General features: G+C 52.0%; 1 protein-coding gene across 1 annotated transcript; it reads right to left on the bottom strand.

Moving 5' to 3' along the window:
• Positions 1 to 40,990: 40,990 nt before the first annotated feature.
• THBS2 (thrombospondin 2) lies at positions 40,991 to 62,908 on the bottom strand. Its single transcript, XM_082855535.1, has 20 exons — positions 62,516 to 62,908; positions 61,278 to 61,362; positions 58,513 to 58,709; positions 56,856 to 56,996; positions 56,186 to 56,282; positions 54,704 to 54,868; positions 54,281 to 54,457; positions 53,391 to 53,564; positions 52,779 to 52,906; positions 52,544 to 52,696; positions 51,907 to 52,125; positions 49,476 to 49,583; positions 48,543 to 48,702; positions 46,963 to 47,081; positions 46,131 to 46,365; positions 44,597 to 44,824; positions 43,856 to 44,127; positions 43,221 to 43,318; positions 41,961 to 42,100; positions 40,991 to 41,122 (listed from the first exon to the last, which is right to left on the bottom strand). Exons 1-20 carry the CDS (start codon positions 62,891 to 62,893, stop codon positions 41,115 to 41,117), a joined length of 3,282 nt encoding a protein of 1,093 aa, XP_082711661.1. The 5' UTR covers positions 62,894 to 62,908; the 3' UTR covers positions 40,991 to 41,114.
• Positions 62,909 to 70,986: the final 8,078 nt, after the last annotated feature.

Raw genomic sequence — 70,986 nt, 5'->3', positions numbered from 1 at the left:
GGGCCTTCCTGCTCCAACGGAAGAGGAGAGCAAGGGAAGATCAGGCAGAGAAGCCAGCGAGGGCCTGGGTTTTACCGCTCTGTCCAGAAGGAGGATGGAAACAAGTTCCTGAAGCGTCCAGGAGGGCGATGGCAGGGGACAGGCCAGGGCGGTCAGGAAGGAACAGTGAGATGATGTTGCGTCTGGATCATGGACTGGACGTGAGGGGTGGCATGAAGCCTCGCGGGACATGTCAAGGTGTCCACAACAGAAGGATGGGTCTGTCGTCCCCAGAGATGGGGGCCGTGGGTGAAGCAGGATCTGAGGAGAACATGTGAAATTGCCAGGGTCTGTTAGATGTCCGTGCACAAGGAGTCGGCAGACAGATGGCACGTGAGTTCGGGGTTCGTGGAGGGGTCTTAACCTGAGATTTATATCCCAGAGTCAGTGACATGAGGAAGGCGTTTAAAGCCACATGGGCAGAGAAGAGGCATGGCTGAGAAGCAAGTCTTAGGTGGCCTCTGTACTAAGAGGTCAGGGAAGAAGGACACACACAGGTGATGGAGAAAGACGAGTGCCTGGGGCGAGTGCCAGTCGGGGGTGCAGTTGGTGACGTGCCGAAAGGGTGACCCCTCAGGCCAGGTCTGCTAAGGAGCCACATGGGTGGGGATGGAGAGGAACAGGCAGGTTAATGGTGTGTGGCGACCTTGCCAGGAAGGGTCTCAATCCAGTAGGGGTGGCAGGGAGAGAATCTGGGGACCTCAGCACAGGTGACCGTCCCCAGGGATTTGCTGGAAGGAGAGTAAAGCAGCAGTGACCCAGGAGACAGGGAAAGTGGCCGAGTGTACCTGGGCTTATTTGGCTTTGCTTTACAATGAGGGGAGTAGCATCACGTCTGTCTGCTGTCGGGAACGACCCACTGTCTACGGCTCAGTCTTCGGTCTCCCCAGCAGATTCCCACGACGATGTGAACACACACTCCCCACAGCTTATGTCACACCCCAGAGGCTCCTGGCCCATCACTGGCGCAGGAAAGTGTGGCCCAGGGTGACAGTCAGTTCCCAAGGGCCCTGCAAAGGTACTGGCCCCCACATTCTTGCCCTTCCCCCCCATTCCCGGCTGGGTCTGTATGACCAGCAGACAGAAGCACAGATGGCAGTCGCCCCTGAGGCCGGGGCTTGGGTCTCAGTCAGTCTGGCTCTTGGATGACTTGCTGGGAAGTGGCTGCCATGCCGCAAGGCAGTTCTGTGAGAGGCCACGAGGCCAAGAGCTGAGGGCTTCTCACCACTGCATATGCACGTGGAGCCCAGGCCTCCAGTCCAACCAGGTCTGACTGCGGCCTCTGCCAGCACCCTGGCTGCAGCTTGCAAGGGACGCTGGGTGGAACCACCCTGCCAGGCACGATGCCCAAACGGACAGAGGGAGCTGCCCACCGCGCCCTCGGTGCCACCACCAGTGCGCACAGGGTTGTGTCAGATTTCTTGTGGGCACCAAGGTCCCGCCTCCTTCTCAGTCTCCTCCTGTGGAGACGCCTGCCAGGCCCAGTCTACTCCTCATCCAACCATCACCGGAGCCTCGCCTCAGAGTCTGGAGGCCTTTCTGAGCCTTTCCCTGATTTTACTGAGCAAGGGGAAGGGACTCCACGTGGGTCGTGAGAATGCTCTGGACTGCAGGGAAGGAAGCAGGATGAGAGACTGCAGCCTCCGGCCCACTGGTCCCTAGGGTCTCCCGGGAGGAACAGCTACTCCCCTGACGATCCCTCTGAGACAAGGGGAAACATTCACTTTTTGTTACAAAGTGGAACGTGGCCACGTGTGGTGTGTTCAGTCTGGTTTCTTCTGCTTTTATTTTATTTTTTTAAAAAGAAAAAAAATGTCTCACATATTAAGTTCTCATAGTGTAATTCCTGGAAATCATTCTGGAGTTAAAGAATTTTTGTCTGTTAAGAAAATAAAAAAGACTTCCTGCCTCTCTGGGACCAGCACCAGAAGTTGGGGGTTTCAACCTCCTCCTGCCAAGAGTTCCAGCAACGTGGCAGCCGCCGGAGAGCAGAGGGCAGGCGTCCACTGAGCCATGGGTTCAAACAGCCCTGCTCCCAGCGGACCCTCTCTGGACCTCCAAGAAGAAAGGAGAGAAACACAGCCATCAGCTTTAATGGTGTGAAGCTACATAAACTCAAACACAGATGGTGGACTCTTAAAATCACAATCTAAGGGACTTCCCTGGTGGCACAGTGGTTAAGAATCCACCTGCCAATGCAGGGGACATGTGTTCGAGCCCTGGTCTGGGAAGATCCCCCCATGCCGCGGAGCAACTAAGCCCGTGTTCCACAACTATTGAGCCCACGTGCTGCAACTACTGAAGCCCGGGCACCTAAAGCCCATGCTCCGCAACGAGAGGAGCCGCCACCGTGAGAAGCTCACACGCCACAACTAGAGAAAGACCACGTGCAGCAACGAAGACCCAACACAGCCAAAAATAAATAAATAAATTTTAAAAAATCACATTCTAAATGAGAAAGTTGGTTTGTAGCATTCCAGACCCAGTGGTAACCCAAAGTGATGACTCTGCTGACCCTTCATAAGGGCAGCCTGGAGCTCTCCTCGTGGAGCCTCCAAGATGACAGATTACTCAGCAAAGCCATATGCTCACATGAAAAGTGGCCAGGATCTTTATTAATAAGCCAGGGAAGATGCTGGGGATTCTTCATTCTCTATGGGCTTGGAGGAGTTTGCAGACTGTAGCTGAACAAGGCCCGGAGGTCAATAGGTACAGAATGTTCTAGGTCCCCCCAGGCTCACTGACACTGTTAAAGCCCCAGTAATCAGTCAGCTTGGGAAAGGCAATGGGAGGAGACTCGTCCCCCTTCTGTATGCTGTAAGGAATATGTGACCCATGCAAGTTTTCAAAGAGAGAAATACGCCAAATTCTAATCATGGGTCCTGGAAACTCTGAGCTGAATTGTGAAACCAAAGTTTGGAAGTTGTTCAGCAATCAACATTAATTTATTTTTTGTTTTTTTATTTTTTAATTTTTTTTTTTTTTGCGGTACGCGGGCCTCTCACTGTTGTGGCCTCTCCCGTTGTGGAGCACAGGCTCCGGACGCGCCGGCTCACGGGCCATGGCACACGGACCCAGCCACTCCGCGGCACGTGGGATCTTCCCGGACCGGGGCACGAACCCATGTCCCCTGCATCGGCAGGCAGACTCCCAACCACTGCGCCACCAGGGAAGCCCTAATTTATTTTTTGAAAAACATTTCCAGCAGTACTGATCAGTTTTCCCCGAAGTCTATGCATCTCCCAGAATCCATAGTGTGGCCAGGAGATGAGGCCCTGGGCCCTCGTCTTGCCCTTTCCTTCAGCACTCTTCCCGCTACTGCGTAGCCCAGAGGAGCGATCTGCCAGCCCCACGGTGTCCTGTAGATATCTGTAAAATCACAGCAGGAACAGACCACCACCCACAGCACTGTCTCCCCAGGAGAGCGTGTCTGAGTCATTCTCCAAGGAAAGAAAGGTTTTGTGGAAAATGCGCTTGTGTTTTTGGACGTATCCCAGTGAATCACCTCATGAGGAGAGTATGTGACCGTCGCTGAGGCTTGCTCCAGAGTATCCCCCCTTCCTCGCTGTGAAGGGACCCTTCCCCTCCGCTCCTCTGACAGAACTTCGCAGAGATGAGACCACGCCCACCCCCTTCACAGCCCCCCTGGAGGCTGCGTGGGACCATTGACTGGTCTCTTCCAGAGGGAGATTGGAGCGGAATGGTGTGTGGCGTCCACACGCTCCACAGGAACGCGCTTGCCCTCTGCTTCTGGGTTCAGTCTGACTCTTCCTCCCGGAACCGGGATCCAGACACCAGGCTGACGAGCAGCTTTGAGGACGACACGCAGGAGGGTGTCCGAGCAATGAGCACCCTGGCACCCTGAGGACCTGCTAAAGCAGTGCTGCCCACCTGCTCGGGACCAGCTGTCTTTCTGGGGAGAATGACGTGGAAAAAAAGAATTAACCGTTTGCTTTGCCTGGGAATCTGCATTTTGGTGTCCTTGACACCCCAGCTAAACCTGTATCCCAACTGGAAAAGGGTTTGCAATGCTCGAGACCCTGGCTGTGACAAGAAGCCATGTCACCATCTCACCCATTGCCCACAATGAGGCACGCACTTCTATTTCCCAGAGCCTAAGACTGAGAGAGGTGATGTTCCCCAAAGTCACAGGCTGGGAAGGGGAGGACCGGGTTGCAGATCCAGCCCTGGTCCATACGGAGCTAGAGTGGGTGGTGCTGCCGTGTGCCAGCTCTGGGTGGCAGTGGGATCACAGCTCTTCCTGTGTCATCGGCTGGAGAAGGTATAGGATGCCTCACACTGTCGGGTCCAGGGAGCTGAGTGTGATTGATTGTTTGGGGGAGAAACCTGAGGATTTCCCTCTTCCAAACCCAAGGCCATCTGAACATTGTCCTCTGAGCTATAGGCTCAGAGTAATCAATCACCCAAACTGAATGGAGAATCCAGGCTGTGGCCCTGAAATCGATGCTAAGAGAGGCCACCTTAACAAACCTTGCAGACCCGGGGCTTAAACAACAGGCATCCTGGAGGCTGGACATCCAAGATCAAAGGACCAGCAGGTTGGTTTGGGGGAGGACTTTCTTCCTGGCTTGTGGACGGCCCTCCCATGGCCTTTCTTCTGTGCATATATGCAAAGAGAGAGAGCTCTGGTTTCTCTTGCTCTTCATGTAAGGACACCGGTCCTACTGGATCAGGGCCGCACCCTTATGACCTCATTTAACTTCACCTCCTTAAAGGCCTTATATCCAAATAGAGTCACGGGGGTTAGAGCTTGAACCTGTGAATTTCAGGGAGACACAATCCAGCTATAACAGGGGTTGATCTTTGGGACCAGCCCATCTTCCACACTGAGACCCTGTAAGACTCACTGGGAGGGAAGAGGAGTTTCATTCCTGCTGAAACAAACTAGAAATAGCAACAACCCACGTGACCATCCAACATTGACTCACATACGTTTTGGCGGCTTCACGACCCACGTACACCATTTTCTTAACAGCCTGGCCGTCGGTTCCTTGAACCCAGCGTCTTGGTCCCCCGGCCACCTCTGCACTCCCTTGCAAGGTCACTACAGCCCCTCGGAGCTGCAGTCTCTGCGCCCCACACACTGACCGTCTGCTCTGTCCTTCCAGCTCCTTCCCTCTGGCAAGGGACGCCAACCACCCTTTGGTCTCACTGAGAGCTCTAATCCTTTGACCTTTCACCTTTTGAGGGTCAGTCCCTTATCTCTCTATGTCCAGCTTCCCTCCCTCACTCTGTTTAGATTCCATAAAACTCCTCCTTTCTTGACATCCCAGCATTTGGGGAACTCCCTGCTTTGTGGACAGGACTCTGATCAGATCACAGGCTCTTCCAACTCCGTGTTTGCAATTATGCAGCAGACGCTCACTGGTGGAGGAGATTCCAGGACGATGCAGGGACCTCAGGGCCCCTCAGCCTGCTCTCCTGGCCTGGTCCTCTCACCCCCAGGGCCTCGGTCACCACCTCCTGCCCCCCTTCTCCTCGGCCTCCACCTCCTCTGTCCTCATCCCATGCTCAGCTCCCTGGAACATTCTCTGGTTCTCGGAAGCAAGTCCCCACGGGCTCCTGCCGTCCTTCCCGCTCACCCCCAGCATCGGTGCCTGGGAACTCTGAGGACCTGTCCTTGTCTCTGTCCTGAGCAGATGTCCTGGACGCCCTCCATCCCGCCCACTCGATAGCTTTCCTCCAGCAGAGCTCTGCTTATTCTTCCAGCATCATTGTTTTCTTACGGGATTTTTCCGTCAGCAAGAGCACACGCTGGTGTCTGCCCCAGTTAAACACAATCAAAACAAGCCTAGCAGAGCCCTTCTTTGGGCCACACTCTCCTGCCAGCTCCCTTTGTAGCTGAGCTCCTTGATGGGCTCTGCACTCTCGTTCCCCAGGGCCTCCCCTCCCCACCCAGACCTCCATCCTCACCACCCACTGAACTCGCCCCACTCCTGTCCCCAGTGCCCAGCCACGCTAATCAGTGGCCACTTTCTGTCTTAGCCTTTGTTGACCTACCAGCAGCACCTATACTCTGTGTGATCAGGCCCGTCTCCTCCATCCCAGCTCCCCTCCCCCAGACGTCCACCGGGACCTCTCCCAGCACCTCCATGAACTCTCTCTCGCCCTCCCCGTGGGAGGGTGTCCCCAGAGCATGCTTGCCTCTGACATACTGTGTAATTGGCTTACTTAGGTCCCTTCTTTATTGGCTGTTTCTGCTTGTAGAATGTAGGCTGCCCAAGGATATTTTTTTTTTAATTTTTTTAATTTTTTAATTTTTAAAAATTTTTTTATTGTTTTTAAGATGTTGGGGGTAGGAGTTTATTAATTTATTTATTTTTGCTGTGTTGGGTCTTCATTTCTGTCTGAGGGCTTTCTCTAGTTGTGGCGAGCAGGGGCCACTCTTCATTGTGGTGCGTGGGCCTCTCACTGTCGCGGCCTCTTCCGTTGCGGAGCACAGGCTCCAGACGCGCAGGCTCAGTAGTTGTGGCTCACGGGCTTAGCAGCTCCGCAGCATGTGGGATCCTCCCGGACCAGGGCTCGAACCTGTGTCCCCTGCATTAGCAGGCAGATTCTCAACCACTGCGCCACCAGGGAAGCCCTAGTTTTTTAACTGATAAATTCTGAGCACCTAGAACCAAGCACACGCTCAACAGAAGTGGGCCCAGAGGTTTGTTGTCGGTGAGGAGTGACCGCGGTCCCCCGCCACTCACTAAGTGACCACTGTCTGCCGGGTGCTGCCCTAAGTGCGCCCCGCTTACTGTCCTGCTGAGTCCGTACACACGCCGACCTGCAGGGCTCTGGTCCTCAGCACGTCCGCCCTGGGGGCTTTGGCCACGTGCTGACAGGAGTCACCAAGAAGCTGGAAGCATGCGGTAACCAAGAGTGGCCGTGGTGCCTGTGACACTTCCCACCCACAGGACGGCCACCCAGTGGTGAGCATCGCTGGACATGGGCCACCCGCCAGAGCCCTGAGCCTCCCGGGCCTGTGTCCCGGCTGCAGTCACCGTGGGCCGGATCCTGTGCTGGGAGGTGACCGGTCACCCTCCCCGTCCACGTCGGGGGGCACACGGGCCAATGCTACCACGGCGCCATCAGAGGCCAGTCCTGCCCATGACTCTAAGACCCACACAGGGCGGGTAGGGATGGGGGGCTATGGGGCAGAGGGTAAAGCGCACAATTCCAGTCCAGACGGGATGAATGGAGGCGAGGACGAGAGGAGCTGTGAAAAACGACAGCACCTTTATTCTTTTACTTAAGGGGCATTTTCAGTGCACCTTCTACTAATGCTTTTTGAAAATTACTCAGCAGAAAAGAAACTGCTGTGTTTCCCAGTTACGGAGTTTAAAAGAACACTTGCTCAAAAACGCATGAGATTTGTGGCTTAAGGTTGCTTTTTCATTAAAAAAAAGTGACTCCTTAAGGTTCAGGTTGTTTGAAAAAAGGGTTAGCATTGCACGCGTAAAACCTTATCTTCGTTTCTCGTATCCATCTTTAAAAATAAGTGAAAAGCACTGGGCTTCCCTGGTGGCGCAGTGGTTGAGAGTCCGCCTGCCGATGCAGGGGACACGGGTTCGAGCCCCGGTCCGGGAGGATCCCACATGCTGCGGAGCAACTAGGCCCGTGAGCCATGGCCCCTGAGCCTGCGCGTCTGGGGCCTGTGCTCCACAATGATAGAGGCCGCAATAGTGAGAAGCCCGTGCACCACGATGAAGAGTGGCCCCTGCTCGCCGCAACTAGAGAAAGCCCTCGCACAGAAACAAAGACCCAACACCAAAAATAAATTAATTAATTAAAAAATAATAGTACGTGAAAAGCACTGATTCTTTGACCGGCTCCATGCCGTGTACCCCTCCCAGTAAGACAATAAATATTAACAGAGAAAATCGAGTGGTTACTAAGGAAAAGATGTGGTCTTCAGCTGCATCAGGACAGACAGACCCTCCCGAGAAGCTGCGGGTAGCCCGGAGCCGGGGTTGCCTCTGGACTCGCAGGTGGGCATCCAGCAGAAGGACGGGTCTGTCTTTTAACCTCCTATTGTGGGGTTTAGCTCATGAGAGAATCTCAGCTTCAATCTTTGCCTACCTCTAAAAATAATAAAAATTGATCCCTTGCTTAGGAAACCTCCCTATTAATGAAAATGAAGCATGCTTAGATTTTAGAAATAGGCATTCGAAATGATTTTTTTCTTTTCAATGTTATATGAACACAAGCAGCTATGATTTAAAAGATCACTTACGTGTTATCAATGTAAATGTGTTAACATAGCAGTTTTCTAAAAAATGTGCTCTCTTACAGAACTAGAGATAACTCGTCAAATGCTCATTTCTTGAATCGTTTGTCAGTTCATAGGGACTAAACTCTCCTCCGGTCGAATCGTGGAAACATCCAGGGCGGCCAGGTTAAGGCTGATACCCTCCTGTCGGTGTCCCTGTGTCCTGACCCGGGTCTGTGGCTCACAGGGTCAGCCCAGAGGAGTGGGTATTACATCCAACCTTCTCCACCTTGGGCTCATTTTTTCCTGCCAAAGCCCCTTTATTGCTTGATCCCATTGGGTTCTTTCAGGTTCTCATGCTTTCTTAGCTCAGTACTTCAAAGATACAGATTGAGGCCCTGGAGTGTTTTTCAGCGTGTGATTGTACCCGAAGTTCATGGAAAATAAACCGTCTAAAGCAATGCCAGTTCTCCTTGCTTATTTACAGTTTAGGTGGTTAAAGAGAGCATATCATTTTATTAGTGTCTTCAGACATAAACCTTTTTCTTAAAAAACAGAAAACAAAAGCCCTGTATATTCCTTGTGCTTTACTTCTTTGACCTCAACTTTAAAACTTGAAAAACGTTAACACGTGGAGGCCATTGTTGGGACGGCATTCGCGTTGCTCTGATCCATGTGCCTTGGTGACAGTGGGCCCTCCTTCACCTCGAAGGTGGTCCTGGACCTCACTTTTGAAACCATTTAAAGGGTAAGGACTCCTCCTGCACAGGTGACCTGGGTCCTGTGTGTTAGTGGCACCTGTGGACAGCAGTCAACTGCCCCCTACAAAGGACTCGCGGAGACCGTTTTACGCCCACTTGACTGGGCTCAGGGACTCCCTGAGGGCTGGTCGGACAGGATTCTGGGTGTGTCTGGGAGGGTGTTTGTGCATGAGCTGAGCCTTCACATCTGTGGGCTCAGTAAGCAGATGGCACTGCCCGGTGTCGGTGGGCCTTGTCCAATGTGATGAGGCCCCAACAGGACAAAAAGGGGAAGGAAGGGCGAACTCCTCTCTCCCCTGGAAGTGGGGGGTCCACTTTCTCCCGCCTCAGACCTCAGCTTTCCTGGTCCTCAGGCCTCGACCCTGGACTGCATGACGCCACCAGCTGCCCTGGGTCTCCAGCCACCAGCTGCCCTGGGTCTCAGCCTGCAGAGGGCAGATCATGAGCCAGTTCCTACAAGGAATCTCCCGAAATCAAGCGTTTCATTTAAAAAACTTGAGGTGTTATCAACAAGAAAATTAAAATGCCTCTACTCATCACTATTTCCTGAAATTAAGTACTGAAACCATGTGTGGAAATGAAAACAAAAGTCATGTTCCTTGTTATCCCAGTCTGGCTGAAGAGGGGGGGGGAAATCATTATCTATCCATCTATTTATCATCTATCATCTGTCTATCCACCTCTCTATCTATCATCTATCTATCCACCTATCATCTATCTATCACCTATCTATCAATTATCTATTTATCTATCATCTATCAATCATCTATCAGTCATCTATCTCTCATTTATCTATCTATCTATCATCTATCATCTGTCTATCTATCTATCATTATCTATCTATCCACCTACCATCTATCTATCTATCACCTATCTATCTGTCATCTATCAATCATCTATCAGTCATCTATCTATCTCTCATCTATCTATCTATCATCTATCATCTATCTATCATCTGTCTATCTATCTATCACCTATCTATCAATTATCTATTTATCTATCATCTATCAGTCATCTATCTATCTCTCATCTATCTATATCTATCATCTATCTATCTATCTACCTACCTACCTATCATCTATCTATTATCTATCTATCTACCTATCTATTATCTATCTATCTACCTATTATCTATCTATCTATTATCTATCTACCTATCATCTATCTATCATCTATCTATCATCTATCTATCATCTATCTATCTATCATCTATCTATCATCTATCTATTATCTATCTAGCTATCATCTATCTATCATCTATCTACCATCTATCTATTATCTATCTATCTACCTATCATCTATCTATCACCTATCTATCAATTATCTATTTATATCATCTATCAGTCATCTATCTCTCATCTATCTACCTATCATCTATCTATCATCTATCTATCTCCCTATCATCTATCTATCTATCTATCATCTATCTATTATCTATCTATCGTCTATCTATCTATCTATCGTCTATCTATCATCTATCTATCTATTATCGATCTATCTACCTATCATCTATCTATTATCTATCTATCTGTCTATCATCTATCTATTGTCTATTTATCTATCTATCTATCATCTATCTATCATCTATCTATCTATTATCTATCTCCCTATCATCTATCTACCTATCATCTATCTATCTATCATCTCTCTATGCATCTGAAATAACTTCAGGAGCACGCACAGGAGGCAGCCTCAGCAGGAAGCAGCGCAGTCAGGAAGCTTTAGGAAGGCAGTGGGACAGGACAGGCCTTGAGTCACACGTACACGTAGACACTGCAAAGCAGCCCCGTGCATCTGAACGAGGTGCAGTGCCACCCACCACAGATGATGCGTCCAGTTGGCTTCTTGGTGGCCTGGCAGGTCGCCTGGCTGCTAAGGACAGCACAGCCCTACTTCCTCCCTGCGGTCTGATCCCTCCCCCATGAAAGAGGGTCTATCCTCTAAAGTGGAGTAAGGAAAGGGCATGGATTTGCTAGAGTGATTGACTGAAGCAGCTGTGCTTTTGGAGGCCAGGAACTAACCCTGCACTGAGACAAGGCCTATGACACAAGAGGAAACTCAAGCTGGGTCATCAGGGCCCCAAGCCCTTTCCTACCTGGAGGCCCTGTGTCCTGAGGCAAGGCTGCAGGTCCCGATGCCCCTGGGTCCCCCAGAGGAGATATGAGACCTGCCTTCCCCACCCACTCCCTCCTGCAAGTGCACCTCTCGATCACCGTCCAGTCCCGAAGCACAGCTCTAGGAAAAGCACGTGTAGGGCAGGTGGGAGCGGAGGGGAGGCCCAGCGAGGCCCTCTGTCAGCGCCTCGCCTGGAGCTTCCTCAGCCAAAGCCCAGCAGGACAGCACTGAGCCCCACCCCAGGCCCACTGGGTACTCTGTGCAAAGCCAGGCTGATGTGGCCACTGGAAACGCACCCACACCCGCTGATCTCCCCCGGTGGTCCCATCTGTGTGGTCTAAAGAGCGCCGTGTGCTGAAACGCCCCACCTGGACTCCTGTCACCATTTGCCTGATGTCTCATGGGTCTCCCAGCTGTCACTACACTCCACATCATGTCACATGGGTCACATCGACCATCTCTGTAGCTCTGCAGAAATTGTATGAATCTAGGCCACGAGGAGATTTTTAAAGGTTAACTCGTGCAGGATATGTTCATACAATAAAGCTGCAGGCCACCTTCCACTTGTGGGGCTCCCGTGGGTTCCCCAAAGCGGCTGTTTGTCCACACTCTCCCCACGTGAGCAGTAAACGTCTGCTGTGATGGGGCTGTGATTGGCGGAACCAGGCTTAACTCTGGACAGCTCAGGAGCCTGGGCAAGATGGCGGAGTCCTGGGGGTATGAGGAGAAGGGGACGATGTCGGGATAGTGACGAAATCCACCCACAGGTCAGGAGGCGTTTTCTAGACAGCACAGCGGCGAAGCGTGTTTCCTGAGGGCTCACGCATGCAGGCTTCACGTGAACCTGTTCACACAGGTTTTCTCGGATCCCACAGTCACTCCGCCTTGTTCAGTGATGAACTGAGCTCAGGAGGCGAGGAGCTCACCCAAGACGCCACATTCGGCCAGAGCTCGAGTCCCCCCGGGAGGCCCTCTCTGGGGCCAAAGGGGAGTCATCAGGCTTTGTCTCTGCACCTGACGGGGTCCCGTGAGGCTCCAGCGTGGACGGGACTCGACTTCTCGGCGCCTCGGCTCCTCGGACTTAGTGAAAGTCAGGGCCAAGTGCGCAGAGCATCTGTGAGGTCAAGACCAAGTGCTGTGTGAAGTAGCCGGTATGAAGCAGAGCGGAGAAGGCCCAGCAGGCCTGGTGATGCAGGAGATGTGCACACAGGCAAGCTCGGGGAACAGGACACCCCAGCACTGGGGAGCCAGGCCCTCTGCAATGAGTTCGCCACTGGGCAGCAGTCCAGGCCCCACGTTAAACCCAGGGACAGCGTCACAGGCCAGGAAAGGATGTGCTCTTGGGGAGGTCGAGGTGGATCCCTGAGCCTGTGTGAATTAGGCTTCAGCTTCAGCGAGTAGGACAGATGTTCCAACAGGGCCACGTCCAGGGAGCCAGAGAGAAAGGGCCCCATCCAGGGAGCCAGGCCCAGCCTGAGGGTCCGGCCTCCACACCCAGAACAGGCCAGTGGACTCCATGGGGGCCAGGCTGCACCTGCCAGCAGCCTGCGAGTGTGGCCCACTGACCAGTGGGGTCAGGCTCACGTCTCTCCCACTGAAGTGGCTTCCTTGGTGCTCATAAAATCCAGTCTCGACACCAGCACCCAGCTGGCCTGCCGCACCCTCCCGGAGCAGGGCCTCCAGCCCTCCAGTTTGGTCCCCAGAAACGTTTCTCTATTTTTAGGTCATGGCAAACCTGATGGCTCTTACTGTTCTCTTTCTCAGCTGTCTTCTTTGTCTTTCAAGCACAGGGAATGAGGGCTCATTTTTATTACTTTCCAGTCACAACACAAGCATTTCCTCCTCTGGTTCAAAAGCTGATAAAATGCTCTTTCATCATGGATGGTTTTATCTCGGTCCCAGCAGAGTGTGGCTGGACACCCAGCCCCACGGAGACCTGGGAGGGCCTGAGGGTGGAGCCACTGTTCCCCGACATCCCTAAATACACCCTTAAGTCACTCTCACTACCTCCACAAAAATTTGAACAAACTAGAAATCATAAGGTGGTAAATAATAATATGGTATCACAGGCAAATGGGAAATTGAAAGTTTAAGCAAAAAACAAGTCCAGAGGACCAGCCCACACCAAGACGGAGAGCCCACAGGGAAATTGCTGTGTGCATGGCGGGGCGGTCAGGACGCCGCTGGCGGACTCGGGCAGGGGGAAACTCTGCTTATCTGAGGAATATTTTAAAGCAGTGTATTAAAAGGAATTTTTAGATGATTTATCAAAGTCTGAGAAAGAAAACGTGGGAACCGGGAAGACTAATTTGTTTTAAAATGATTATGATTAGCCAGAGGAGAGTTTGACATCCGTGGAAAGTAGAGGACACGTGAGCACAATTCTGTGCACTGTTTGCAGTGTCTTCAATCCGCCAGGACACGGTTGCAATCAGTCTTCCATAGTCTGAGTGAGTAAAGAATTCTGAAGAACAAAGGAGAGAGGGGTGTGGGCCGTGCTCACAGGAAGTCCCCCTGGAGCCCTTTCCCAGGACGTTGGCCCAGAAAAGCGCAATTTTACTTTGCGTGGTATCCTGTCTCCACCACATGCTTGACAATCTCTACTGCACGTGTAGAGGGGGCTCGGAGAAGAAGAGGTAACTGTGTCCTGGAACAATACTTTCCAAATTTAACGTCCCGAATCAGGCTGCCGCGGTGGGCGGGGCCATGCTGAGGTTCCTCCCGCCTGAGGGACCTCGAAATGCTCCTGGTTGGTGGCTCAGGCCTGGAGGGGCTAGGCTGCAGGTTCAGCATCAAGGGAAGAACGTGGCGGGCGCTGGTCCCCCCAAGAGGTGCGGAGTGGGTGGCAGGAGGCAGCAGGGTCCAAGCCGTCACCCGCCGGCTGGGGCTGGGAGTGAGGTCGGGACAGTGGCAGTGTAAGGGTGCCGTAAGGTTCAAGGGACTATTCTCCCTTTAAGTTTTGCTCTGTGTGGACTATGGATGGAAGAATCCTGGAAACGTTTATTGCCAAGAGCCATTTGGAAGAGGGGGACCATGACACTGGTTATGTGACTGAACATCAGATTGCGAGCCTTCCGAGCTGTCTGCTGGGGTTCCTGGCACCCCCTGGGGCCGCCGGAGAGCACCAAGGGCGTGTCCCCCAGCCTGAAGTCAGCACAGGGCAAGGGGGACGTGGCAGCCTTGCCACCAGTCCAGCCACACCAAAGTGGAGAGAGAGGTCGGTTTTATGTTGCAAAATGAGTCAAGAGTAGGCAAATGCCCAGCAGTTTTGTCTGTGGCCAAATTATACTTTTAGACTCATGCCTATAACTTTATATTTTAAAAGCTGAAATTATTTTGTAATCTCCCCAAAATACATCATGTTGTTGTTTGTTTTCAAAACCTCATCTGTAACCTTCATAATATTTAAAAACCTTTTCCTCCCTTTGGATAAATACAGAAATATTATCCAGTTAAGATCAACACTGAATCATCTTCATATACGTCCTCGGGAAGCGGTTTTTAGAGGAGGGTTTAGTTGTCGGTGCCCTCAGGAGCGAGGCACGGCTGCCAAGGCACACAGAGCTGCAGGCCTCGGAGGCACGTGGCCTATTCCTTTCTTCTGAATGCGCTGGTGTCGTCGATGCTGTGAGACGGGAAAATGGCTCCGGTGCTTCTCCCCAGGGCGTGCGGGCACATCAGGCAGAGAGCTCCCAGCAGCCCGTGTCCCCATCCTAGGTCGTCTCATGGTTACCGTGGCTGTTCTGTCCCGCTTTCTCTGGCCGGTGCCCTGGGCTGTGCCCGAGGGGTGGGACCCAGCGCTGCCTCCCCTCCCGCCCACCCCGGCGGTCCTGGCTGTCCCCTCTCCTCCACCTTGTCCCTCGACGATGCCAAACACCGGCAGGACCTCAGCCCCGGCCACGCCCAGACCTCTGTCCTCATCGCGGGCATATCTACTAAAAGCCCTGGACTCTCTCTCACCTCCGGATCAGCACGCCGTTTCCATGCTTCACCCAAAGGTGTGTTTCCACTGTGTTTCCTCAACACCGTTGACGGAGAGAGAAGGGATAAGAGATACGTACGTTTTATAAACAACATTTAAAAATGCTCTGGGGCGGGAGGGCTCTAAACTGAGTGTTTGACACGGATAATCCCACTTAATCCTCCCAACCGGCCCACCGAGCTGACGTGTTTGCAGATCTTTTAAAGAAGAGCAAAGCGTGAGCCCCCAGAGCCTCGGTGGAGGGCAGAGCACCCGGCACGTGGGACTGCGCCGCTGGGTCAGTGCCCTGGACGTTGGCCCCGCTGTCACGTGTATTTCTTCAGGGTCGGGACGCTCCCTAAGGCCACACAGTGGCCCAGTCAGGCCAGGAGGCTCCGCCCGCCTCATGCTGGAGCCCAGAGCAGAAAGCTCTAAACTTCGGTCTCTGAGCCCCTGTTCTTTTTCTTTTTTTTTTTTTTTTCCTCAAAATTTTGGGATTTGTTAACAATGGATAATAAAAATAGCTCATTTGTTTCCTTTTTTTGTGGGGACATCTAGATCCTCCCGTCTTTGGAATTGGTGTAGCAGAGTGGTTAGGACCACCCGTCCTGAGGTCAGGAGACCCGAGGTCAGATCCAGTCTCTGCTGGTTCATCTCATCACCTGCTTCAGACACAGTTTATTCATCTGTAAAACTGATGTAATGGCAGCTCTGGGCGGTTTGAATAACATAACTGTCGCAGAGTACTTACACAGAGCCAGGTCGGTACCCAGGAGGTTCTCCATAAAGGTTGCCTACACGTATTTGTTTTAAATTCTGAACTTTGTAAGCGATCACTTCTGTGTACTGTTTCAGGTGCCCTATGAGACACTGCTTTGAATAGTATTTAGTGATGCTGCCCTAACAATTCTCTTTTTCTCCATCAGTTAAGAATGACTATGTAAATTATCCAAGCTTCTGCTGCAGCATCCCCGACCACTGTTTCCAGTGATGAAAGTTCCCCGGGGTCTGGCTTCCTCCCCCACCTGCCCAGGCCCCAGCTCCACAGCCCACGCCTTCCCCACCATCAACTGCTGCGCTGCTGCGGGGGACTTTCCTTGGGGTGGTGGCTGCCCAAACTCTCCCTATTTATCATCCCAACAGAGGTTCCAGCTAAGAGAAGAAGTGAGAAGCAAACAAATGCTCTGATCTCAGAAGATGTTTCTGAAGTAAGGAATCGAGACTACGTGCAAAATCCGCTCTGTGTTACAGAAAACAAAGTTTGGTCTGTATCAAGACGTATACTGACGAGGCTATTGAATTTCAAGGAGTAAGAAAGAACATTTCAGGTATCCGTCCATGTCCTTAGAAGAAACCGATAACCAGGCTGGCCTCCGGGGTCTGTGTAGCAACTCTAATACCAGAAGAGAAATGCTGGCAAAATTTTGGAGAAGAAAAGGTATGAATCTGAAGTTTTGTTCCAACCGGGGTTTTCCTCCAGCACAAAGGCAGGTCCAGTTTCCCACGCTCACCACCAGCGGGTGACAGTACCCAAGTCTAAGCTGGATTCAGAGCGGCCAGACGCATGCAGCCCCCGTGCCTGCACACACCCCTGCCCGCCCTCCTGGCCACCCCGGGGCCGGGGCCCTTCCCGCTGCGCTGCACCGCTCCCCCCTCCTCGGGGCTGCCCCAATTTTCCTCTTCCTCGTCCCACATTCCTCAGAGGGCTATTGATGGAGCAGCGAGTGGATGGTGAGAATTTGGAAACGTTTCTACATTTAGGTAGAAGAGGAAGAGAATTGAAATAAAAAAACTAGCCACTTTGAAAGCCCACAGCAGATGGACAGTCACTGTCACACGAATGAATGAACAAACAAATGGATGAATAAAGGATGGAAAGTGTAAGTCTCCTCATTCGTGGATACACAACATGCATTTTTTAAATATCAGCTTTTCTGCTTCTAATTAGTTTTGTATAGTTTAATGACTATCACATTGCATTACATACGATAGATACTTTCTGGGCATGGTCTTCATAAAGAGCAAAAGAGGACACTAAGGCCAATAAATCAACGTGTGTTTGATAGAAAGTTCAGATCTGAAACCTCAGTGCGAAGCCTTTGGAGTCCTCGTCGGCCAGTGGGAAGGGTCAGAACTCTTACCTTAAGAGCTGTGGAGAGCGTGGCCCGGCTTCACGGCTGGCTCCCTGCCTACAGTCCTTCACTCCGGGCCTGAGACTGAAGGACTCTTCCCTTACTTGTCGGACCCTCCTCTTCCTGGCCAATGAGGAAGATGAGTATAAACAGCCTGGCACAGTGAGAGCATCCTCTGAGTTAAGGTCACGTGAGCAGCGTTCGGAGACACTGGTTCCCTGTAATTTAATTAATGCAGGAATGAAGACCTAAGCATTTGAGAATCTTTAAAAATAATTTTGTAGCCAAAAGATTTATCTCGCAGAAGATAATTTACAGCCCAGCCCAAAGCGGCAAACACTTGTTCATTCTAGAAAGAATGTGTCCTGTGGAGAAGGGTTAGCAACATAGATCTAGTTGCATGTTCACCTCACAGACCCTCTGTGTCCTCAGCTCAGAGCTGAGCTCAGGACGACATGCAGCCTCGAGGGGAAACGCTCAGGCCTGATGTGACCAAAGGATGTTTGGTATCACATTCTGGGCGTTTTCTGAGCAATTTCATGCACAAATGGAGACTCTCTTTAATTGACAGTGTTCTTGACAATTCATGGACCGCTCCTGACAAATTAGACCAAGAGACCTCCACCAAGAGGGAGGGGGAGTTACGAACAAACAGCAGGACGGTGACACAGGACAAGTCAAGTGTACCTGCACGTGTGAACGTGAAACGCCTTATCCTGAACCGTTGACATCGTTGCGACCGACACAGTAATGCTGCTGACAGTAACTGCCACACTCGTTCACCAGTCCTCTCAGTCTGCAAACATCTCTGCATCACTGACCGTCCAGTGGGCTCTTTGCTGGATGTGACAGAGCACAGGTGTGCCCTTGCCCACTCCCCGAGCATCTCGGCAGGGTGACTGCCTGAGCTTCTCTTCCGTTAAGCCAGGGCCCCGACATAATCTGGGAATCAGTGATCATGGTAGACTTTTGACTCCTAAACAATAATAAATCCATGCAATCTTCCCTATATTGGCAGCTAAAGTTTAGTCTTAAAATAGAGCTCTTTCTGTAACTGACAGGAAATATAGACTCTGGGTTCCCGCCTCACAAATGGGGAGACGTGAATGAAGTCTCCTTACTTTTGAGAGAAACTGGGTCCCCTTGTAACCTCCAGCTGTCACAGGACTGGGCTGCACACCTACCGCTGTGATGTCAGGAGAGCCGGATGCCCACCTGCCAGGTGGGACGCCTGGGGGAGTGTGGTCCCTGAGAAGTGAACGAGGACGTGGCTTCCCTTTGTTTTGCTTCCCGTCACAGTGAGACGCTCCAAGCCGTGTGTGTGCGTGTCTGATCTGACCTCATGGTAACCCGGAGCCCAGACACCACGTCTCATGTGTTCTCCAGAAGCCGTGGAGCTGAGACCTGCCCGCTACAGGCTCTGGGGAGCCAGGGGTCTGAGGGCTTAGCTCCCGACCCTGTCACCACCACGGAGGGGGTCTGTGTGGGCCGGGTGGGGGGAAAGGGGGGTCCTTTCCCGGGTGTCGGTCATCAGGGCTGTCAGGGCAAACAAACAAAACCTGGGTTCTGATACTTCAGGCCCCTGAGTGCCCTTGGAGCCCCTTGATCACCAGTCGGACAAAACCAGTGCCGTCTTTCTGTTGGGGCCAAAAACATTTTAAATCTAGTGTTTGCTGTAATCTTAGTGGCTCTTTTTTCTCTGTGGAAACAGTGTGACAGTATTTTGAATTTTATTTGAAAGGGGATGGTAGTGATTAGTAGTGATTTTTAACACGTTTGCAAAGCAGGAACTGTTGCACCTATTGCATCAGGTCAGGAGAAATGAGAGCAGTGCAGTGTGTGTCCTGGAGTCTCCCCACCTGGCCTTCCAGGCTTTGGGAGTTTTCATTCGGGATTTTTCCACCAGGTATAAATAGCCTGGTGCTGACTGAGCCCTCATCCAAACTGGATAATTCAGAGAGACGCTACTGGTGATGACGTGCAGAAAGATTTCTTTTTGCATGTGGTCGTGAACACGATGCCAAAGGCATTTTTATTAGCTTAATCTCAGAGTCTGCAAGCCTGTGGGCTGACGTCTCATGCTGCGTGCCTTCAGTTAGATATTGGGTGGGAAAGGCTGAGAAGGACGAAACAGATTAGAAGCAGGAGGCCCAGGGGTCCTGGGTCTGCCGCTCATGTAGGCAGGGAGTGGGTGAGACCTGAACCATCTCAAGCATCCCTGTGGGATCATAACAGAGACTTACTTGATAAAATTAACAAAACTGCATCACAGAGTTTTGATGAGGTGAAGTAACATACGTGAAAGTAGTTAAATTTATTCCCATGTGGCCCATGACTCGGGATCTTGTCAACACTCCTCAGACACTGGTCCCTGGTACCGACATCGAGGACGCGATACTCCCGCCCATGGCACATACACGTAGGAACTGCTTCCTGCTGGCACCGAAGCCAAACCAGCCAGGATAAAGACAGCGCTTGGAAGGCAGACGTTTTAGCGAGAGCTGATCTTTCTTCCCCTTTCCACAAGGAACTTCAGTGTGATGACAACTGCTCTCACGGTCGCGGGCAGTTAGGGAAAGAGAGAATATCTTCACAGACGTGGCAGCATTGACCTTACCTGTCATCCCGTGAGAATAAAATTCACAAGCAGTGAATGTAATGTGAAGCTGCCGCCACACACCTCCCACAGAAAAAGCACGTCATTGACCTGAGAGGATCCATCCTGGGAAATGCTGTTGACGACACTTTCCTTCACTTAAACCAAACTTTCCATTTCTTCTAATGCTAAACCTCTTAAATGGAGCTGGCGATGAGCAAAGTCTAGGATTTGTGACGCCCTATGTTTAGCATCTTCCACCTTACCCTCCGCACTCCTGCCGGGCACATGCGTGTATGATCTGGGCGCTCTTCCTTGGTTGGAGGGAAGATAATTTGTTAAAAGTGAAGCCTGCCTTTGATCCCACTGTGACGCCTTCACCACGTTTCTGGAGCACGGCTGGGCAGTGAGCTTCCTGCTGGCCTTCATGAATATCATCTTATGCGTCCATCATTGGATTAATTTTATGCATATATCTCATGTATTAATTTTATTTTCCCAGGAAAAGTTACAGAGACTCACAGCAAACTTTTGAAAGAAAGATTCATAGTGAATCACAGGAAAGTTGAAATGTCACATGGAGTCTGTTTTCCATTCTTCCTTCTTGCAAGGCTGTAAACTGTGATTCCTCCTCGGGAAATACCACCTAAAATGCAAATATTCCTTGGTAACAGGGTGGGATCATCTGTCCGTGTGGCTCAGGTTCTTCCTGTGGATACAAGCTCTTAATGTTATTCTGAAGACTTTCGCTAAGAGGTTTTCAAGCTCCCAGAATTAATTGTTCGGGGATATCATTCAACAGGAACAGCTTCTAACGAAGGATCAGGGCAGCGAGCGTGTGCCCACAGCAGCAGCCTGCAGATTAGATCTTTCCAACTGTCTTCAGGGACACGAGAGATGGAACACCCGGCCCTGACAGATCGCTCCTCCATCACCCGGCCAGCTCGGCTTCTTTCCCTCTCTCCCTTAGTCAAGTGTAAGGGTGAAATGCAGCATTAGCAGAGGCCACCAGTTCCACGTGAGGACCAGCCCCAGCTCACTTTTCCCCGCTGCCCTGATGTCCCACCCCAGAGCTTCTATGACACCTCTCGAGAGCTGCTCAGACAGACGTTCCAGCCCTTTGTCTTTCCGGTAAATTAGAGAAACTCAGCCCTCTCCTCGCTATTCTTTTTCCTTCTCCCAAACTTGCTGACTAGCCACCTCTGACGGCCTGCCCTGCTGGGTGGTGGAGGTACGCCATGGGGGGACGGTCCTCCCTGTGGGAGGAGCACAGTCCCATGGGAACGCAGGGAGCCCCGGGAGGCCCCAGTGCAGACCCAGCAGACAGGACTCCACCTCCAGCGACATGGTCGTCCCGGTGCGGCTCCCGTTCGCCCCACCATGGACCCGGAGACGCTCCCCCACGCTGGGAGGGTGAGGGGAAGGCGGGGCAGGAGGGCTTAGGTTCAGGGTTGGGGTGATCAGATGGGCTTCCAGCGTCAGTGACTGGGAAGTGGCCTCAGGCCCTGGGTCCCACGTCGGTCAGGCCAGTTCTTCCCCGGGTGGAGGTGGTGATGTCACACTCGGGGTGTAAGTACCAGGTTCTGCATCCCCAGCTGGGGCCCCATCGGGGTGGCCCGGGGGACCCTGGAGGGAGACAGGGCTGGATGGGGAAGGGGACCCCTTCCTCCCCGGTTGCTCCCAGCAGCTCCCCTCCCCTGAGCAGGTACCCCGAGTTCTGCACCCCAACCGCGGTGGTTTCTTCTGCAGAGTTGCTCTTATCACACCTTCTGGGGTGGGGGGCACCAAGCCAAGCCCCCAGCCCAGAGGAAGGTGCCCTGGGCCTGGCCTCGCTCTGCACAGACTGCACTCCAGCTCTGTGGCGTCCTCCGCTGGCTCCTGAGCCCTCCCTCCCACCTTGTGACCACGAGCTCCCCTTCTCCTCCTTCTGTCACCGCTTAAATCTTGACCCCTACCTGGTCACTCAGTGCTGAGTTCCCGCTGTTGCATAACCGCAGCCCTTTCTGTCCCTCTGCTGGGCCCTCACTGCCTCGCAGCTGACAGTCGGGTTTCCTCTGGGCTTCAGACACCTCACTTCGTTTCTGGATGTGGGTATGGAAGCAGGGGCCCTCGGTGCTGTGGCCACTTTGCAATAATAGTGGAAATCAACTCGAAGGGAGGGTGATGCCCTGCTGACATGCAGGGACACATCGGGGCGTCGATGAGCTGGAAGCCCTCCTCCCTTCAAGGACCAGATTGATCTCTCCCCAGCGCCGTGGGGCCTGTGTGAGTCAGATGCTCTTTGACCTGCACTGGGAAGTGTCCCCAGCACTGTCAGCTGGCATCTGTGCTGTGTCCTCCATGTGCCGCGGCCCTTGCCTTCTTCCCTCTGAGCCCTGACACCGCCCACAGCTTGGACCATATGACAGCACTGCTCCGTGGCCGGGGTGTGCTGCTTCCTGTGTTTATCTTTGGTTGCCCAGCTGGGCGCTAAGCTCATTAGAACAAGGACTGGGCTTTCTCTTCTCACGAGCCAGTAAAATCTGCCATAAAACTAAAATTATGTTTGGTACCTGCCAAGTGACGACAGATCAAATGAGCATCTTCCATTTGCTATGGGTGCAGGGAGTGATTTTTTTGTTTTTTGGCATTTTTATATATCGCTGTATAACCAGAAGAGGTATTTGATAGCTGCTACCAGAAAGCCTCTCAGGGAGAAAGCTGTGTTTAGGAAGACAGATTCCTTTACACGCAGCTCCAGGACGAAGGTGATTCCAGGGCAGGAGCTGGCGGAACAAGGAAGAAGGGAGGTGAGCTGCTCAGAACTGAAGTAAAGGAACAGGATGCAGATCAAAGAAGGGGGCCTGAGGACCATGGCAGAGGCCGCAGGACTCTGGGGAACGAGCGCCTCGGGGTTGACTGAGAGCTGCCTGATGCACCGCAGTAATGCCCTCTCGTCCCCAGACTTCCTGTATGCGCCGCTACTCACACAGGTCTCTGTGTGGTTTGCTTGTTTGCTTGTTTCTGTGTGTTTGTATGACGACTGACTGTTATGCAGGGGGTCGGGAGCTGGGTTGGGGGGTATGTGGAAATTGTGGAAACGGCACAATTCCTTATCTGTATCAGCATTCATAGAACACGGCAATGTGGGGAGCTTCACCTGAGACAAACGCTAAGCCAGACCAGGAGGGATGGTGGGGAGGCTGGGTGGTGAGAAGCTGCACGTACAGGGCCAGCCAGTGGGGCGGAATGACATCCCCTGCCATGGACAAACGATATATTGTCTACCTATGTATGTATGCATCCATCTACCCATCATCTGCCTACGAGAGAGGACGCCATCTTCTGAAGGTAAACGAAGGTGTTTGCCTCAGTCCTCTCAGGCTGTGTAACAAGACACCCCACACGGGGCGGCTTATCAACAACAGGCACCCACTTCTCCCAGTTCTGGAGGCTGGGCCTCTAAGATCGAGGTGCCAGCGGATTCAGTGTCTGGTGAGGACCCAATTCCTGGTATCTTCTCGCTGGGTCCTCACATAGAGGAAGGAGCAAAGGGGCTTCTGGGGCTCTTTTATAAGGACACTAATCCCATTCACTAGGGCTGCACCCTCATGACCTAACCACCCCAGTGACCCCACCTCCAAATACCATCACACTGGGGGGTAAGGCTTCAACATGTGAATGGGGGGGGGGTGACACAGACATTTAGTCTGTCACAGAATTGACAACAAAGATGCCAGACCTCCATAGCCATCGGTCATAAAGAGGACACTTAGCACCCTGGAAATGGTCTCCTTACACCCACATGCTTACACGTAAAAAGTCACTGTTCGTTACAGCCATAGATGTTTATCAACTGCTGGTTTTGCTCCAGACACTGCATCAGGCACTGTATATGCAGGCAGACTCCCCTTGACGGAGCTTCCAGATCTCGCAATATTTACCAATTGGAGTTTTGTGACAGCCCTGCACCGAGCACGTCTGTCGGAGCCATTTCTCCCAGCAACGTTTGCTCGCTTCGTGTCTCTGTCTTACATTCTGGTAATTCTCACAATATTTCAAACTTGTTCATTATTATCTTATTTCTTATGCTCATCTCTGATTAGTGATCTTTGAAGTTACTGTTGCAAAAAGATTACCACTCACTGTTGTTGAGGAAAAAGCCTTGAAACTATAAGACAACTTTTGCCCAATACTGTTATAATCTGTTTTAGTAATAGACTTTTTTTCCAGTCTGTCAATAAAGAAGTAAGCAATATAGATGGACAAATTATATACATAATTTTTCTACCAATAATATCTAGGTTCTTAGTGCTTTATCATTATAGCAATAAGAAAATATGACACCAATGGAAATATATAGCAATATGAATATTACTTTTGCACAAATATTGCAATTCACCAAGTCTTTCCTACATTCCTTTATCTGTGTCTGTCATGTTGTATAATTTAGCTGTACAGGAAATTGCAGAGGACGTGGGAAAGGGATGCTTTAATTTACCAAAATCTCATACTGATTTTACACAGCAAGTCCACGCAAAAAACATCCAGCCCCCAGGTGAGTTCTGCTTTGGGGTATGTCACGGGTTCTAGCTCAGGTTAGAAAACATTAGAGCGGGGGTGGTGAGATGAATTAGGAGATTGGGACTGACATATATACATATATACACTAATATGTATAAAACAGATAACTAATGAGAAAAAAAATTAAAAGATACACTTCAAAAAAAAAAACATTAGGAACAAAAGAAGTTGTTAGGCTTATGGGTTCTCACTTTCTACAGTTAGAATATATAAATCCCTTTCCACATATTAGCTAACAATTCTGCGCCTCTCAGAAATGCAAGATTCATTTCTCATTTCTCATGTGGTTTGTGTCTTTTAACATGTGAAGTCACCTCACTCTGTTTTGAGATGGTCACCTGTCTGAAAGGGGCACACTGTAACTTCAGTGATGGTTCTGTGAGTTCCATGTTGGGAGGGCGTCTCCCAAGGTGCCTGTGAAGGTGCGTGTGTGTGCATGTGCGTGTGTGTGTGCATGTGTGTGTGTATGTGTGTTTGCAGGGGTGAGGAGATGATTCACATGGGTAAACGTTACTCTCATATCCATAAGGTATGTTACCTACAGATATTTCATAAAGACACTGTCCTTTATTCCAAAGTATATATTCAAAGGAAAAACAAAATGTAATTGTCTCAAATGACTTGTAAAAACGTCTCTATATATTATTAAACCTATAGTTCTCTGAAAGAAAGCACGGCGTGTTTATAATTAAAGTAGACAAAACTTTTGCTTCCATAAGTTTAGTTTATTTTCAGGAAAACAGTGATGATTACAGTTTAATATAATATAAAGAGAATATGAGCATATTTAGGCAATGTAATGTTTATAAAAAATATACAGTATGTTTGAGGAGAAGTCTTGATAGTTAAAACATGAAGAAATAAGGACTCGAGGTTTTGGGGTTCTGTTTAACACTTGGCTTATTTCATGTCATGTACTCAGGTTCGTCTATTTTTCACGGAAAGGCTTCACTTGGTTGTTTCTGCTGTGCCAGGAGGATCGTCAGGCTTGGGCTCTGGTGCAGCAGGAAAGTCACCCGGTCCTTCTTCAGCCCATCTTCCCTCAGCTGCAAGAGGAGGGGAATCACCCCCCCCCCATCCCCCAGGTGCACAACTTACACACAAAGCCCCGATGCAGCTGGGGTCCTGGCAGGGGTCTCCAGGTGCCATGCACAGCCCTGGGCTCCTGGGGGCTTGTGGAAGAGAAGGGTCCCCAGGCCTGGGAGCACAGAGGCCACCCTAAATCACAGGCCAGGTCTTCAGACAATGGAAGGCCATTCAGGGCAGGGCTCAGGTCTCCGCCAGAAACTGCAAGGGAGATAGTAACCTATGAGTTTGCCACTAGGGAAACCCTGTGGTTCCCTCGACTGGACACAGGGCTGGGCTCAGTGGGAGACCCTGCCTCCCCAGGACCAGGGGTACTGACTAGACACAGGCTGTGGAAGTAAAACCCAGTGAGCCAGTTTGGGGAGGTCAGGCCCTGCGCCTGGGTAGGACGGACCTGCAGGCCTGTTGTGGGGATGGAGTCATCTAATGTGAAATGCTCGGTGATCTACAAAGCTTGTCTATTTCTCCTTTACTTTCTGTGCATGAGTGTCCAAATTATTACTGAAGAGGATGAAAATGTGCTCTGGTTCACACAGACCCACGCAGGTGCCCGACGTGACTGCCGTTAACAACACCACCTGCGAGACGGGCCCATGTGCCCAAGCCCTCCCCGGCGACGGCTCCTGCCCTGTCCTTACAGCTGTCAGTCACGAGTCCTGAAGTTACCTCTGCTCTGCCTGTGCCCTCCTCACTCCCCTGGTCCTAAGAGTGTGAGATCCGTGAGGGCCGTGTCTCTGCCAGCATCATCACGACCACATCCCACACACCTAAGTGTGTGTGAAACATACAGGATTCCAGGAAACATTGCTGAACGGTGAGTGAATGAATCTTTCCAAGACCACAACTGATCATTCCTCCTCCCGGATTCCTTAATTCCTAACCCTGGAACCACTCCCCACCCCCGTGCTCCCACACAGAGAGCATCCCCTCCAACAAGCTGAGCATCTCACAGCCCTGGAGTGCAGAGGGGACATCTCTGGGGGGTCCAGCAGTCCTCGGCCCGCCGGGTCTCATCACGCCCTGGCCACAGGCATGAGTGTCTCCCCGGCCCGTCCTGACGGGCCAGCGTTCCCTGGCACGTCATTAGCCTCACAAAAGGCCCCTGACTGGGGTGCTTGTGGGGACTGCGGCGGTGGAGGCCATCAGCCCCAGGAATCCGGGTTCTTCTTACTTGAATCGTCATAATTGCACTTTTCTGGGAAGTTTGGAATCTTGATGTCTGACAAAATTCATATTATTTATTGAAGGTGAATGTTGCAACTCGCCATTTCATAATAAAGTAAAAGCTGGATATATTCTCCCTAGCCATTAAGAGAACCACAAATTATTTGCTGATTTGTTTTCATAGAAATATTTTTTAAGTCATGTTTTGGCAAGCAGTGTAGTAGCTCTTTCTGGGTTTTGAGCTTTTCTTGAACAAGAATTCTGGACTTAAAATGTTGAAGACCACTTCCATTTAAAAACTAAGATAACTTACAAAACACTGTGAGAAGATGAACACTGTATAACTTAGTGTCATTAAAAGATGCAGATTCTCAGTTTATTAAGGTGCAAGGGAAACACGAACAAAATAAGCTCAAAATAATGGTTGCAAGAACGGAAGTGGGTCTTGAAAACAAAAGACAGACAAGACTGAAAACAGTCCAATCCCGGCAGCAGGTGGGGTCCTGGGAACCCTGATGTGGCCCCGACAACGGTCCCTGAGTGTGGAGTTTGGGGCTCAGGGAAGGGAGACAGGAAGCAACGGACCACCAGCATGGCTCGGGGTCCATCAGACACTCAGAGGGTCTCTGCAAGCCCGCAGGGGTCTTCCCGTTTCTCAGACGAGAAACTGGATGGTTTAGTCAGAGTCACACGGCTCGGAGATGACAACACACCTAGAATTTGTGCCTGAAACCTCTGCTTCTTATTACAACACAGTGTCTGCCTTTTACAAACGTTAACTTCTGTTCACGCATGCAAGTTACTTTTTAAGTAAAAGATTATAAAATAATAGCCCAAGAGTCACAGGGTCAAAATCAGAGACCCTGGGTCCCTCACGTATTTGCTGTATGATCTTACACAGCTCCTTACCACCCTCTTTTAGGGTTTTCGTTTGCAGAAAAGGGCAATTCCACCCTCCTGGACCAGCTCGTTCGTTATCAGAACTAAGTGAGAAAATAAGGTATCAAAATGTCTAGTTTTTCCTTTTACAAATGAGTCGTGTTTCAGATGTTATTTTTCTCCATCAGGAATGTATTTTGACGGCAATTTCTCTTTCATCGTTTTACCGCTGAGCCTGGTGAGCAACGTGGAGCGGGGCTGGCGGACAAGAAGCACAGAAGCTACAGAGACCCCCAACCACTTGACCCCTGACCCTCTGCCTGATGACCCTGACCCACACCTGATGATCCCTGGGGCCGGACTCCTTAGCCATTTGAAAACACACTGGAACCTCCCTCCGCCCTCTGATTAAACTCAGGGTTAGATTCACCCTCCATCCCTCTTACTTGATGCAAAGATCAGATCATGAAGACACTTCCGGCTGGAAGATGCCACAGGCTGGCCCGCGCCCATCTGCTTGGCGATGCCCGAGTCTGGGAAGGTCCTTGCATCTCCTTCCGCAGTTTTAACAAGTCTTCGTGGCCCCAGGCTCTCTCACCCTCCCTCTCAGAAGAGCAGCCCCATTTCCCCATCGTAACGGATGGCTGAGCTCTCAGTCGCACCTCCTGATCAGAGGACAGCACCTCTGCTCTTCCGGTTTCCTGCTGCATTGGACCCTCCTGTACCCAGGCCCTTCACAGGGCCCATCTTCATTTGTTCTGTGGATGCTTTTGCTTCTTGCGAACAGGTGGCCTACGCTGACACCCCACTTCTCTCTTCTCCCCTCGGCTCCAGGTCGTGAGTTCCCCTCGGGCTCTTTCCCACGGAGCCCGCGTGCCCATCTCCAGATGTGAGGGCTGCTCTGCTAACTTCTCTCCCTGGGCCTCCCTGCAGGGGAGCCTGGGCCAGCTGCCCTTCTCTGCTCCTCCCCTTGCAGGCCCACCTGACGGGTCCCCAGATGCTGCAGAGGAGGAAACGGGCTACTGGGGGTGGAAGGGGATGGTGGGGGCCACGGGAGCTGATTTCAAATTGTGCCCAGTTTCACTCCGTTTTGCCAAAGGTCTTGAACTCTTTTAAACAAAATGCCTGGTATCCTCATGCTGCAAAGACAGGCATGCCCCATCAGAGGTTGGCATGAGGAAAGAAGAGAGAAAAATAACACGCCTCTGATGTGGACACGTGGACATTTGTGGCATCTGTTTTGCGCCTGAAGTCAACTCCTATTCTCTCCATCTGGCCGTCAGACTTCTTCAACAAATGATGCAGGGTCTCTTCCAGGAACTGGGGAATCCTTTCCAGAAGCAGATTCTGTGTGCTCCAGGAAATCCCAGTGCATCACATGAAATGCTGTTTCAAACTCAAAATGGTGAGCCTCTCAGAAGACTCTTCTAAGCTGGGAAGGTTAGACTCCAGCCCTTTGAGGAAAGTGGCAGAAACACAGCTTGGACAACCAGAGAACACCGTCAGCCCTGGTCACATCACTGTGGTTCTGTGTCCACTCCATCTCTTTGGTGGCGAATCAGCTGCTTTTGGAGAAGAACAGTGTAAATGCATGGCTTTGCACTGTCCTGCAGGCGGGACGGGGCATCCTGGGTGGTGCTGTCCGCCTTTGCAGGAACATCTACACACGGCCCCAAGGTAGATGTCCCGTGTTCCTGAGCTATGCCCGTCCCCTCAGACCAGCCCCAGCCTGAGCTGCAGCCAGGTGGACACGGCCGACCCTCTCTGACCCTCCCCACCTCAAGCACTGATGGTCTCCCATTTTCATCCTCACGGCCTCCTTCTTCCTGCTTAGCCCACAGGTGGGTGCAGCCCCAGTCGTGGGATGATTAAAAGCACTAGGGGGTTGGGGTTGGGGGGCAAATGGCCTGGACTCCTTCCTTTCAGAGGGACCTTCTGGCTCCTCAAATGGGCCCGAGGACTATTGAGCTTGAATTGCCCACAGCAGTGACCCCTTGGTGACGGACACGTTAATCCCCTCTGTCCCTTTCCGGATCCCACTCCAGCGCCAGGAATCACCTCCAAGATAAGTGACCTGACCCCAAGCCCATGGCCACGCTCCCCTTTGGGGCAACCGACCTGAGACAAAGCCCAGCTGCAAAGTCTCCCTGGTTACTGGAGAATCGACAGAGAAACTAATCGTATCATCATAAAAGCCATGACCTTCACACTCTGTTAGCATCACACCATGACCGTCCGGCACTCCAGGAATGAAGCCGTCTGCTTCACAGGAAGTCCTCGTCCTGCACAGGCTCCCGGGTCTCCCTCTCTGCTGCCCCTTTGTCTGTGCCCCGGGGCTGACTGTCCTTGCTCGGATCGCACAGTCTGCTTTTAGCAAATCAAACTGCAGGGAACACACTCAAGCTTTTAAAAATGCATTCCTTTGGGAGGTTACACCAGGATTTCGGTGTTTCTCCTTCAAGGTTAAGGCTTAGGGAGGTTCCCCTCCAAGAGGATGACCTCGCCTGAACCAGGCCGGCTCATCAGGACCGAATTTTCCGAGGGTCCCACCTTCTATTCAGGCTCAGAGGCTCCTCGCAGCGGGACTGCATTTCTCACGCCTCCCGCATGTCTGGCAAGAAGCAGGGCGGCCGTGGGAAAGTGACTTGAGGCCTGCTGAATCTTCTCCAGGCCTCCTTGGCCTGGTTTGTTCCTGCTGAAGGTTTAAGGGAAGTTCCCGCTGTAAGAGTTCACACAAGTCCCTTTGTCAGCACGCCGTCCCCCGGGAGGCCCTGCCCACACATCCACACAACGGTACACATCGTAGGTGTCGTAGTCTGAGCACGGGCTGGAAGAAGAGCTTCCAGACATCAAGTATTTTAGAAAAGAGTGAGTTTATTGAGGACGAAGAGCAGAGGTAGTGAGGGGCCCTGCGAACACAGCCAGCAGACTTCCTGATAGACCCGGGAGAGCAGGCCCCCTGCGTGGGCGGGTAGCCGACTTTTATAGCCTCAAGACAAAGGAAACTCTTGCTGGCAGGATAGCGCTAGGGGATTGGTCAGGATGCTACAAGGTGACTACATGGCGATTATTTCGCCTAATATGGAGTCAGGGGCTGTCCGGTTTAGGTCAGGAGAGCCCATGGCAACAGTTGCTATGGGGGCTCGGTTAATTCTGGAATTTTTGTCCTGTGTCCTTGACGTAGTGTGTCCTTGACGTAGTGTGTCCTTGACGTAGGGCTCCACAGTAGGGACACTGGATCTCGAGAGCTTTTCTTCAGACACTCCGAGCTTGTTTTCAGTTCTTTTAGGAGTTTTATCCAGAGATGTTCTGAATTTGAGTCAATAATTTTCCTCCCACGGCGAATAACAGTCCGTGATGGAGACAAAGATGATGGCTTACCCTCTGCTATTGAGTTGATTTGGGACAGAACTGACGCGCTTTTCCCCAGCTGTGGTTCCTGTGTCTCCAGAAAGTTCACACGGCGACGGCTCCTGAGCAGAGTGCCTTCTGTCCAGAACCCTCCAGTCGCCTGTGTGCCTTTCTCCTAGAACGCGACGCAGGTTTCCTCGTCCGGTCACCGCTCACGGGCAGCGATGACCCTCTTCTCCTCCAGCTGAGGGAGCAGGTGTTGGAAACGGCATTCTTGGTTGAGACGGTCTTTGCCTCTCTGACCTCACGGTTGGACATCATCCAGCTCTCAGCCGGGCTTTGGCAGGGTGGCCGGGGCCTGGGCTCTGAGCCTGAAGGGCCCGCCTGTGGTTGTGACCACCGGCCTTTATGTCTCTGTCCCTCCAGCCACTGTGAGCACAGGCCTCGTGACCCTGCTCGCCGAGCGCACGGGGCAGGGGGAGGGCAAGGGAGCTGCTCCGTGGGGAGCAGGCCCCGGGGCACTGGGGGTCCGGCCCCCCTGCCTTGTCACGTGGGGGCCTCGGGTCCCCTTCCCCCGGGCCCAGTTCCAAGCCCCACTGTGCTCAGGCCCTGACTTCTCCACCACCACGCCTGCTGCCTTCCAGTGGCCCCTCCTCTGCTGCCAGCAGCGTCTGTCCTGCCCCGAAGCCCCTTCTGCTGGACTTCCTGATCCTTCAGGCCACTGTCTCCTTTCTGTCTCCTAGCCGCTCCCAAACAGCTCCGATGAGCAGTTTCATTTATTACTGTTACTATTAATTTCATTTCATTCATGCACTGGCCCCTTAAGGACTTTTTCATTCCTGCCCTGCAGTAGACAAGGAAACTGAAGCTCAGAACGGCTAAGTCACTTCCCCAGAGACACAGAGTCAGTGTGGGGCTGAGCCCCGCGGGGAGCGCAGAGTCCTGTGCTGCTGGCCTCTCACGATACACGCCTCCAAAATGTTCCCGTTGCTTCGAGGGCAAACAGAAACTCATAGTGCCTTTCAGTGACTGCTGACTTCCTGTGAGTTCTCCGCTAAGAGCGTCACGTGGACCTGGTGTTTACACATCACAGCGCTCGGGGAGGATGTTGAAGCGGGTGTCCTCCTGGCACACGTGATAAAACTCAAGTCCCTGGGGTTTAATAACTCAGCCACGTCAAGCGGCCATGCCCTGGAATTTGGGCATTTTCTTCGCTCTTGTAGCACAGCCTCCCAGACGCAGAGCAGTGCGGAACAGCACACACATTATTCGCTGATTTTAACCCTTCTCTCGGTCACACGGTGGTTGGATTCAGCTAAGGCCTTGGATACTATGAGATCCTCTAACATTTAGACCAGCTGGGAATCCAGGCGTGGAAGGCCCGTCCCTCCCACAGGCCTGATGCCCTGGCCTTCCCCCTGCCTCTAAAAGCCATTCAGCAGTGGAGGTAAACCCGAGGGTCCGTCTTCCTGTCCTGGGGCCGCCACCCCTTCCTCACGCCCAGCCTGTTCACAGGCCACGTAGGGGTGAGGGCACTCGCCAACCCTGGACATCGGCCCGTCTCATCTCCTGGGAGCTCGGGAAGGAGCCGATGCTGTTCCCCCACCTTGCAGAGCACGAGTGAGACTCTGAGCATGTGCCACCTGCACGGCTGGCAGCATCAGAGCTAAAGTCAGAACGTGGGTGCCCTGGCTCCAGAGTGTTTCCAGCTCCGAAGTCACCAGGGGTTAGCAGGAAGGGGACACAGGCGGGCCTGGGAGGAAGAGGGACCAGAGGTAAAGTGCAAGAGCCCCAGAGAGGGCGGAGGGCGGAGGGCGGCTCAGAGACGTCGTCCCAGCTTCGCCCTGTCCTGTTCTGTGTGCATCCATCTAAGTTCTCACCTGACCGTTCATTTACTATGTGCTACGGTTATGACCGTGTTCTCACCTGACCGTTCATTTACTATGTGCTACGGCTATGGTCGTGTTCTCACCCGACCGTTCATTCACTACGTGCTACGGCTACGGTCGTGTTCTCACCCGACCGTTCATTCACTACGTGCTACGGTTACGGTCGTGTTCTCACCCGACCGCTCATTCACTACGTGCTACGGTTACGGTCGTGTTCTCACCCGACCGCTCATTCACTACGTGCTACGGCTACGGTCGTGTTCTCACCCGACCGCTCATTCACTACGTGCTACGGCTACGGTCGTGCTCTCACCCGACCGCTCATTCACTACGTGCTACGGCTACGGTCGTGCTCTCACCCGACCGCTCATTCACTACGTGCTACGGCTACGGTCGTGCTCTCACCCGACCGCTCATTCACTACGTGCTACGGCTACGGTCGTGCTCTCACCCGACCGCTCATTCACTACGTGTTACGGCTACGATCGTGCTCTCACCCGACCGCTCATTCACTACGTGCTACGGTTACGATCGTGTTCTCACCCGACCGCTCATTTACTACGTGCTACGGCTATGATTGTGTTCTCACCCGACCGCTCATTCACCACGTGCTACGGCTATGGTCGCGTAGTTCCCATTTTTACGTTAAGGTGAGATTCATGTCACATGAACCAACCACGTTCAAGTGTACAATTCAGGGGCATTGAGTGCACTCACAATCTTGTAAGACTATCACCTCTGTCTAGTTCCGGAACGTCTTTGTCTCCATGAAAGAAACTCTTGTACCCATTAAACAGTCGCCCCCATTCCCTCCTGCCCCAGGCTCCCGTCACCACGAATCTGCTTCGTGTCTCTACAGATTTACCTATTCTGAATATTTCAAATAAATGGAATCATACAATATGTACCCTTTTGTGCCTGGCTTCCTCGATATTCAGCATAATATTACTTAGGTCGAACCGTGTCATAGCAGGAGTCAGAGCTTCAAACCTTTAAGGCTGAATAATATTCCTTTGTCTGGAACCCATTCATCTGTGATGGGCATTTGGGCGGCTTCCAGGTTTTGGCTGTTATGCGTAGTGATGCCAAGAGCATGCATGACATGTCCTTGTGTGAGTTCTTGTTTTCAGTCCTCTCGGGTTTATACCCGGGAGAGGACGTGCTGGGTCACATGACGTCCCTGTGCTTCACTTCTGGAGGAGCCGCCAGCTGTCTCCCACAGCGGCCGACCCGCTTTGCAGCCGCGGCAGCGACACGCTCGGGCTCCAGCTTCTCTGCATGTCCTCGCCGGCACCTGTCCTTTGCATTATTATAGTGGGTGCGAGGTGGTACCGCGTGGTGGTTTCTCTGGTGACTGATGTTGAGCAACGTTTCACGTACCTGATGGCCATTTCTGTGTCTTTAGAGAAACATCTCTTCAAAGTCACTGCCCGCTTTTTATTGTTTCCTTTTTTTTTTTTTTTTTTTTTTGCCTTTTGTGTTGGGGTTAGAAGAATTCTTTATATATTCTGGACACCAGACCCTTAGCAGATCTATGATTTCTAAATATTTTCTCCCATTCAGTAGGTTGTCTTTTTACTTTCCTCGCAAGGTTCTTTGATACAGAAATGTTTTTAATTTGATGGTCTCCAGTTTATCTGCGACTTTTTTTTTTCTTGTGGTTCACGCTTTTGGTGTCTTATTTAAGAATCCATTCCCAAATCCAAGGTCATGATGATTTATCCATGTTTTTGTCTGAGACTTTGGTAGTTTTACCTCTTATATTTAGGTTGTTGACCCATTTTAAGTTAAGTTTTGTACATGGAGTGAACTAGGAGTCAACTCTATTCTTTTGCACGTGGAGATCCATTTGTTGAAGAGACTGTTCCTTCCTCACTGACAATCTCAGGACCCTTGTTGAAAACCAACTGGCCGTGAATGTCTGGGTTTATTTCCAGACTCTGTTCCAGTCTATTGGTCTATGTGTCCGGCCCAGTGCAACACCACACTGTTTTGAACACTGTACCTTTGTAGTATGACTGGAAATCAGGAAGTGTGAGTCCTCCAACTTTGTTTTTATTTTTCAATTTTGTGTTGGCAATTCAGAGCCCTTGCAAACCCATAATGAATTTGAGGATCATCTTTTCCACTTCTGCAAATAAAAAATTGTTGGAATTTTGATAGGGATTGAACTGAATCTGTAGTTTGCATTGCATAGTAGCACTGTCCTAACAGTGTTAAATCTTGCAGTCTATAAACATGAGATGTCTTGACATTAATTTAGGTTTTTGTTAATTTTTTCACAATGTTTTGCACTTTTTATTATACAAGTCTTTCACCTTTTGGTTGAATTTAGTTCTAGGTACTTTATTGTTTCAAATGCTATTGCAAATGAAATAGTTTTCTTAATTTTATTTTCATATTACTTCTTGCTGGTGTATAGAAACACAACTGATTTTGTGTGTTGATCTTGTACTCTTCAACTTTGCTGAATTCCCCTTTTTTCCTTCAACTTTATTGAGATATAACTGATACCTTTAAACATTGTTTTAAGTTTAAGTTGTACCCCCATATCCATTAGGGTTTTGTACACCCATACCCATTTTTTAAATCCCCCAACCCATTAAGAAAGAAAGAGCTTGGGAATTAAAAATAGAAATTACCTATGAATGAGATATCATGGCATTCCAGTAACGGATTTTAGAGTAGTCTGATATTGTATTCTTTATCAAACAACATGCAACAGCCCCAAAGGATAATCAGCTACATGAATATGTTTAAGAAACTGCCAGGATGGACCATGTGAACAAGTCTCCTTGCCCAATTATTTAGGACCCGAGATTTGATCAATCTGGGGTTGCATGTCCTATTCCGGAACTGGCTCAGCTCACCACAGCATGGTGAAGGTCACTCCTCCCCAACATAGCAAGAAACTCCAGAGTCTGGTAGAATCCTCCTGACGCTAGTCTCCTAATTCATCCTTCCACAGCAGCTGAAACCTTTGGCTGAATTGCCAATGATTCTTGTGTGCAAGATGGTAATTTCTAAAGAAATGGCTCCTTACGGAGAGGCTGTATCTTCATGAGGCATGTGTGTGTGTGTGTGTGTGTGTGTGTGTGTGTGTGTGTGTGTGTGTACAATATTAAATATATGTCATTAAATATTTTTAATATATTCATGCATTCTATATTAAGTGTATATGAATAAGTTTTGTATATACAGATATATATCTTGTTTAATAAGTGTAATTTATTCCTGAAACCATATTAAAGAAAAATAATTCAAATTTTTTTAATTGAACTATAGTTGATTTACAATGTTGTGTTAGTTTCAGGTGTACAGCAAAGTGATTCAGACCTTTTCAGATTCTTTTCCATTATAAGTTATTATAAGATATTGAATATAACTCCCTGTGTTAGCCCTTGTGCTTTATCTGTCTTATATATAGTGGTGTGTGTCTGTTAATCCCATACTCCTAATTTGTCCTCCCACCCCCTTTCCCTTTGGTAACCATAGTTTTATTTTCTATGTCTGTGAGTCTGTTTCAGTTTTGTAAATAAGTTCATTTGTATTAGTTTTTAGGTTCCACATATAACGGATATCATATGATATTTGTCTTTCTCTGTGTGACTTACTTCACTTTTAGTATGATTGTCTCTAGGTCCATCCATGTTGCTCATCATTTGAAAGTTTAAATGGGAAAAATTACATACATTCTACCCCAACCCAGGATAACTAAACAATGTTCACAGGTAGAAAAATAAATCCACTGAAAACAAAACACATTTATATAAATAATAAACAACAATTTGAAAGTAAATTAATAGTACACAAAACGAAGTGCGGTCAGGTATTAAGGACTACACTTTTTTCCTCTCCCTACACTACGTTTTTCAAAAATCAGCCCTTTGGGTGCAGACAGCTGTCTTGCAGTCAGACTGTCTTCTCACCATGAGGCTGTAGCCCAGAAGAGGCCCCTCTGGGCCAAAAAGGCTGACCTCCCAAGAGCCTGGGGTCTGGGAACTGAGCCAGTGGCCAGGGTCTGAGATGCTGTGGGTGGGTGCTCCCCAAGCTGAGCATCGGGTCCCGTCCGCACTCAGGCGCTTACATAAGCGTGTTAGCTGGGATGGCCTCTGACCGAAGCTGTTGTGTCAATGGTGTGGAGAATGTGTCTTTGCTGGAAATGTCAGAATCTCACTTCTCACGTGTATTTGGTGTGTTTCGTGTGTTTCGTAGCCACTCTACGGAAAAGTGACGACTGAACGTGGTCCAAGTCTCCAGGCCTCCTTACGGCTGAGGGACCTAAGCTGGAAGGCAGTCGGGGAGGCCAGCCTATAATCTCAGGCCCCCTGCCCTGGTGACCGGGGCCCCGCGTGGCCTCCACGGGGCTCAGGGCCTCCTCCATGTCCACCACTCAGGCGGCCACACACAGGGGACCCTGGATGGCAAGGACCCGCGTGGGGCGAGCTCAGCCAGGGTCAGACGTGGAGGCGAGGCCCGGATGTCTTGGCAGGAATTCTGCGGCTTCCCCGAAGCTGAGGCCCCTACTGCCCAGCCAGGAGTCTCTGTCACCTCTGGACTGCTGCCCTCTGCCAAGTCACTCCCCTGGGAGTGGGGGCCCGGGCTTGGCCAGGCCCAGACGGCCCCGCTGTTCCCTCCTCTTGCCCCGGGATTCCGGGCCGTGGTCTGCGGGGTCCAGATGAGGATCCTTTAGTCCTTAGCAGAGCCGTGCAGGCATCCGTGATTGCATGACCGGGGCTATGGGGCTGTCGGGTGGCAGCTCCTACACGTCCCCTAAGCCCACGCACCACTCCGCTCCCGTGGCCAAAACGCCGCTTTGTGAAGCTCAGACTAAGTGAGCAAAACCTGCCTGAGACGTTTCGACCCACAGCGACCCCCAGGCAGTGCGAGAGGCTGGCAGCCGGGGGTGGCGGAGGGGCACTGCCTCCACTCTGGACCCTCAGCCGCTGCAGACTCCACGCTCCCTGGCTGCGGTGCCGTGGGAGGGCGAGCTGGCCTCTGGACCCCTCGGACGCCTGCACCTCGGACTGGATCCCCCCGTTCAGAGTCACCCCCAGTTCCCCTAGATCATGGCTCATGAAGCGCGGCCTGAAGGTGCACAGCTGGGGCAGGGCGGGGCTTTTTGTCTCTTCTTTCAGGATCAATGACTGTGCACAGTTTTACCGCGTGTGTTAGAACCTCACACAAAAGGAAAAGACACTCCACAGAGCTGCCCCACGCGTGGGTCACCTAGTCCCCCGTTAGGCCACAAAGACACTAAAAATTAGTTCTGGGACTACCAGGACGCTGACAGGGAGTCTGTCAGAAACTTGTATTTTCAATAACCTTCCCCCAAAATCTGAATGTGTGAAAACTGTATCGCGTTTTAATGTCCCGACTTCTCAGCATCGTTGCTAACATATGATACACTTGCTGTTTCACCGGCGAAGTGCACGTTAGGGTCTCCCAGTGGCTCCGTGACCCACAGTCCAACCCTCACCCTTCTCCTTATATCTCCTTGTTTCTAAACTTCTCAAAGGCCTCTTGGGTCACTTCTACAGGTCTAGTCTCTTCCTCCATCTCCATGTCCCCAAGTCCCTCCGTTCTCAACCCCAATCAAGGCTGGGGCCTTCAGCTCCATCCCATCCCCTCAGGAGGCCTTCCCTAGATCTTGTCGCTTCCCTGGCAGACTCCTTCCAGCCTATTTCAGCCAAACACGCTTGTTTTCCCCTCTGTTTCTCAGCTCCCCCTGCATCTCTCGCTCTCACGTTTCCCCTATAATTGATGCCACCGTAATGCTCAGAAGTCCCGAGAGCAGTGGGGCAGCCACAGACACCGCAGGCCGCCCTGTGGCTCTCCTCCCGTCACTGGGCAGCTGGTTTGTTGTCCACGTGATGTCATGATCTGACACGTGTCCCACCGAGTCTTCTGCTGCTTCTCGCTCCGGCTTGGAACGAGACTGGATCATGGGAAGCACCGCTTGTATTGATGAGGGGTCCCTTGTGTTGCCCCCGTTTTCTGAGTCATCTCAGTGGTGCTGACACTCTCTGCACTGCTCTGTTCCCTGTCGGACAGCAAGAAGCAGCCAGAGGATGGATTTCCTAAGGTCGTGTCATGGCGCGTGACCCGGGCGGCTCCACAAACCATGATGAGACCTGCCTTAAACAGCTTCTTTCCGTGAAGACCCCAAACGGCATCTCAGACTGAAAAGCGCACGAGGAAGAACTGTCACGGAGGAGGCTGTCCCTGGCCCAGGAGACAAGGCATCAGCCGGGGCCCCTCTCCTCCCCCCCGGCAGGAGCCCTGCTAGCTCTTTAAAAAAGGGAGAGAGATTCATTTATAGAAAACCTTTTTACAATTTATTTCCTGTGATGAATCTTTAAAGTATAAAAATGAAGCTCTAGCTAAATGCAGGGTTTCAGTGGTGAAATTCTGACCATGTGAACAAATAAATAAATATTTACAGTCTTTGTCAAAACAAAAGAAGTTTCATCCATCTGTACGAGAAGTTTGTTTTAAAAAAAAAACATAAATAATTTACAAAAAAGTATGGTACATTCTAAGTATTCACATCATCATCGTCCCACGCCACCGTACTGTTCAGGCAAACACCACCGACACAGGAAACCTACACGCTCTTCACAATCGTTACATTTAATGAAGTTCCCAACACGTCCTTGTCTTGGGAATACAGTTCCACCAAAAAAAGTAAAAAGTGCAGCAAAATGAAAAGTAAAATCAACCTCAAAGGAAGCAACAAATGTAATTTTATCAGACACACGAGCAAATGAAAACAAAGTCATGGAGCCGCTCCCTGCTTGACAGAGGAGTGAAGTCGCTGTTAACAGGAAGAGAACAGTTTGTCCGCATCAGATCAACAAGACAAAGTCTTCTTCCTAAACCCCTATGTGGAGTGAGATTAACGAATAGTTTCTGCAGAAACGTCATGCAACTTAAAGCAAACAATAAATCAGACCTGTGTGTATTACTATATGACTGATTCAGGGGTATGTCTGCCGAGACAACACTGGTTTATCCTCGGCATTCCAAGTCTTTAAAATCCTATGTACAGCAGATAACACTAAAAAATACTGCATTAAAGTCACCGGCAACAGTATATATTAAGGTTCCATTATAAACTCTTCATTATTATTTATTTATTCTATTACATTTTGCAGCATGTTTTATGATGACAACATAATATTATAAAGTCTTGTATTTTGAAGATATTTTGCTGTAACTGTATCTTTATATTATTATATGCTAGTTATATGTTTACTTTTAGATATTATACTTACATAAGTGCTACTTGTCATATTTAAAATAAGTTATTGGTGAACGGAACTGCATTCTATATTCACTTAATAAATATTAGCACAACATTTATAACTGGAACCTTAATGGAATGTGTTACCAAGTTAGGCAAAAGCAATCCGTCCATAGTTTCAAAGCCTAGAATAGGGATTAGATGCCAAAATGCATTTGCTGATTTTTTCGCCTGCTGACTCTTCCCCAGCAGCTTGGAAAGGAGCTCCAGCAGGGATTCTAGGGATCAGACTTCGGAACCAAGTGACAACTGGCCACGAGTTCTCTCAGGTCCACAATGGCTGGTGGGGCGAACCACGGTGACAGCACTTCTCTAGATCAAACCCTCACGTAGACGAGGCTTTGCCAGGCCCATGTCTGCACCCACATTAGAGCCATTTTGCAAGGATATTCCTTCTTTGATGAGACAGCATCAATGAGGACTTCCATTGTAGGACAAGAGAGTGGGGGAGGGGTATTCATTCATTACCATAATTATTTTTAATGTTCCAATTAGTTACTTGACATCCCACATATGTGACTGGTATCTCCTGACCTCTTTCCGAAAATGGCATTATTCAGACTTGAGTTGACCCTTCTTTATAATTGACCTAACAGGATTTGGGTGCTCTCGCACCAAACTTAAGGCACTGGAAGTAGTGTAGCAATATTAAGCATAAATGCTTAATTTATGATAATTGCTTATACACAATATTCCCTTCAGCTCCATATACACATAAATAAAATAAGTACTTACATTTCATATGTAAACGTCATTCTTTTTAAACACACAAGAGAAAACAATGTAATACCATGCTCGACTTTCACTCCACATAAAGTCTCATGGATCATCAAACTGTCTTTCCTGTAGTGGGTTGATGTTCATCTTTTGTTTCCATTAATATTCATCCTCTGAAGGCACGTGGGCTTGGGTTGATGACAGGAGGTGAAGAACCACTCAAGGTTGGGGTCAAGGACAGGAGGTCTGCTAGAGAGAAGCTGGGAACACTGGGATGGACTGAGGTGTCTGGGTAACGGCGTCTACAGTACTTTGCTGGAAATACAGCAAATCTTGTTCAGACATCTGCAAAACACAGTGAACAGAATTTGGGAGATTGGACCATGCATTTTGTTTTGCTTTATTTTGTTTAACTATAACATAAAAATCACTATTTCTATTTTAAAAAAATGGTTTCCACAATATGGATGGATGTGTGAATGGTTGAATGAATGGATGGATGGTGGATGGATGGATGGATAAATGGAAGGATGGATGGATGGATGGATGGATGGATGGGTGGGTGGATGGATGGAACGAAGGATAGGGAAAAGAACACTTTACCAGAATCAAGAAGACAAATCAACATTCTTGTTGTGTGATTTTTGAGAAGTATCTCTGAGCCTTACTTACCTTATCTGTAGAATAGGGATATTTTCATATCTACATGAAGACACAGGCTTAGACCACATAGAAGCCAAGTTCCCTTCCAGATCTATAATATTTTGATTCAAATATGCTCCTAGAGTGATAACTAAAGACAACCTTTCCCACCATCCTTCCTTCCTTCTTTCCTTCCTTCCTTTCTTTCTTTTATTCTAGCAAAGATAGCAATCTAAACTGCCATTAAGAGCCCAGAAGGTGTAGAAAATATAAAAAGCTATGGGATAGAGTAGAGTGGGACAAGTAGAGCCTGTGAATAACTTAAAAGTGTTTGTCCTACCAAAGACATTCACATTGAATTTAAAACAAACAAACTGACAGACAAAACCAACTCAAGCTGACCAAAACAAGACATCTGCCTGGCAGGCCGCCAGCTTATTTCCCTGATGTGTAGCTTTTGTAAGAGGAAAAGTAAAGTATGTGTTCCCTCCCCATCCCCTGTGCCACTCACGGCCGCAGTGAATAATGTTCTCACACCCACCTCTGCATTCATATTTCAGGTCCGAGAAGTAGACCATTTCTTGAGAGAAGACAAACAGACCCAGCCGCCCACCAGCGTAGGTTTGGTCATAGATGGGTCCTGAGTCCGCCATGACCTGTTTTCCTTCATGCACTAAGACTCTGAAAACAGGGAAAAAGGAGAAAGAAAGAGAATGTCAGCTCTTTGAAGCACATTCACCAGAGGGCAGGAGGTCAGTCTTCTCCTCACGAGGCTGGCCAAGAGTAACACAGCACCACCCCAGAGCCCTCCTTCTTCCCTATGACTCACTGACCATCACCCACCCCAGCATCCAAGTTGTCTCCACCTTCAGGAGCCAGGAAGAGTTTAGTGGAGTCAGGAGGCCCCTCCCTCTGCCTAACCCTAACTCTAAGCCTCCCCCGTGTCAGCAAGCTCCTGGCCTTCACACTGCACTGAAGCCACGAGCTCACCTGCTTCCGCCCCACAAACTGTGAGCTGTGCGATAGCAAGGACCAGGCTCCACCCTACATATACAGATGCGCTAAAGCTTCCCTGGTAGGAGAGGAGTGAATAAACAGGGACACTCCACAGAAACAGCACACCCCTGGCACGAGCCTGCACCCCCCCTTCTAAGATGTGCTTATTGTCACTGAGGACACACACACACTCCTGGTGAAGAATCAGACTGGCTCATGCTCTCAGTGACTAAGTTTAACTTTGCAAAAACTTTAAATTTAAATCATCTGTGTTTTGTTTTATAAAATTTGAAATTGTCCCAGCTTACAAAAAAAAAAGTTGATGACAAATGCTGTCACGCCAAGAGAACAAAGTGCTGTTGGACTGATTTGTCAAAGTTTTGTTTAAGATGTGTTTTAAATGCAGCCATTCACAATATCAGAAATAAATAGGAACCTGTGCACCAGAGAAATCACGTGCTAATTCACAAAGATGCAGTTATTTTAACTGCACCTTCCCTCCCATGCCCATAATGTTCATTAGGAGGAGAGATGCTTATCACTTTCTGGGTTATTTTAACAAGTTTGATTTTTCTTCTCTTCAACAGTTTTGTTTTTGCTTTTTTAAAAAACGTGAAGAAGATGCTGGACAGAAAAGAGAAGGCACTTAAAGTGGAAGAATCCAGGGAACAGCATACAAGTTAGAATCCACTTTGGCTTATTTATCTGTTAATGTTCTAACTTGTCATCCAGTGGAAAGATGTTCTTGGAATGTGAAAATTACTTGGTAGAAATACAGCTGCTACTGAGCTACCCTCTCACCTACCTTATGTAACCTGTCTTAGGTCTGTGGGTCAGATGCCACCTGTAGGCAGTGTAGTCCTTCCAGCCAATATTTTTGGGGTCATGCCATAACGTGCGAACCTGAGGAAAAACATCACTTGTGAGTATAATTGGCACCCTGAATCTTAACCACAGTTTTACGGCACGAGGGGGGGAGATAAAAACAGTACTCTGCTAAGTAATCCCTATGGCCCCTGCTGCCACATCCACCTCCGATATATTTCATATTATAAATCTCTAGCATGAGCAAAATCCACTGATAGGGAGCAATGTAGTTCAGTGCAAAGAGCACAGGCACTTGGGCCGAGTCACAGATTCTCTACTTCCTCAACGTGGGACCTTGGGCAAAACACTTAAACGCTTGAAACCCTGTTCTCCCTTTGTCTATAAGGGAGTACGCCTATGTTTCATGTGCAAGAAGATTACCAATTGTGTTTATAAAACCACCAGGCATGGCATCTTTAATAAGCGAGGTACCCGATAAAAGATTAAAGCACGTGACTGGAGGTAAAATGAACAAAAACCGAGGTGGGGGTACTTTTGCAATGGGGCAGGTACTGCGCTCCTGAAAGCTCACAGCAGCTGCCGGCCTCGGTCAGAAGAGACTGTCCTCCTCACCTGTCCCTCTGTGTTCCCCGTGTGCCACAGGGCATTCCTCAGGTGCTCGCCTGTCCCCGTGGTGGAGTTCACCACTTTGAGGGACACCCCTGAGTAGCCGTACGCCCGGGTGGGCTGGTCTTCCCAGTACGTCTGAGTGACCTGCTTCCACATCACCACGTAGAAGCGGCTGCTGGACTGGTAGCCAAAGACGAAGCCAGCATAGTCGTCATCCCGGTCCGTGTTGACGTAGAATGTGCCGCTGAAGTCGACTGACCCAAACTCATCGAAACCTGGGGGCCAAAGGGAACATTTGGTCACAAAACCAGGTCAGAAACAGGAAATTACTGGATGAGCCCTGGGACCACTGGACGCAGGTGGAAAGAGGCTCTCCTCTTCCACCTGACTCAAGGTCTGCTCCTGTGGGATTAACAACACTTGTGGAATTTAATCTTTTTAGATCCCACTTACAGAGTTATGGCAGAGCTTCACCACCCTAGGTAATAATTTACAGACCCAGTCCATAAAATGAAATGGCTTGCTGAATATTAAATCGCGGAGAATTTGGAGAGGCAAATAAGTGCTTCCCCAAGTTCTCCCGTCAAAAATATGTAGGCAGATGGTTTTACAAACCAAGGGAGGATGGGGGCTACCAGAAAGATCCACTGCTCCCATCCACTCGGTTTTAAAGGGTAGCGCATGTGCTCTGTGGGCACCTTGCAGGCAGGAACTGCCAGGGGTGGTGCGTATTCTAAGGCTCACCAACAGCGATGCCAGGGTCGGAGTTGGCCGTCTGCACCAGCTCTTTGCCTTGATGGCGAATGACCCAGTTGGGATCGATCTGAGTGGTGCCCTTGGGGTCCAGGTGGACCATCTGGAAGTTCCGGAAGTCCGTCTCGCTGATGGCGTGGTTCTCAGGACACACGTCGTCAATATCGGGGATGTTGTCGTTGTCAAAGTCGTCTTTGCAGGCATCACCACGCCCATCACCTGTCACCAAGGACAAGCAGAGAAACACGCAAAGTAAGGGTTTGCTGTCCGCCTCTCTGTGTCTGAGAAAACTTAACACATGATTCTCTGAAAATTCAAGGTTAGGTGCTTGGCAGGACCTGGACCTGCCTTCCTGGACCGGTGCCTGTAATCTCTGACATTTCACCCCAGCGCTGTGAGGAGCCTGGATGCTCTTTTCAAAACGTTGCTGTGATAAGCCCTGCAGCAAAGCACGCCCTAATCCAGTTCCTGGAGAGTCACTTCTCACTTCCTTCTGAACTTGAAACTGGGGGTACCAAACCTGAACGCTGCCAAGTGAAGTCAAGCTGAATTTCCAGCCTTTTTCTCTGATAGTCTCCAGAACCTCTACTATTACCTAAATCACCCCTGCCTGTAATCTGTTTGGCACTGAAAGCAGAACTCCTTCATGAAAAATGATTTCCCTAGGGAGATGTGGACGTCTGTTTTTTGGAAGCATCTTGTCAAATTTTCTAATGAGGTGAGGATGTGGCCATGGGACCGTGGACCAGCCTGGCACAGAGAGATGCCTGCTGAGACCTTCACAGCCGTGCAGTTCATGGTAATAGTGATGATCCAGATGACCACTTAGCACTGCAATTAGGCCATTGCAGTGCCTACTGCTTGAGAAGGAGAAAAAGATACCAAGTTCAACCGAATTTCCATCACATCCTTCAAACCATCCTTCAGTTCTGTTCAGTAACACACATCCACGCACTGGGTGACAGGCACACAATCACGCAAAAAGGAGCTTCCAAAACCCCTAAGACACCCCTGAGCACGCCAGCTTTGCCTCCGTCCCAACCTCCCTCCTGGTAAAAGGCTGCTCGGTAGCCAGCAGGCGTCCCCCTGCCCCACTGTGGGGACTGAAGCCGTCTGTCCTCTTGTCAAGAATGAGCTCTGTGCTGCTCTTGGGATGGGGGTGGGGGTGGTCCTTGGAGCTGCCCTTCAGTCAGTGAGTCTCCACGTGCCTCTGGGTCGTGTGGGCTCAAACACCCCACACCCCATCTCATCCACAGTGGATGTGTATCCCCCAGGCAGCACCCGGGTCAGCCGGGATTGCACCCACAGGCTCCAGCAGATGCCAGAGGACAGCCAAGCCACCACTGAGCCCAGCGGTGCACCTGCCACATTACCTGCCACGCTACCTGAGACTCCTGCCCCCTCCGGATCCTGTGCTCATGGACCACTTACTCATGTCAGCAGTCAGGCTACATACTTCTTTCTCCCGGCATTTCGCGTTCCCGCAACCCCTCTGCCCCTGCGGGGCGGCTGTCACAGGACCTACCGTCTGAGTCCTCCTGGTCGGAGTTGGCCACAAGCCGGCAGTTGTCCCTGTCGTCGGGGATGCCGTCGTTGTCGTCGTCCGAGTCACAGGCGTCCCCCTTGCCGTCGTGGTCATGGTCGGCCTGGTTGGCGTTGGAGATGTAGGGGCAGTTGTCCTGGTTGTTTTGGTGTCCGTCCTCGTCGATGTCCTCGTTGTTGTCACACTGGTCACCCACGAGGTCGTTGTCTACGTCGGTCTGGAAGACAGAGTTCGGGGACAGCAGCAGTGAGCACCCGTCCGGTGAAGCAGATGCCAGGCTGAGAGTCACCGAGGGCGCGTGGCTGGTACCAGCTCACCCCCGACGTGAGCCGTGACCGCAGAGAGGAAACGGTCTCTCTCCATCCTAACCCACCTCCCTACGGGATTCACTTTCTTTAAGGAAGACTGGAAAGAATGAGCTGCAACAGAATCAAGTCCTTTCTGACAACATCTGCTGCAACACGTTCTAGGAACTACACCCGTATGTTATGTTCTCACTGTGTCTCCCAAAGGCACATCTGGAAAAGCAGCCAATTCCTATGTTTGCATCAGGGAAATACGGAGATAATTAGATGAAGACTCTCTCCTTTCAGACAGTGGGACAAAGGCACCCACTCATCTGGCCAGTGGCCACGGAGATACGAGTCATGCTCAGACCTGAGTTCAATGTTTTCAATCACAGTGATTGAAAAGCCTGTGCTGTCGCGTCCTGACAGGTGGATGAAAAGCTGCAAAGCCGCACACGTTCTGCGACTGAGAAGCTCCTCCGCCCCCACTGCTCTTAGCCACACCTGATCAATCGCCCGTCGGTTACCTGGTCTGGGTTGTGGACCAGGGGGCAGTTGTCGCAGTGATCGCCCACGCCGTCCCCGTCGGTGTCCCTCTGGTCAGTGTTGTAGACGTAGGGACAGTTGTCTCGCTCATTGAAGACGTCTGTAGGATTCAGGGGGAGAACAGAAGCAAACGGAGTTTAGAAAAGGCACGTTGCTTCTCCTACCTCAGTAAGCAGCGTGCGGCCAAACTTTTGGTTAATAAAAAATGATCTAAGAAGTCATAAAATGTAAAGATTATTAGACTCATGGCAGATTTCCCATTAAACTTAAAATTCCCTTAGTTTGAAGCAGAACCAACTCTCGGAGGTTTCTGGATGACAATACACACGGAGGGCTGACGAGTGAGTCATCACAGCGTAAACATCGGAGTCCTCACGTGGACTGTTTGCCCTAACGTCCATTCAGAAGATTGGCGTCGCGCTCCTAGGACCTGATCAGCTTCCGGGGCCCCACTGCCTCATCTGTTCCCTATGTTAGCAGGAAAATAACAATGGCAGAGACTGACAAGGGGGTTAGCTATAGTGCCTTATACCCAGAAACCTGAAAATAGATAATGAATTTCATCAACTTTGGGGTTATGAAAACTGAGTTAACAGTAATCAGGCTCGAAGGGCAAAGCAAAACCTCACAAATCAGTGAGTCAGCAGGAAAGCTTGAGCCAGGCTAGGCGGCTGTCTTATCCTGGCAGATGGGGGGAGGCAGGGGGCGAGGCAGTGAGAAAGGACTCCTGAGATATGCAGGGCGTCAGACCTCACAGACGGAGGACTGGAGGAGACGCCGGCTGCTGGAAAGCCGTAGAAAGCAGCACGGCCGGGCGCTGTCTTGGCGCCGGTGGAAGCTGGTCGGTGTGATGTCAAGTTACACCAAGAAAATAGCCAGGAGACAATCGCAGGTTGGGGCGGGAGGGCGGAGTCAGAGGGAGTGGGTGTGAGTCTGTCCCAGCTGCTTCCTGAGCGCCAGACGCCCAGGGCGAGGCTGTGCTGTGCGGTGTGGAGCTCGTGCCCGCGGCACTGGCATCTAGGGTTAAATAGCCGGGCGGTGTCGCATGTTTCTGAAGTCCGGGGGTACCGGGAACCCCTCGGGGAGGCTTTGCAGTGAATGATTCAATGAATGGCTAGAAATACAGCGCGGAGGGAAATAGGAGGGAACAAAGCTGTCCTTAGGCCTTTCTCAGAAGCACGGTTGGGTCAGGACAGGGTACTGGGTTCCTGGGGCTGTGAACGGACGTGGACCTGGGAGAAGACACCAGGACTGGCCACAGGACATGGGACAAGAGCTCAGGGCCAGGAAAGGAAGATGCCAAACGCGTAGTTTTCCAAAGGGGGAAACTAGGCCAGCGACCTGAGGCCAGCGCCCTGAGGCCGGCAACCCCTTCCAGGAACCCACGGGGACAGGGGCCGAATGAGGCTGGGACCCTATGAGCAGAGCGCCATGGATCGTGTGGTCTCATGTCAGTGCACAGGGGAAGCTGGGCTTATGCAGTAACAGAATGAAGCACGGAGCCTGGGACCACCGCCAGCCGTGAGCCCTGAAGCCCGTCGGGAGGACGCGCGGGACTGACCGTCCCCATCGATGTCCACGGAGCAGGCGTCGCCCTCCCCGTTGCTGTCCGTGTCGATCTGCGCCGGGTTGTGCACGTAGGGGCAGTTGTCACAGCGGTCCCCAACCTCGTCTTTGTCGTAGTCGAACTGACGTGGGTTGAAGACAAGCTGGCAGTTGTCCTAGAGAGAAAGTGAGGGAAGAATTTGAGAAATAGGGTCGGGGTATTTGTTGAATTGCTTATAAAATGGCTTAGCACTTACAGGCTACGTATTCAAAGTAGATCAAGATGATCAAGGCAGCGATAAAATACCTTGGCAAAGGTGGCCATTGCTGACACTTTCTTGATATCAAATCATTTGATACTTATTTATGCATCTGTCCCTATGAAAAATTTTGATATTTTCTGTAGTAAAGGTGACCTAGCACATATTTCATGGTGAGGATAGAAACATAAACGTCAAGGGAATGAACGAATGAATGAGTTAATGGATCGGTGGAAGCCAGACGCAGTAAACCTGTGAATAAGAAGTTAGCCTCCATCTCTGCTAGTGCTGAATTACGGACTAACATGTCAGAGCACTTGTGTCTGCAACACTTCTCTTGGGAAATGGTAACATCTAAATTCTGCCCTAAAGGCAGGGAGTGGCAATATCGCTCATCCCAGGCAGCCCCCATCGCTGCCACCCACCCCAGAAGCAGGGGGGATAAGTCCCTTTTATGCAGCTAAAGGTAAACTAAACCACTGAAAGCGCTTCTGACAGAGCACCCCAGGCGGCTCCATGCTCGGGCTGCCTCGTGTGCTTGTGCGAAGGACAGACGTTCCCTGTCGGTGACTTTCCGTTACTAGCCCAGGAGCGCTAAACCCGGCAGTTCACGGGGACCCCTGGGTGCAGAGCACTGTGCTCCCCCACTCCTCAACCGGAGGGCAGGTGCCCAGGTGGTGCGGACCCACCTTCTCATCGCTGACACCGTCGTTGTCATCGTCATCGTCACAGGCGTCCCCGATGCCGTCCTTGTCAAAGTCTTCTTGCCCAGAGTTAGGCAGGAGGGGGCAGTTGTCCTGCAAGCAGAGGAAGCAGGCTAGTTACAAAAACATTCCCAAGAGCCCGCTTCTTTCAGATGAGATGATGAGGGCAGAGCCAGCGACATCACGCCAGGCACCTGTCCTCGCGGGAGCAGGACGGAGACGCCGCGGCCCCGCGTTTCCCCTCAGGTGCTGCTCTAGGACCGACATCACCACCGCCAGTGAGCTGAGGCAAAAGGAGCCTGTGTCCTGAGCTCGGGATTCCTGTATGCAGCTGAATGACTGCGGGAACCAGGAGAGAATGAAAATACAGGACAGGGCAGAGCCTCCCGTCCCACTGCTTCCCACAAACTCCAAGCGTCCACCCAAAAGCCAACGTCATAAACCTTCAACCCTCACTAGCCAACGGGTGGCCTAGAGTCTCTGTTCAGGACCCGCGGCCCAGCTCCCCAAACCATCTCCCTGATTCAGCTCTGCCCAAGAAGTGGAGAATTCCCATAATGGGGGAAAAAAGTCATTTTGTTTCAGTCCAATGATATAAGGACTCAAACCCGAGCTGTACAGACACTGCAGCCTGAGGGAGCTGGAAACACCAGGAGAGGGTCCACGTGAAGGTGTTTCGATGCCATTAACACAGGTGTCCCAGAAGCCCCAGGGGTTCAAGGGGGTCAGGGGTCTCATCAGAAGCACAGCCCAGGGCCATGTCTGGAGCCAAGCTTCAACTCCAGCCCGTGAAGGAGGAGAGCATATTCCTGTGGTGTGGACACAGGTCCTGATGGAGGGATTCAGCACCTTTGCAGGGATGAGTAAGGGAACCTCTCAGACGGGGTGAGGGGGCTTCCCATGAACTGTCTTACTTTTGCATCTGTTTGTTCCCATAAGTTATATTTAATGCAAATATAATGTGCAAGTTTTGATGTGCCACCTTTTCAGTTATTAAATTCCTGTCTGAAGTTCCACAAAAATGAAAAAAAAAAGGGTGTCCTTAGCCTCGTGGACACCTTCCATTGTTCCTGCTACGGTACCAGGGCATCCTGGGTCCCTAGTGGAAATCTTCATCAATAATCTCATCCAATAGGCACCCACTTCCTGCGGGGATTTCCAAGCTTGACACCTGACCTTGTTAGGTCAGGAAATGTGGTCAGGGAGATACCTGACCTGCAGTCAACACCTGCCATCTTTAATCAAGAGGGCGAAAGATAAAATGTAAAACTCTCTTTACTCAAAATTCACAAGAACAAATCAATATTAAATAGATTAATATATGTACATTTGCAAGTAATGTCTTTTGTGAGTTTGTAGTATTTATATTTCTGAAGCTTCTAAGGTATAAAACTTCACTGAAACGTTTCGGTACACCTTGTTCAGTGGTCTGAATGGTGGTCCCCTAAATATATGCCATGTCTTAACCTCTAGAACCTGTAAATGTTACCTTATATAGCAAGAGTGGCTATCACCTTACATGGTAAAGCTAATATCACCTTATATGCAAAAGATGCGCTTGATATGAGGGTCTTGAAAGGACGAGTTTACCCTGGAGTATCCAGAGGGGCCCTAAATACAACCACGCGTGTCCTTATGAGGGCGTCAGGGGGAGTCTGAGACAGATGCACAGAGGAGCAGGCAGAAGCAGAGGTCGGGGTGGTGTGTCCACAAGCCAGGGACACCTGGAGGGCCCAGAAGCTGGGAGAGGCTGGAAGGACCCTCCCCTGGGGGCTCCAGGCGAGCCCAGCCCTGCCACGCCTTGACCTCAGACTCCTGGCTCCGGACGTGAGAGGATGCAGTCCTGCCTTTTAAAGCCACCAGGTTTGTGGTCATTGGCTGCAGTGGCCCCAGGAAAGGACTCCACCCCGTTACAGGCCCTAAGGAAGCCCCACTCACCCGGGGGCCCTGACCACTTCCTGTGTGCAGCACATGGGGGTCTTTGCAAAGAAAATTGTGTGCTAGGCTCTGTGTGACCACAGCCCGGCCCACCTACAGACCTCAGGCCCCCACAGCCTTGGAGGAGGGTGGGGCCTGTTTACATTGCCCCACCCCCAATGATTCAAGCCTCTTTGTATTCAGCTAACAAACATGTACTAGGCTCTGCGTCCTCTCCCAGCTCCCAGCAATCAGCTGCTTTTCCAGAGTGGTCCTGGAACTTGCAGAAACCCACTAGGCAGACGCCTTGGAGGGGCTAGTGGGTGGGCAGTGACACCCCAGCTCCCGTCAGCTTCGGGGGTGGGGACCACGCAGAGTGCAGGGCCCACACGGAGCCTCTGACTGTTTGGACCCGTAGAGGCACCTCCAGGGGCACAGCTGCCCCGAGCTGGAACCGCTGGGGCCTGAGGAAGGGGGACCCCCCCTGCCACACCCTCACCTTGATGCAGTGGTAGGTGGCGTTGGTGGCGCAGACCAGGTTCTTGTTGGGCCAGCCATCCAGGTCTGAGTCCTCCCCGCAGATGAGCCCGTCACCCGCGTAGCCCGTCTGGCACTCGCACTTGTACATGGGGTCGCTGAAGTGGCCCAGGTAGATGCACTCCGCATGCCTGTGGCAGTTGTGGCTCTTGTCCTTGCAGGGGTCCTCAGGCTCACACAGCTGCGGGAGGGCCGAGCGTGTCAGGACGCGTGCTGACCCTGACCCTGACCCTGACGGGAGGGCCGCGTGCAGGGCGCAGGGCTCCCGGCCACCCACGGGATGCTGAGGAGGGGCAGCGTCCAGAGACCCAGGGCTCTGCTCCCCTGGAAGGCCCCGAGCAACAGCAAGGTCACGTCAGGCCTCCGGTGGCGCCTGGGGTCACGGGGAGACCACGAGTCCCCACCCTGGCCCTCTGGGATGCTGTGCGTGAAAACTCAGCCCTGTGGTCCCTGCGGGTGGGGTCGCGCTGGCCGGCAGAGTGAGACCGTCTCTCCCCCAGGTCGCCGTCCCCGCTCCTGTCCCGTCCACCCTCCAGTCCCAGCTCCCGCCTGACTGTCCTGCTGTCTCTAACAGGAGCTCGGAAGGCCGAGCAGCTCACCTGCTTCTCCGTCCTGGCCGCCTCCAGGCCGACGCCGAAGGGCTGGCTCCCCTTGTAGCGCGGGGGGCAGGGCAGGCAGTGGAAGCCGGGGTTGGTGTTGACGCAACGGTGCGCCTTGCTGGTCGTGAAGCACACGTCGGTGACCAGAGCGCACTGCAGGGACCAGCGGGCCAGACGTGAGCCCACGCTCCCCACCTCCGAGGGACGCCCCGCCGCCTGGGAAGGGGGCACCTACCTCGTCCAGGTCCTCGCAGTGGGTGCCGTTGCCCAGGAAGCCCAGCGGGCAAGAGCCGCAGGACCAGGACCCGTCAGGGAAGCTGCGGCACTCGGCTCCGGGGAAGCAGGGGTTGGACAAGCAGCCGTCTGCACGGAGGAAGCAGAGCAGAGTCAGCAGCCGCCACCAGGTGGCGCCGTAACGAACCCACACACGAGGCCCGGGTGATGCCCTTCACACACTCCGGGGTTCAGCTGTGGAGAAACTGAGTGAGTTAGGAAGATGTTGGGGACAGCCACCAAAAGTCACCACCTCCAAGAGTAAAGCGTCGGAGATGTAGGGGTGACGGGGCCCGCGTGCTCTGTGGCCGCACTACCTACGATGCTCCCTTCTGCGCGCCATGCTTTCTGCCTTCACGTAAAAAGGCCAGAGGAACACGAAGCAGAGCGTAAAGCTTCAAGTGTGTAGAACGGATTTTTCTTCTCTGTATCTTCCAAGCATTTTTATACATTTAATCAGAATTAAAACCCAACGGTGTCTTCAAAGACGCCTGCGGCTGGAGCGTCCAGGCCCCACAACAGATGCCCGTCGGCCGAAAGGCTGGAGGCTGCGGCCCGTCCCGTGCACACCCACCTGCGGGGCAGCTCCTCCTGTTACACATCTGATGCTCCGTGACGTCGCCGACGCAGTCCTTCCCTCCGTGCTGGGGCTCCGGGCTGTTACAGATGCGTGTCCGCTCCCGGATCCCTCCGGCACAGGTGACCGTGCAGGCCGACCATGGGGACCAGGGGCTCCACCGACCGTCGACTGGGGGAGAGAGGACAGAGGGGTCACTCTGGGGGCACGGCCTGTGCTGGGGGCTCAGGACAAAGAGCCTGGGATAAGGCCACGCCTCCACACGTGGAGGAAGCCTGGTAGGAAAGTCCTCTCAGGACCGTATGGTCGGGGAGGGATGAAGATGATGACAGTTCACTTGTTTTGTTTTGTCTCTGGGAAGGGAAATCACACAATCTTCTGTGCTCAGAACCTGGGACCATTGACCGGGGGCCGCTGGCTATGGGTCCACCCCTGCCACGGGCAAGGTGCTCACGTCTGAAAAGCCGTGCGGAGCTGAGTTTCATTTTAAAAGGCTGTCGCTCATCATCAGTACAGATAACTCAGTAGGGAGAAGGATCACAGCACAGCCTTTTCTGGGTGAAGACCCTGCCCAAGTCCCAGAGCAGGCCGGGTACGGGGAGCACGTGTCCTCCCAAACCCAGGCCCCAGATGCCCCAGATGCAGGGGGGCCGCCTCCCGAGACCCCCTCCTGTGCCTGCTGTTGCTTCCCCCTCGGTCCCGGTCTATTTCTGCTCCATCGTGGATTAACTGGAGCTTGTTCAGGGGAGGTCAGAGCTGAGCACCGCAATGGGCATCCACCCCAAGGCCCAGCTTCCAGAAACCAGCCTTGACCTCGCGGGGCCGCGCCGGGCCTGTGTCCTGCTAAAGGCCGGCCGCGAGCCCGGACCCCACCCTTGTCCACTCACCCGGGCAGGGCGGGCCCTGGCAGGCCTTGGTCTCGCGGCCGCTGCCCTTGCAGCTCCGCCCGCCCATCTGTGGCACTGGTGAGTTGCAGAGCCGGATGCGGGTGACATTGCCGACCCCACAGGTCACGGAACAGGAGGACCACGGCGACCAGTGGCTCCAGCCACCATCCTGCCGGACTAGCGCATGGAGGGAACAAGGACATCAGAGGCTCAGGGCGCTGAGTGAGAGGCGGGGCTGACCCGTCCCGGGAGTCTGCCCACCAACCAGGCAGGAGTGGGGAGCCCAGCTGGGGAAGAGCAGGGTGCGTGGGCCACGTGGAACACCTCCCAGAAAGGGCAGCAGCAGGGGGTCTCTGGACCCCCAAGACCTCAGGGGCTGGGCCCTGTCCCCCACCCCGGGCCGGCCCGGCCTCTGACACTCACTGCGGTGGTCGCACTTGCCCAGGCTGCACGACCGCGTCTGGATGGATGGCCCCAGGCAGGTGTTACTGGTGACATCGCAGGACCGCCCCCTCTGCTGGGTGCCAGGCCCGCAGGTGGCAGAGCACTCCGTCCACTCCGCCCATGGGGACCAGCCGTCCTCGCCGTCTGCTGGGGGGAGCACCACTGCCCATCAGACCTCCCCGGGGACTGCCCCACACAGCAGAGCCCAGCCCTGGGCTCCGAGCTGGATGCCCCAGGGGTGTGCTGGCAGCGGGCAGACAGCAGGGCCGCCCCACGTCTGTCCCAGGGTCGGAGCGCAGGGGCCGCCCTCCCAGGAAAGGGGAAGCAGGGGGATGCACAAGGAGCTTGGCCAGAAACCCAGTGTCTACCGGCAGGAAAGGGGTCTGTGGATGCTACTAACGGCCTCACAAAGGAGAGCGCTGAACCCTGTCTGCACAAGGTTTCGCTGGAGTTGCTAAGATGTAAGTTATTTCCACCTGAACCTCCATGTGCTGATTTATATATGGCGATGAAACTTCAATTTTTGGTTGAAATTACAGGACACTAAATTTCATTCCAAATACCTTAAATTGGAACAAGTTAAATAAAAAGGCAATTTCTTGCCAAGAAATTCCTCACAGGAAATTATCAATCTCTGAATAACAGAAAAGTTGTACCTTAATGCAAGAGATCGTTCTGGTAAATAGTAAATGCTACGATTCAACGTCTCAGAAGCAGCAGGAGAAGAATTTGAGGAGACCCTTCCTGGGCTTTTTCTCAACAACGTGAAACGGCTCCCTCTGGGCAAAAGTGGGCCCTCAGGCTCCCGCAATCACACTGTTACTCTCTGTAGCACGTCCGATTTGGTCTCTGTTTAACGCCTAATATACGTCAGGCACTTCCGTACATATTGTGCTGTTTATTTTCATCCTAAACTAACCCTGTGTCATGGGGACACTCATTCTGTATTTTACAGATGAAGAATCTGAACCCTGGAAAAGCCACACTTTCTCAGATTCATGGAGGGGCAGAGCCTGTGCTCATGTCCGTGGGCTCCCCGAACACGGAAGCTGCCCAGCCCCGCCCGGGTCACCAGACTCAAGGACCCCCAGACCAGGATGAGGGCCAGACAGTGAAAGACAAACAGGACACGCAGAGCAGCAACCGATTCAGTCAAGGCTGCCGGTGACACCACGAGGAAGGGGGCGGGGAGCCGGTGTGAAGGAGGTTCAGCTGCTCCAGGGTCAGCTGGGGAGGGCGACGGGGGACTCGAAACAGAGGCGGGGGCTGTGGCTTTGGACCAGCACAGGAGGGAAGGCTGAGGAGGACCGGGGCCACTGCGACCCCAGAGCCACGAGCATCTGGGCGCTTCAGGAGGACCTCGGAGCCCTGGCCCCTGCGAGACCGTCCGACACAGACCCACACGGTCCCACAGCCGGGGCCGCTAGGGCCGAGGCCGCCGCCCGCCCGCCGGGCACTCACCGTGGAAGCAGGAGGGACAGCACTCGCCGTCCACAAACGACGGGTCGGCGCACGTGGCGGGAGGGCAGCTGATCTGGTGGCAAACGGTTTTAAATTTCTACAAGGAAAAGAGGCATTTATGTCACTCATTTAGGAATATGAACACTGACCCAGGGCTGGACTGGAAGGGTCGGCAGGAAGGCTGGAGGTCTCTGCCCACAGACCCCGCCGGTTACAGGGACGCGAGCGCATCTCTCGCCGCGCGCACGCTCCTTTCTCCGTCCGCGGAGCCGCGGGCGCGGGGCCTTCCGCGCGCTGCGGGCGGGGGGACGCACAAGGTCGCAGCGGCGTCTGGTGTCCAGGCCCCCCAGCAGTGGAGACCGGGTGGCAGGACATAAGGAAACTAAGCGTCATGTCGTGTCGTGGGCAGTGACCCCATCCCCAGCGGCTTGTGCCGAACCCGAGGCGCTTGCAGGACCGAGTGGCCTCAAACACAAAGATGCGGGGGACCGGCCAGCCATCGGGTGACACTGGCTGCACCCTCCCCGGCTCTCTGGGCGCAGAACCACGGGGGCACTCGGGCCTCATTGGAGGTGGCCCCCTTCGCCACGCCCCACACGCGGCGCGGGGAGCAGAGAGCAGGAAGCCTCCAGCCCGGGGCCGCCGCCAGGAGACCACGTGCCCATCTCACCTTGCAGGTGCACTTGGTGCAGCTGTCCACCACCCAGGTTTCATTCTCCGCAAAGAACCTGCCGTCCTGCAAGCAGGCGGACATGTTCCTGGTCTTGGGGGGTCCTCCAATGAGCTCCCAGAGAAACCGGTTGTCATTTGACTGGAAAGTGGAGGGAAGGAGGTCAGCACGGCACACGGGCGGATGCAGGACGTGCAGTCGTGAAGGAGCCTCAGGCTGGACCACGGGGGACGGGGTCTCTCCCACCACCCGCAGCTGAAAACTAAGGTTCAATTCTTGAATTCACCCATTCTTCCAGGTGTGACAGACACGGCTGTGATAGCACAACGGCAAAGGCAAACAGACATAAGCCCTGCTGTCGTGGGGGTTACAGACTGCAGGAAACAATGCAAAGTTTAAAAGAAAATCAACTAAGTGAAAGTTACACCATTTGTCCCCTGAGCACGTGTGTTGTCACCTCCCTCCTTCTAGGCACCCTGCTCCCGCTAACATCTCTGATCTGGGGATAATGGGCGCTTTGAGAATCACCCAAAAGATATGCCCCCCCCGCGCCTGGCGCAAAATGGACAGACACACACCATCCGGACGTTTTTGTGTGATTCAGGGAGCTGGCGAATTTCCTTAATCCCCAACTCCAATGTAGGTAAACTTCTCCCGAAGCTCTTTTCAGCTGAAAACGAGACGCGTCAGGGGCAAAGGCGCCCCCGCTCCTGTCTCGGCCTCCCTTCTGCAGCCCCTCCCCCGCTGGGACGTCCCGGACGCCACCGGCACCAGCAGGGCTGAGGCTCTGTGTCCTGAAGCAGCCAGTTAGAGGTCACACGCCACGTGCAGCTCGTGGGAAGGTCCTCCACGTTTACGAAGATACCCGCCCAGCAGGGCCCCCGCCTGCGGGTGACCCTGGTCTCAGCGCCCCCAGCCCTGGAGGCTCCCTGAAGTGGCGAGCGCTGGGCGGGGAGGGTGCTCTCCCACGCCCCCCCCGCCCCCACCCAGCACGTGGTAGGACATCCCAGAAGCCACACTCGTCGTGGGTACTGCCCAGCCAGCACCCCAGCTGTGCAGAAGTGCCCCATCCAGCGCCCTTGGGTGGAGCAGAGCCTCAGGGGCCTGGGGACCCCTCCCCTCTGTATTCTTTCCCTCGGAGCCGCCCCGGGGCACAAGCTTCCTTCAGCTGAGCTCAGCCTGAGGCCTACATCGCGGGAGGATGGGCCCACGGAGGCTGCTTACTGCCAGCAACCTGCTCTGAGCCCTGAGGCGCGCTTGCTAAGACTTGAGGCACGTGTTCTGCCCCTTGACGAGCTGCGGAGAGGAAACCAATCTGCCTGTTATGACCTCGAGGCTTCAGGGACGGGCTCCGCTCTGAACGCCATCCTTTAGGTGAACTCACCTCCCTCGTGTGCAGGCTTTCTGTTTCCTGGGAGACGGGCCCCCAGGGTTGAAGGACTGAGAGGGAGGCTTGTGGCCCGTGAGCACATTTTCCATAAGCATCGCTCCCCCACCCTCCAGCCACACGTCCAGGACCATCAGCCTGGTCGTCAGGGAGCCGGGTGGTTGCTCCTGGCTAGCAGTGGCTAGTCGGGGGTAGTGGTGGAGAGAGTGCTGGTTAACGGTGGACAGTCGAGGTTACTCGTGGTTAGAGGAGGGTCCCCAGGGCACCCACCACTTTGCGCAGGTTCTCGTGGAGCTGGTTCACGATGACGTGCAGCCCCGACAGCTCCCTGATCAGGCTGCCCAGCTCCTCGCAGGAGTGCTCGCACACCTCCGGGCCCTTGGCCTCGCTCCGGCCCACGTGCTCCACGGAGACTGGGGGGCTCAGGTGCAGCGTCTCCGTGTTCTCGCTGATGGCGTTGGCTTCGGCTGTGGGGAAGACACGGAACGGTGAGCCCGCTGGCCTCTGGCCACAGCCTGGCCGGGCCCGCGGGGCGCTACCCAGAGCACTGGAGCTACACGGGCGCCCAAGAGCCCGAGAGCTGGCGGAGGTGTTTCCCGTTGTGGCCCTGCTTGTACCAGAGGGCGCTGCTAACCTCGCAGCACCGTGGGGACTGAGCCCCAGACACCACCCACGAGCAGAGCGAGCGGTCAGCTCAGGGATGGAGAGACGCAAAAAGCCAGAGACCTACAGCTGCATCACGCATCGTGCTCAAACTCACTAGAGGCAACAGTTTCCTGTTTTTCTTGTTTTTATATAAATATTTATATAATTTATTATCTAAGATAAGTTCCTTCTTTTTGTCCCCCACCCTAAACCTGTTTCCAGCCCCATATTCTCCATGAATTCCAACAACTCCTTTCACTCCTCATTTATCCCCTTTTCCATCCCAAACGCCTTTTCATTTGGCTACTGCATGAAGGCAAATTCAGTTCTTTTCTTGCTAAATGAGTCATTTCATCATTTCCCTGCTGGCCTCACGAGACCCCCAGAAAGGCAGAATCCCAACCACGGGCTCAGAGCTCACTACCCCAGAAATAGTACAAGTGCCTGGAAGTCCCTGAACATGGGACACACACACAGCTATGCCACTAGTTACAGAAGTGATCTGGGCAAGTGCCGAGACGGGTGTCGCCCTCGGGGGAGCCTGGCCAGCTGGGACGTGGCCGGCAAGCCAGCCCCTGCATCCTCTTGCAGTGATGCCCAACTGTCTCGTCCGATACATTCCATTACTGAGTTATGACCTGTCAATGTCATAATTCTGGCAGACAGTCTATGATCGAGTTTTGTTATTTGTTTGTAAATCCTTGTTGCAACTCACACTGATACCTCAGATTCACCAGACCTAAAACCATATATAACCATACAGACATAAGCATATTAATCACTACATGTATGTAGAAGAATAAAAATACGGCAATAATAAAAGTGTCTGGAAGTCCCACGACCATCTCATGGAAGATGGGCAGAGCCCTTCCTCAGGATAGGACACCCCCCATTCGTGGCATGCAGGGCAGGGACTGGGGTGAGGGCCACATCCACTCTGCCCCCCATCGAGGGTCAAGTGCCCCCTTTCCTTTTCTCTGTCACAGAGCCGTGCCCACCCCACCGGGTGACCGCTTCCAAGGATGCTAAGCTCTTATCTAGAGACAAGCAAGTCTCCCTCTATCAGGGCCCCCAGGACCATCTTCTCTTTCTCTGTGTCCTGTGGGATGTCAGTTAGTACTGTCTTAGTCTTTTTAGAACTTTTGCTTTTTATGACCTCAGCTCCCCGCAAAAAATGTCTATGACCTAATCCGAAGGGGCTGATATTGGCATTTCAGCCGGAGCTGGTGGTTGGGGATGGGATGTGGTCCAGAGCTTCAGAGGCTGTGGTGCTCAGGGAGTTTGGAGCTGAGGCTGTGTGACAGGAGGCCTTATAAGGTCCTCTCACTGCACAGGCCACCAAAAGTCACAGTTTCATTTCTTTCCTTCCCTGAACTCAACTGGCCGACCGTGGCAAGACGCACAGACTGAAAGGTGGGCGGCCTCGGATGGAAAGATCGGATGATGCCTGCAGTGCCGGCGCTCGGGGCTTCCGGCTCTGAGCCGTCAAGCCAGCCCTCCGGGCGCTCCACGGGCAAGGGCTGGGTCACAAGCCGCGACTGCGCATTACAGACATCAGATCCTACGCGTCCTCACGCGCGGATCCACACGAGAACAGTTTATGTTTGCTTACAGCTGACACGAAGAAGCGTTTCAATGGAAGTAAGTCGGAAAATGGGATCACGTGGCAGATAAGAGCCTCTTGTGTGGGACGCGGCCTGGGGGCGGGAGGGGCGCTGCTCTGATGCTCACAGGCCACTCCCCCGACAATTAGCGGCCCTCCTGGCACCCCGCTTCTTTATTTGTAAAGTGAGGGAAGTGGATGAGCCCAACTCAAGGGGTTTTGAAGATGAAATGACACAATGCATTCAAAAAGCCCCAGCATAGTGACCTTCAAATACCAAATGCTCAAGACAATGTTGACAAATTATGGTTGAATGTAAATTCAAAATGCAATTAACAGACAGCGTGGGATTACCTGTCAATGATGCCAGTGGCGTCCATTTTCATAATAAGTCTGTACCAACAGTTGTGAATAGTATAAAAAACTTCCATAAACCGAATTGGACAAACATCTCTGGTTTATCTTACTAATTTGATCTTCCCACATCAGTAGACTGGAATAGTCGCATGTATTTAAAATCATGTTAAAATGCCAGGGATTTATTTTTTGGCATGTAAAATGGATTCTACTGGATAATTAAAATATATTCATAATTAATCCTTCAAGCAATGTATTGTTTCAGAGGCCAACACATCCCAGCTGACCAGTGAGCTCATTCAAGGCCATGGCAGCACTTGAAACATATTCCAACATGTTTACTTATGTCCCACCGGCCCCTCCCCACACACCAAAGGAGGAACCCATCAGAGGTGGGACATGGGGCACCACACGCAGCCCAGACACCTACCTCCCTGGCTTTGCTGACAACCTTTCTTGCTCAGAAGATCTTCCACAGAGTTTTCAAACACTAAGTAGACGTTCTGCAGCAAACCCTGAAATATGTGCAAGGAAAGAAACAGAGATGGATAAACAGCAAATGTTCGACGCCACATTAAACGATATTTCGAAAATACAGGATGTAACCTGACAGCAGTGAGAACATTTTCGTCTGTGCTTTTGCCCTCAGCAGGTCTGAAATCTCATTAATGGGTTATCTGTGTGCTACTTTGAAGCTTCGTTTGAGGCAAGAGGCAGACAGTGGGGTTGACCCGAGGAGAAGGAAGAGTGTCTTAGAGAAGGGGCGGTGGCCCCCAGAGGGATGGCAAGGGTTGTCTTCTGAACACGCTCAGGGGACAGCGGGGGCCACACTCTCTCCGCAGGGGACTCTGCGGGTGCCTGGTGTTCCCGCACGTGGCCATGGGTCTCGGGAACGTGCACCGTTCTAACCACAGAACAGACGGTACAGCTATGAGACCAGGCCGTCCTCCCGGTGACAGTGAGGGGCTGGTCCCAGTGGGGCCAGTCGGCCACGTGGGCCTGGGGGGCTTCCTGACAATGGCCAGAGACCACGACCAGCATCTCTAGGCCTTTACTGAAATAACTGAGTCTAATCATACATTTATTTCCAAAGAATACACACACACCTGGAGGAGAATGGTTACTAAGCCTCCACTGCAGGTTCTAAACACTTGCATTTAGAGAGATCCTCTTGTAAAAACTATTATAACTGAGGTGAACATGGAACTATTCCCTCATAAATCAATAGCCCCTTCCTTAGAAAACATAGTTTTCTCTCCTGTCTTCCTGCCATGTCAGTACTGAACTGGAATCTGGGGCTCTGGGGTTATAGACACATTTGCATGGGGCTGCTTCCTCAATCATCAAATGAGTCTTCACTCAGGAAATCGCTGACCATTTGTGCAGCTGAGAAAGGGCACCTATGACAGCGTGCTCTGCTCCTTCCTGGTTCAGAAAGCCGTGTGTGCCGTGTGTGCACGTAAGAGCGTCTATGAGTGTGTGTGCCAGCATGTGTACACGTGCATAGTCCGTGCACGTGTACTGATTGCATGTGCCAGTGGGTGTGCATGGTGCACGTGGAGCTTGTGTGGGGAGGTGCACGTGTGTCTGCTCCTCCAAGGCCACACCCGACCCCTGCACGAGGCAGCGCACTAAGCGGGGCCCTCGGCGGCGTCCCGCACAACCTACCCGGAAGTGACTCTCTCGGGCGGGGCCCTTGGCCACGTACATCCTGCTCTTCTCCGTCTTCAGCTGCTCGTAAAAGGGCTCGTCCAGCGTGAAGCTGTCCATCAGGTCGCAGCCCACGTAGAGGCTGTAGGTCTCTCCGGTCACCTGCACAGTGATGTTCTTCCAGTGGGAATCAGCCAGGCCCACGTCCTCCAGGGAGATGACGTGCTGGGTGCCGTCCACCCAGTACGTGAGGTCCAGGGTGTCGGCGGGGCCGTTGGACACGATCTCGAACTGCCTGTGTGTGGCGCCTGGGCCCTCCAGCGCCAGCAGGGTGCCCCTGGACTTGCGGTCCTGCTTCAGGCTGGCCGTCAGGAAAAAGCCCTCCTTCCGCCGCATGGCCTCGGCGATCCGCCCCAGGTGCTCCGCGCTCACCGGAGGGATGTAGTCAAAGCGCACAAAGCGGTAGGCGGGCACGCTGGGGTCCGGGCCCCGGAACTGCTTGACCCCGATGGTCTTGCGGTTGATGCTGCTGATTCTGAAGAGGTCAAAGGCGGTGTCCTCGTCCTGGTCGCTGGCTGCCGGGGAGCAGAGCAAGGGGGTCACGGGGAGCAGCAGGCACAGGCACCCTCATCTCGGGGCCCCAAGGCCCCCCTTCCTCGCCTGGGTGCTCGGGCTTTATTCCTCGAAAACCACCGCTACCTCCCCCCTCAGACATCTGCTTCCACAGGACCAGCTCCGCCCTTGTCCGTCAGGGGCGCTCTGCTCAGACCAGCTGACCCTTTGCCCAGCAAGCCTTCCTCCAGGACGGATGCAGCGTTCGGGTCATGCTCGGTCCCACCTGCTCCCGGACCAGGACCCTGGCCGCCTGCTCTTTCCTGCTCTTCCACCCAGAGCTGAAGCTCGAAGGCGACCTTCTTTCTAGCCTCTGATTGCCCAGAAAGGCATCCCGCAGGGAAGTGCACCTCCAGTCTTGCCACTGGCGCATCATTAGAAAGCAGTTACATTTCATGTCGCTTTCTTAGATCAGCGGACTTGAGCTTGTCACGTGGGAATCCCTTATTTTATAGAAAGACGTGCTCCCACTCAGGGCTCACCCTGCGGGGGAGCATCTGAGAGATGATGAGCCGTAAGGCCACAAGTGAATGGTTTTAAGTCACCGTCTAAACTACTGGAAAGAGTTGTTGTCAGACCTCCCCAAATCCTAACACTTTAAGTCATTCACGATAATTTTCTGAACAGAAAGTTTAAACAGAGAAAAACTTTTCATCTAATACTTGGCAAATTAAAGCATTATAATACACAGTGTTGCTGATAGAAGTGTCATTTTACTGCCTGCAATAGAGCTATTTGCCCATATCTCAAAAATCCTTAAAATAATTAAAACCTTTGACTCAGCAATTTTGCTTTGGGAAGCTATCCTAAATATATAACCACAAACTCTAGGATATATGTATCCACAGCAGTATTCCACGAGGCATCATTTATACTAGTGTAGATGGGACGTGTAAAGTAAACGGGAATTGACCTAAAAATACTGGGCGTTACCTTCTAATGGAATATTATACAGTCATGAAAAATCATGTTGTAAGAAAAGAAACACATGGAAAAATATTTTTGATCCATTTTTAAGAGCAGAAAAAAAAGTGGGAAGGAAATAAGTTATAAAACACCAAAGAGTTTAGTATGCTGTGAATATCACATACGAAAAAAGGCAAAAAGTGCCCCAGCCAAAGACTGCATCTCCAGGTCAGACGGTATCTTTCTCTACCACCTGGATTTTCCAAAAATAAATGATTTCCTGGTGTATGGACTCAAAGGTAATTGGGGATTTATCTTAAACCAAGTTAAGAAGGTTCCATCCAGCCCTCCACTTTGTCCATCCCTCCTCCCACAGGCGAGGCTTTTGCTCCGGGAGCCCAGGTCACTGGGCGGGGGGGAGGGGCCGCACTCACCCCGAGCACCGTACCAGGGCCATACGGCCAGCAGCAGCAGCGGCCACAGCATCCTGCCTCCGCCGAGCTGAACCCCTGCGAATAAATCAGACCCGTTACTTCTGAATACATGACTCAACGTCTAGTGTAGACTGGGATTTTTACTCATATGACCATTTAAAAAGAATTCGTATAGGAAAATCAGAACTGCCCACATGGATTTGTGGCTAGTTAAAGCTAGATAGGAAATGTGCTTTTCAAATGGATTCTTCTAACTGTAGCTGGTATTCACTGGTCTAGCATTTGCTGACAAGCACTATGCTAATGACGTCCTAAGTATTCATATTATTTAACCCTCATAATGACCTAGGAGGCAACAGCTATTATTATCGTCTCCATTTTACTGATGGGTAAGTGGAGTTCAGAGAAGTTAAGTGCTTGCCCAGAGCAATGATGCTACTGAAAGGTGTAGCCAGGATGTAAACCCAGGAAGTTTGAATTCAGAAGAATGTCAGCTTGGGGAAAATCACCTATGAAGACATTTTGTGTAAAAAGCCAAGAAGAAAGCTGCACATGACTTAATTAATAGAATAAATATTAACTGTATATGAGTTAGAAGTAAACTTAGTTTGCTGGATCATAATTACAAAAACAAAAATAGCCTTCTACTGAGTAATCACTTCTACTTTGCTCTTCTGTTTTCCTGAGGCCTGTTTTTCCATTCTTGAGGATTCTCAGTTGGCAGGCTCAGCAGACACTGGCCTAGAAGTCAGAGACTGGCCGGGAGCCCATCCACCGTTAACCCCTGCTCAGCCTCCTGGTCTCCCTGCTGAGCAGCGCACGGTCCCAACGCCCCTCCAGCGATACACTGCGTCCCGCTGAGGCGAAGCCAAGCTGAGACCCTCACCCCTCCCTGTTTAGGGCCTCAAATGTCCTGAGCTTCTCAGTGACGAAGAAATCCAAGGAGTCCCCTCTACAGAAGGATTTGGAAACCTAGAACTACCCATTCCCCCCAAGATGGGGACCATCCCCTGGGGAAGCGGGGTCCATGCAGGACCCTCAGGTTTCCCCCTGGGATCCAGACATTTGCTTTCAGTCTGTCCACAGCAAGTCCAGAATTTCGCTGAGTTCCACCTGCACATCGAGGAGCCAGCTGTGTGCCCAGGCAAGCCCCCGCCGGGCCAGGCTCAGAGCTGCCTTGTCAGGCACCCTCTGTGCAACCTGGGGAAACTTACTTACCCTCTCTGGTCTCAGTCTCCTCTCTGTAGAATGAAGAATGGGCATTTAAATTTTCTACTCATGGGGTTATCGTGAGAAGTAAATCAAGCGAGCTAGTGTCTGTAAAGGCTTCTGTAGCCCAGCAAGCACAGGGCGCATGGCTGTTCGTTGGAATGCGCTGTCCCATGACCACCCAGTGCAGTAGGAGTGAGGGTGTTGATAGGACTCCAGAGGGCTGAGTTACACGAGTGAAGCCTCGTAAGGGACTTGGACTAGCACTTGGCACTCAGTGAACACTACGCAAGTGTTTCAGAGTGAACGGTGGGCAGGCACGTCTGCAAAGCTCAGGTCTTTTCCCCATTCAGCCTCACGTGCACCTCTGTCCCCTGCAGACAGCAGTGACCACTGCCTCTGGCAAAGACAAGCTCCAACCAAAATGTAAATTTCCAAATTCTGGAGGCTCAGCTTCCTATCAAGAGAGTACACTGAGCTCTGTGGCTAACAAAATCAAATCCTCTGATTCTAAAGCAGAAGTATCAGCCCTCTGCCATCTGTCCCATCTTATCTCAGGGGATCGCGACAGCAGAAAAGAACGCAGCAGGGTCGGAGTCACGGGTATGGCTGGTACAGCCTTATCAAGTCCTGTGTTCTTAGAAGGCAACACGTATGATATCCTACGACACACGCCATAGGGACGGGGACACACGCTCCCATGTCCTACGCCTCACTTCACACATTTACTCCTTGTTTAAGGTCATATTTTTTTCCAAAGGAAAGGTTTCCAAAGCCTTCCGCAATAGAATACCATTAGAACTTGTAAAGATCTTTTAAAATTCTTTTTATATCAACAATCAAAGCAAACATAACTTCACTGAGAAACACTCCTTCCCTCGGCCGAGAGCGCCGTGATTTCCCCAAAGGAGCCCAACTCGGATTGACAGAAGTAACGCTATTTCCCCTCTGCCTTTTCATCTGCAAATTATTCCCCAGACTTTCAAGAACCGCTGGAGTCCACGGGCAGTCGGAACACTCTGCACGGGCTCACTAAATACTATTCATTAAGAACGTTCAAAAGCACTTGTCAGCTGTGAAAAATGTTTAGAATTTGTCTCTATAACCTCTCCGCTCGTTTTTCACGTGCTCAGGAACAATTTTTTCTAGTTTCTTTCTCATGGCCACACCTTGATAATAAACTTTATGTGGAAATGTCTTATTTTGTAGCTGAAAACAGAAGCATCTGCCCAAGTTTCCAGGCAGGTACATTCACGAAAGTAACAAGAATCCTCAGGTGATGCGAAAGCCCAGGAAGGTCACAGCATTATCCCTGCAAATAAAGTGCTGAAAATGAGTTTACTCGCCTCAGTTCTCCAACTGGGCGGCACAAATACAAGGTGAAGACGCGTTTGCTGTTGAGGTACTGATAGGCATGCCCCCTCCTTACTTTAAACCTCTCCTGCACTTTCTCCTTGTCCCCTCTTAGAATCAGAAAGAGCCTTTTCTGAAAATTAAACTACAATGAAATGTTTTGGTAAATTTAAAAAAAAGCTCTTACCTGGTATGTGGAAAACCTGCAGGGATGACTCCTCTCAGAGTTGGGAATGGGGTCCAGGAGGTATGAGGGTCAGGGAGGAGACCCAGCCCCACTCAGCAGAGGAGCTGGGCTCAGAGCTTGGTACCCGCCGGGCAGCAGGCGCTCCTTATATGCGCTGGGTCCTGTGTGGGGCTGTCAGTCAGACACACGCGGAAGCAAGCTGAACTCACTCCTTCGGAGAAATGACATAATTCCTCCTCTGATCTCGCATTTGCTGGAGTACCGGGCACCGGTCTGGTCCAGCCTCCCCCCAACGCCGTCGCCCCACCCCTGCTCCGACCCGCAGCTGGGGGACCACAGAGGAGAAGCCAGATGAGTGAGGGGAAGACTGACTTTTCCTGTCTTCTCTCAGGAAATAAAATGCTATAAATAAAAGCAGCAAGATTGGCTGGAACTCCCCTTTTTGCTTAGGAGAAAGAATGCAAGCTGTAGGCTTCAGATCTGGTTCGCATTACCCAGAGTGAGAATGGTCTTTCTAAGCTAAATAAGTAACAGTCAATAAAACGCAAAAGGGTAAGTGGGTGGAAATGATCAGTCCACCTACTGATGAAGTTATACGGGCCAATTCATTTATCATGTGCGGAAAGTACGATATTTAATCTAAAAGGAAGTCAACACATCACCTAGATGACAGAGAAACAGGATGGGGAATTATTTTCATCCAAATTCTACTTCATGAGCTCAGCCCGGACCCCATAGGATGGCCTCTCCCTGGGGACGCCCAGTGTGAGGCCAAGAACCTCTGGCACAGACTTTCCCCACGGCATGAACAAGCCGTAGTCAGCTTCCAAGGCTCGCTTACCAGGACAGCCCGATGAGCGGGTCGTGCAAGAGGAAGCCTCGAGAAGTAAGAATAGCAACAGCCAGACTCCCTGCCACTTCCCAGAGCTCACACATCCCCTGAGGCCAGGCTGCGCCCTGGACGGAGGCAGGAGATGGATGGGAGAGGGGGCGGATGAGGGGCAGGTGGATGGAGGGAGGAGGCGAGGCATCCCCAAGACCAGGCTGGACCGCAGACAGAAGAGGAGGTGTGGTCGGCTGCATGGGCTGACGACCCCCGAGGTACCGGGCAGCGGTGTGGTCAGCAGTCGACAGGTCAAGTCTCAGCTAAAGGGTGTTAGAGGGAGTTTGCTCTAAGCCACCTTGGAATCTGATGGGGGTAACATTGCTGAGGAAACTGCATCCTCTACACCTGGGTCCCTGCCAGGTGGGGGCCACGAGGGACAGCAGGTGCACACAGAGCCAGCCACACTGCAGCCCAGCCAGGGTGTCCCTGGGGGTTTGGAGGATGGAGTGGGACAGGGAGAGGGCTTGTCACCGAGCAGAACCATGACCTTGGCCCACTGTTTGCATTTTCTGAAAGCCTTTGTTTATGGTGACTGTACATTTATTACCGGGTACACAATATCAATTTCTGATGTACAGAGGAAGAAGAAACTTGACTCAAAGAATATATAGTATATGTCTTGTTCAAGGTAAGATATCTTGCTTTTGGTCAACTAATTGGTGACACAGTCATCATTTAAATTAAAAAAGCTGGACTCTATGTAACTCAGTTGATGTTGTCTCAGATTCCAAAGAAGAATGTATAACCCCATTTCCCTTAAAGCCTTTTCAGTGGAGCTTGTTGATATGCTAGTTGACCTGACTTTGCTGACAGGTTGGCTGTTCTTTTGTCGAGAAAATGGTGGTTAAACCCTCATGCCCCACCTGCCAGCAGACGGAGCTGTCAGTGCCTTTCTTTATCTACCCACCCGTCTGACGGCCACTCACCCAATGAGCTTGAAGACAGGAAGTCCTGCTGTGCTGAGCATCTCAGGAGCACACGGGGTGAGGAAGGGTCTCACCACCTTCGCAGCTGAGGAGAACAGACCACAAGCAGCACCAGGTCAGAGGAGCGCTTGGCCAGAGCGATCACCTTGCTGGGGCTCCAGAGAAGAGGTTTCTTCCAAAGGGGAAGCTGGACTTGGCAGTTCCGCTGCACAGGGGGCATTGGAGGCTGGAACAGGTCCTGGGCGGCCACCACGGGACAGAGGGACATGTGACCGCGAACCACAAGGCAATGTCGGTCACAGCAGGCAAACGGGAATTCTGAAGAGTTAACAGACACTTGAGCAGAATATCAGTTTTCGGGGATGAGGAAAGTGTGTGCATCTAACAGAAGAGGGGAAAGAAGGGCCAAAGCAGGCTGGGTCACATCCCCCAGTGCGTGGCCACCTGGAGCCTGTGACCTGACACTGTTTGGAGACACGGTCTCTGCAGGTGAGGTCGTACTGGAGGAGGGTGACCTACGTCCAGTGACTGGTGTCCTTATAACAAGAAGGTCATTGGGATACAGGACACCATGTGAGGACAGAAGCAGAGATGGGAGGGATGAGGCCACAAGCCAAGGAACCTGAGGATCACGCAGCCCCAGAAGCAGTAGGACCTCCCCAGAGCCTCCGGAGGGAGCACAGGCCTGCCTGCACCTGGACCTCAGATGTCCAGCCTCCAGATGGTGAGAGAATTCGCCGGTGTTGTTTCAAGCAGCCCAGTTTGTGGCACTTTGTTACAGCAGCCCCAGGAGACCAACGCAGAGGCACTGCCAGGTTCCAGAAACTCATTTTCACAGTCATTGTGGGAGGCCCGGGTGGAGTGGAGTGGGGCGAGCTACCTCAGGACTGCAGGACCAGCTACCGACTGGGGCAGGGACCGTCCCCGGCTGGGGGTGGGCTCAGCCTGGCTCAGGGACCGTCCCCGCCTGGGGGTGGGCTCAGCCTGGCTATGACTCCGAGTCTGATCGGGAATCAGGGGCTCTGGGATGAGGAGGACAGATGGGGGTCCAGGCAGGTTCCTGCAACAGGATCAAACATCACCCTGTTTAGGGCATCCTACACAGAGGGTGGGGTATGGGGTGCAGCTCTCACCCCACGTGCCTAGGCTGGGCTGTGTTCCCACAGAAGTGCCCAGTGCATGTATAATCCCCCCCTTCCAGCCCCACCGGGCAGGTGCCCAGTTCCAGACACTGGACTTTAGAAGGACGTGGTCCCTGGGGCAGGAGGGGGAAGGACGGGCGGGATGGAGAGGGGACCAGAGCAAATGCCTAGGGGGCCACGCCACTGACTCCAGATGCCTGGAGAAGCCTCTGGAAAAGGTGTCTTCGTGTCTCTGGAGCAAAATTAGAATTTACGTACCAAGGAAACAGGGTGAGATTCCCGCTCATTCCTGGCAGCTCCCTGTTTGTCAGCGACTTCCAGTCACAATGAACACCTGAGCGTCAACTGATGGCCATGGACCCTGAAGGAGATGTGGCAGGGGATTCACCAGAAACACGGGGCGGTCTTGGCACACGCGGGGCCATTGGCCGGAGAACGGGGTCTGCTCTGTACCACATGCTGCAGATGCTCCGTAAGTACCTTCTGAGTTAGAGAATGAGCCAGTGGGTTCACAAACAGACAAACAAAATGAACTCTCTGCTCTTCTTACGAGAAAACTCTGAGCAGCTGAGGTTTGGGTGGAATCGAAGGAGGGTCAGCCCAGCGCGGCTCCCTGGGGCGTTCCGAGCGCCCCTCACTCCGGGATCTCGGTCTCTGCGGGAACCGAGGGGGTCTGGAGGGGAGTGCGGGGGGCCGGGACCATCTGACCCTCGCAGTGCTGAGCCGGTGGGGCTGCAGGGGCGGAGCCGTCGAGGGCGCAGGACCGGAGACGGGAGCAGGGAGCTAGGCGCCCTGGATGGAGACACCGCACTGCAGGCATCTGTTTCCTCTTAG

Source organism: Leucopleurus acutus (assembly GCF_964270905.1).
Source record: "Leucopleurus acutus genome assembly, chromosome: 15".
NCBI lineage: Eukaryota > Metazoa > Chordata > Mammalia > Artiodactyla > Delphinidae > Leucopleurus > Leucopleurus acutus.
Note: the sequence above shows the minus strand (reverse complement) of the source record. Positions and strands in the feature narration are given on the sequence as shown.

Coding starts and splice junctions, on each gene's coding strand:
- THBS2 (XM_082855535.1), bottom strand. CDS start 62,893: ATGCGGCGGAAGGAGGGCTTTTTCCTGACGGCCAGCCTGAAGCAGGAC. Junction 52,907..53,390: donor CAGGAGGAGCTGCCCCGCAG/GTGGGTGTGCAC, acceptor TCCTCCGTGCAG/ACGGCTGCTTGTCCAACCCC. Junction 52,126..52,543: donor CGGCCAGGACGGAGAAGCAG/GTGAGCTGCTCG, acceptor GCCCTCCCGCAG/CTGTGTGAGCCTGAGGACCC.